Consider the following 69203-nt stretch of genomic DNA (forward strand, 5'->3'; position numbering starts at 1 on the left):
AGCGGCGTCGGCAGTGGCGGTGGCGAGGGCTCCAACGTCGGCGGTACCGGTGGCGCGAACCGGGGCAAGCTCTATACCAATCAGGAGAGCATTGCCGTGGTTAGGGCGTGGGATGCCATCACATCGGACCCCGTGGTGGGCACCGATCAGCCCGAGTGGAGCTTTTGGAGGCGCGTCATGATGGCGTACGAAGAGTTCAAACCCGACGGCGCCGATAAGCGCGACCCAGAACAGCTCCGAAAAAAGTGGAGCAGGATTCTGCGGGCTACCAAGCGGTTCGCGTCCATTTACCAGAACAACCTTCTACACGCTGAGAGTGGCCGCAGCGAAACAGACGTGAAAGCCCTGTCGATGGGTCAATACAACACGGAGGGCTGGCCGAAGTTCACCCTGTGGGAGGAGTATCTGGTCCTCGCGGATTGTCCAAAATTCAAGTCCATCGTGGCGCGAGAGGTCAACACAACTCCTGGGCCGAAGCGTACAAAGCACAACCTTGTCGGGGACTACAGCAGCGGAAGCGGCTCGCACTCGTTCGATCAGCCCGACGAGCAAGTCGAAGAGCCAGCCGCTACACACACTAGGCGAGGACGGCCCCCGGGACAACAGGCCTCTATCCGCAGCGCCAGAGGGGCTAGAAGTGCCTCCCGCTAAACGTCGGCCTCGTCTGGATCTCGCATGAGGTCTTGAGAGATAACATAGATGTGCAGTTGATGCAAGAACTGCAAGACGTATGCAGCAAATACGCAGCGGAATCCGACCCGTACGTCAGGAACGTCTACTAGAGGCTCATCACTCGGATTGAGAGTCGGCTGAGGTTGGTTGAAGATGCTCCTGGGGAAACCGCAGCCGGCAGCAGCGAGGGAGGAGGAGGAGGAGAAGAAGAAGAAGACGAGGAAGCCGACTCCGACACCGAGTAGAAAAGTGGCAGAGTTTTTAGTTGTATTTATTTTAAATATTCGTTGTATAATTTTACCCTTTTGCAATACAACGAATATTCAGGTCCAATTACCTCGTTTTCTAATTATTTACATTGCGATGATTTTAATTATACTTGATTGAAATAAAAAACATTTTAAAATGAAAATTGATTATAAAATTTGGGAGCTATTGGAAGTGTCCACAATAGTGGCGGAAACAAAATTTTGGGGCTATGGACAAAAACTGGGGCGGGGCTATTGGGGTGTCCGCCTTATAGTGGACACCCTAAGGTATACAAGCAGCCTGAATAGGAGTAGGCCTTACATAACCCAATTCTTTACACGCCAATAGCAATGGCCTCAAGAGTAAAAAATCCAGAAACGAGTTAGCTTCGAAGGTTACACCATCCTCGGATGAATAGAATGCTTTTTCAGCATATCCACTAGTCGTCGGGGCGTCATCGCCCTCTTCCTCTTCAGACCTATAACCGTCCTGGATCTCGATTTCGGAATCCGACCAATCCTCAGAATTAGCTTCTTCTGCGGAGGCGATGGGGTGCCGCTCGAGAGCTTTACTAATTTTGTAGTCTATCGAAGTTGTGCTCCGTCGCGCGTGCTCATCGGCGATCAATTCGGTGTAGGAGGAGAAATCCCAGGGAGACCGAGTTTTCTTGTCTTTCCGTACTACTTCTTCGTCGTCGGAAACTTCAACTTCTTCTTCGGAGTCGCCGTCGGTGCAGTGGTCGATTTCCTCATCGCTGAGGGGATCGAACACGAATTTCTCCATTGGAGTTGAACCTGCAGCGCTGAAATTGGAAGAAGGATTTAGGAATTACGACTCCTTTTGGTTTCTGCTTGATCATTGCCTCGCCGCCGCTAGGGCTATTCGCCGGCGATTTGGAAAGGTTTAGGGATTTTTTTTGCTATAGAGGCAGCGATCGATCCTAGTGATCGAATCTTCTCTGATACCATGTTAGAAAATATAATGATTTTCATTGTAAAAATAGTAGAAAGTATTCTACTTTGGCTTATAACTCACATATAGAGAGGCTTCACGGATGATTTTAAAATTGGGCATTTCCATCATACTTGCGTCGTTCAAACTGATCAAGTTTTAGCAATCAAGTTTCTTCATGTAAGCATACTGAGTCCTTTTTCTAGCTCTTCCCAAAGCAATCAAGTCTTTCGCTTATCCAATTTCATGCATACTGCCCTAATTATTACTAACTGATATTTGTATTTTTTCAAACAACTTGACATGTATGATTTTATTGGAACTAACCCTCCCCCCTCCCACTGCATATGAACTAACCTTCTTTGTGCTCAAAAGCTTCCCTAGGACCAGTTGTGTGAAGCTTCCTCCTGACGACGAGTTTGCCAAGTCTTTTGTTGCCTTGTTCATCCCCTCATAAAAGGTATGATGTATCTCTATATCGGCCATACGATGGTTCAGACATGCATCCAAAAGACTCATACTTCACCCAATAATCACTCAAGGGTTCATCGTAACCTTGCTTCACACTGGTTATCTCTCTCTTCAGCGCACTCGTCTTAGATGACGGAAAAAACTCGCCTAAGAAGGCTGACTTGAAATCGGCCCAACTCTCAATGGAGTCGGGTGGCAGGCACATGAACCATGTGTTGGCCTGTCCTTTTAGGACGAACGGCAAAGCTTTCAATCTGTAGTCATCCTCGGTTGCCCCCGCTGGCCTTCTCTGTGCCCTACAAATTTTACAGAACTCATGAAGGAATTCGTAAGGGCCTTCACAGCTCTTCCCACAGTACGTGGGCAGGATTGCAATAACATGGGGCTTCACATCACAAGCCGTCTGTCCTGGGGTGACAACTATACCTTGCGGCGGTTCTCCTTCGGTATGCGCGTTCAACGTCCCTATCTCCGGGTCTTCATCTATATGGGCAGCCATTATCCTTGGGTTACCCTCCAACTGTAGCACATGTTCTGGTATTCCTCCTTCTATGGTGTCTTGCTCTTCGTCACTACTCGTGCCTAGGTCAGACAGGGCTGTCGACAGGCCAGAACGAGTGGTCACGAGTATAGTCCCTCGTTGAAGTATCTTCGGTCACCAATGGTCAGGAGCCGAACTGCTTCTCATAAACTGAAAGAAAAAGAAAAGAGAAAAGTTATACACAATACGTACGCCAAAGTATCACATACAAGAACAGTAAATAACGCCATTCATCCCCGGCAACGGCGCCATTTGATAAGTGCCAGGTTGAGCAGGTGTCGCGTCAAGCAAAGGATGTGTCGTACTGATCAGGATGGAAGTCTCAGCTAAGCCTGAACCTGGTATCAATAATTCCTCAACCCACTTCTACTGACTAGTATAGTGGATGTAAGGGTCGAATCCCACAGAGATGAATGCGCTTTGGTAATTGTGGTGATATTCTTGAATTGTTGGTTAGCTACCACACTTTGGGTTGAGATTCTATCTAGACTGGAAATTAAGGTGGTACACTACTGACTAGGAGGTGTGAAAAATGATTAACAAGCAGATGTGTACGTGAGATTGAGGGAACATTATGTTTCAAAAAATATCTGGAAGGTACGGGTTACTATAAAAGGCTAAACAGAATATTAGTGAATAAGTGGTAGTTAGGTGACTAGGCTGACAGGTTGGGTTGTCACTTAAGTTTCTCTATCTAAAACGCTTGCTTCAAACGGTTATTGGCGGTCTTCCCCGTCGGGTGAGACAACCGGAACCCCCGGCCACACTTGGGGAGCCGGACGACAACCATGGACGATTCGGCTCATGAGAAGGATGATACACCGGTGACCTTGTTTCAGTCCGCTGGCGACGCCATCACAAGTGCGTTGATGTGTAAAAAGGAAGCTCGTAGAAGCATGAGAGACCGGCTGAAAATGGGAAGTCCATCCCGCGGCCGACAACGAAAGGAAAGGGGAAGAAAAGATTTAACGCTTCGCCCTCCCCTTCAACAAAACCGGAATTCAAGAGAGCTTTTGCCGATGATGGAGACGGTGAGGAGGTCCGAAAGAGTGGCTACAAGAAAAACCTCATAGAGGAGCTCAACATGGCAGCGGTAAGAGAGGAAAGCAAGAGGTCCGAAGAAAGTAGTGACCGGTCGAAGGAGGACTCGCCAGAAGAGGCTTACCCTATTTGCAAAGATATAGTCCTATACTCCGGTCAGCCATGGGATGGAAAAGGCGGTGAGAAAGCTCCAAACGACGGAAGAGAACTGGCCCCCTCAACGTTGGAGCACCCCAAGTGGCCGGAGACCTTGAATTCCAAAATTGCGATGATTCCGTTAGTCGCGCAACTTCCGACCGGCGTAGATATGACCGTTGCTCCGGTGCCCGACAAGACGGTACATCCTAGGGGGCAGCTATCGCGGCTGGAGTGGAGACAAAGCAAACAAAAGGTGATGTGGTCAACTTTCCGGATATGGCAATAGAGACAAGATTCCTTGACGAAAGGCAATTGGCTTCATTCCCTAGCCATGGATCACGTGATTGCTGCATGGGTGAGTCATTTGAGTAGCCAAAACTATCCCTGTTGTACCTGGCACACCTCGATTCTGCCGAAACCTTGGACCGAATCTCCTCCCAACCACTCATCCAAGTTGATGCAAAGAAATTGCATGGCTCAAGCTTAACTCAAGTGACGATAGGAGCCGGGTCTTGCATCGACGAACCACTCGTGGAGGGAGGAAGGAGTCCTGCCCCGAACCAGCAGTATCTTGACCATTTCCCACCACTCGAAAAGGGCCGAACCAAAAGACTTTGTAATTCTTTTGAAATAGGGGAGGCGTCGGCATGGAAGGGAAGGTCGAGACACGAACAGAGCTTGCATGGAACAAATCACCAAGGGGACCCGAAGGCTTTGGAGAATGTGGCTCGGGAGGAGGAGCAACCGGCCGAAAGACACAACCAATTTACTCCGAACAAGGGACGGGAACCGCACAAGCAGCCTTCGATGGCGGATATCCTTCGCACCCAGCCGGACCCGAAAGGCCCACATATTTTCAAGCCGGATAAAATCAAGAACATGGGGTTTGCTTCCTCAAGCAATGGCGTCCCGTCGATCTACTTCTTCGGGAGCGAGACACAATAATTGGCCGACACTTTGGGATTTGCTATTGTAGGTAAGTTCCCGCATTCTATCCCGGCTTCAAATCAAATACAAAAGGCCTTAGATAATATGAAGTTCATTAGAGGCTTCTCTTGGAAATACATTAACGCAAAACATGTTGTTATCCAACTAGAGGATCTTAGTGACTATTCCCGACTTCTCAATGGCCCGAAGGATACCTCGGTGTGGTATGTGGATAGGCACCCGATGCGAGTCTTCAAGTGGACACCGGATTTCGGTGTATATTTTGAATCGCCGATTACAGCCATATGGTGTAATTTAATCGGACTTCCTATTCATCTCTTTGATGATTCAATATTGTTTGCTATTGGAAAGCTCCTAGGGAACCCGATTCAGATTGATCGCGCCACGACTAACAAATCGAGGTTGTCTTTTGCGAGAATCTGCGTGGAGATAGACATCACCAAACCTGTGGCGGAGGAAATAATTTTGGATATGTGTGGTAGGGTGTCCATCCAAAACATCAAATGGGACAAGATTCTGGCGTTTTGTTCGGAATGCAGGCACGTGGGTCACTCGGCCTCCACATGCTATGCGTCGGGGAAGAGGGAAAGGCCGACGAAGAGGAACTACGACGTCCCCTTGGCAAGGAGGAAATCAGATAGTGATTACAATACGACTGAAAAACCGTCTCATCATAGTGGAAATAAGGTTGTTTCCGAATGGCACCGACGGGATAAGGAGGAAGCTCGGCCACAACATATAACCCCGGTCATGGTTCCCGAAGACCAAGATGGCTTTCGCCACACGGCCACACGCATACCGGATGTTATTGAACCAGAGCGATGGGGAGAAAGACACAGACACGATAAGCCAAACCCCACAACATATGGGCATGGAAAAGGAGCTCAAAAGGAGGCCAGAGGGCCGAACGATTTGGGGGACGGGAGGTGGCAACCTCGGGGACGACCGGGACGCAAGACCTCAAGCGGGCCGTCCACCCCAACTAGACGTGGCTCTCAACTGGGAGGCCGCGAGACGGAAGGGTTGGTGGCACCCGGAGACGACCTTGAAAATTTCATGAGCATTAATAAATATCATACCCTCATGGAGCGGGAAGCTTTTGAAACGGAGCAACCCGAGGAGGAGGAGGTGGTTGGAATGGAGATTGTGGCACATCTTAGTTTGAACATGGTGGAGGACGAACCCCCTTCCCTCGGTGAACGAGTCAGAGGTGACAAGAACTGGAAGATGGATTCAACGGGGCGGCCTTCAACCCGCTCGGGTAAGTCCTCATCCAATTAATTATGTCAAGTAATCTTTTGTTTTGGAACGTGCGGGGAATTGTGAAAACCTCTTCCCGCAATGTTATCAAACGACTAATTGCTCTTTATAATATTTCTTTCATGGCAATAATGGAACCTTTCACCGCCCCAAACCCGGAGTTTTATTCGAAGCTCTTCGGCCTTAACTACAAAGGCATGAACACCGCGGGGAAAATTTGGATCTTCATAAGAGAAGGAATAAATTTCGAAATCATTGATGACTCCGAGCAAGCTCTCCACGGTATATTCAGTTCGGATTCAATTTCCCATCCTGTGGCAGTCACGACAATCTATGCTAAATGCGCTCGTGCGGATAGATACCCTCTTTGGGATAAGTTGCGGGATCTCACGGACAACTTGGAGAGCCTGCCGTGGATTATTGGAGGGGATTTCAACACCATTCTCAATCCACGGGGAAAGGTCCGGGAGTGAGTTTAATAGACGAGCGGAGATGTTAGATTTTGCGGAGGCAATCGAGGATTGCAGATTGGTGGATGTGGGTTTCGATGGTGCGTCTTTCACTTGGGCTAGGAACAACCTATTGGAAAGGCTCGATAGAGTCTTCATAAACGAACATTGGACCAGCGTGCTTGAAGTGACAAGGATTACGATCCTGCCCCGGGTCGCTTCAGACCACGACCCTGTCCTCGTGCGGTGCAAAACAGAGGGCCCACGGACGCAAGGTAGAAACTTCCGGTTCCAGAACATGTGGCTGAGACACGAGGGGTTTAGAGACATTGTGGAGTCGTGTTGGAACCAACCCACTGAGGCTGGAGGAATCCTCAACTTGCAAACCAAGCTGTCAAGGCTTAAAAAGGTTCTCAAAGAATGGAATAGAGTGGTCTTCGGAAACCTCCACGCTAACATTAAAGAGGCCGAATCGAGCATTGCCATGGCCCAGGAGGCGTTTGAAGCTGATCCATCTCCAACCAACAGGTGCCGAGTTAATAAAGTTATTGCAGATTACATCCTCCTACTGAAAATGGAGGAGGACCTTTGGAGACAGAGGGCAGCGGTCCGGTGGATTAAGGAGGGGGACAGAAATACGAAGTTCTATCAAAGTTGGGTTAAACAAAAGCGATCTCGACTCCAAATCCACGGAATCCACTCGGAAAACCGAACCATCACAGAGGAGAGAGAGATTAAAGACTCAGCGGAAAATTTCTTCCAGGAGTTACTCGCTCCACCGACCTCTCCCCTGGCCGAACCGGACCTTAACCTGATTCAACAACATCCACACATCCCGGACTTGGAGAGCCTTGCTATACTGCCCAGCGAGGAGGAGGTTAAGCGTGCAGTTTGGAGTATCTCAGCAGATAGCACACCGGGTCCCGATGGGTATACAACATCTTTCTACCATAGTTGTCGGAACATTATTGGCTGGGATGTAGTGGAGGTGGTAGCACAGTTCTTCAACGGGCTTTCCTCCCACGAAGTATTACCACGACGATGATTGTACTCTTACCGAAAAAGGATAATCCGGCGTCATGGTCAGATTACCGTCCAATAAGCCTTTGCAACGTTTCAAACAAGATTATTACGAAAATCCTTGCTTCAAGGCTGGCCCCCATCCTCCCCAAGGTGATCTCTCCGAACCAAAGTGGTTTCGTTAAGGGAAGGCTTCTAAATGACAACGTCCTCCTTGCGCAAGAATTGTTCCACGAGTTATACCAAAGGAGGCCAGCACCAAACGTTTAAGATAGATATGGCAAAGGCTTACGACCTGGTTCAATGGACATTCTTGATCAAAGTCATGCGCCACATGGGCTTCCCGGAAGCGTGGCTGAGCCTCATCGAAAGATGCATTGGGTATTGTTGGTTCTCGGTGTTGGTCAATGGAGCCCCAACTGGTATTTTCAAGTCCACACGTGGCCTGCGCCAAGGGGACCCCATCTCACCATCACTTTTCATCATCGCAGCGGAGTATCTCTCACGAGCTTTGAACGAATTGATCTTGGGGAAGAAATAGATGACCTTCAAGTCCACACGCGCGTGTCCTGAGGTTAGTCACTTGGCTTATGCTGATGATATCGTTATCTTTACGCAAGCGGCGATCGAACCCATCCGACGGGTAAGATCTTGCCTGAACGAGTACACGGCGGTCTCGGGGCAGAAGGTTAATCTCTCGAAGAGTAATTTTTACATTACGGGGAACAATGGTGATTGGGCTGGCACGGTTGAAACGGATGGAGGTTTTACAAGAGGAACATTCCTCTTCCTTTACCTCGGAGTCCCTATCTACAAGGGTCACAAACGGACCGATATGTTCCTCTTCCTCCGAGAGAAAATTTCAAGAAGAACCTCAGGGTGGGCACATAGGCATTTATCCTTAGGAGGCAGGTTGACGTTGATCAAAAGCACCATTGAGGCCATACCGATTCATGTGTTCCAAGCGATCGAACCGACAAAAGGGGCCCTTCAGCTCCTGGAACAACAAATTGCAAGATTCTTCTGGGGCTCCGCGGAGGGTAAAAGAAGAACCCACTGGATCGCATGGGACCAGGTTTGTCTACCCACTATGGAAGGAGGCCTCGGACTAAGAAGATTTGAGGATGTGTTGAAAGCCTTCAATGTCAAATTATGGTGGCGGTTCAGAGAGCAAACCTCCCTATGGGCCTCACACATGTACATCAAATATTGCACTTCGAAATCACCTTTGGCCCGGTTGCCATCGGGCAGGAGCAGCCCGACTTGGCGAAGGCTCGCAGCTGCTTGGCCTCTCGCCCAGCCTAACATCCGTTGGATCATTGGTGAATGAAGGGTCTTGGTTTGGGACGACATTTGGCTCGGGGATAAACCAATTAGAGACCTATGTATCGGTACAAGGGGTGACCCCAATGCAAGGGTCGAGGACTTCTGGAGGAACGGGCAATGGGATTGGGCTAAGGTTAGCACCACCCGCAATCAAACGGGCATGCCATCCTCTGTGGCCGAGGAAATCATGAACACCCCTATCCTTCCCGACAGCCTTGATGTACCGAGAAGGATCTTGTCACGATGCGGAAACTTCTCTCTCGCCTCGGCTTGGGACTCCAACCGGGCTCGACGTCCTTGCATCCCGGCTCTCGGCGATCTTTGGCATAGTGGCCTCTCAACAACAGTGTCGGTCTTCATGTGGAGGCTCGTTTCGAATAGAATTCCGGTTGATGCAAAGCTCCAATGGAGGAACATTTCTTTGGCCTCAAAATGCCAATGCTGCCCCGGGCACCCAGGAACCGAATCTCTGCAACACCTCTTCGTGAATGGGCAAGGGGCGGCCATGGTTTGGAGGCTCTTTGACGAATGGTTTGATGGCATGAGCCACCTCCTCCGGCCGGGTGACTCCATTCCAACCAGAATCGAAGTTTGGTCTAAAAGAATCAACCAGACTGCAAAGGATCATATGGCACGGACTCTCCCTTGCATCATACTTTGGTACCTTTGGGCAGAGAGGAATAATTGCCGACACAATGGGGTACGCTTCAGGTTCTATAACGTGGTATGGCAAGTCAGGTTACACTTCCAGAAGCTGGTGGAAAGTGGGCGGGCGCGAGCGAAGCATTTTAAGTTCATTCGTTACGAGGGTTTGACCCTTCCCCCACCACGAACGAACGCACCGGTGCGAAGGGCCATGGCAATCAAATGGCACCCTCCGGATGCTCCATGGGTCAAATTGAATACTATGGGCAGATATGACACGAGTACGGACCGAGCTGGCGGAGGAGGCATCATCCGAGATCATCTCAGCAATCTGGTCGTTGCGTTCTACACTCCTCTAGACGCACACACCGAGCTAGAGGCCGAGCTTGAAACCATACACCGAGGAATGCAACTAGCCAAGAGGAGAGGCTTATTGACATGGGTTGAAACAAGCTCATAGCAAGCAAAGGCAGTCATTGACTCAAGGGAATGGGGTCCGGCAGCTAGCCGATACACGATGGTCAAAATTTGAGGCCTTGTGAGGGAAGGCATGTTCAAATTCAGCTATGCTCACCGAGAAGGCAACAAGGCGGCTGGGCTTTTGGCACAGTTGGGAGGAGATACTTCTCAACCCCAAGAAATGGACACAGAATCAGCTTCTAGGCTCCTTAATGCAATGGTTCGGTTAGAACGAATGGGAGTGCCGAACATCCGTCTGGAGGATGGAGACACTGGGCCGGACGAGAATTAGACATCACAGTTGTTTGGTTTTGGATAGTAGCTAATTTTCTACACGGAATAGATTGGTGTCCGTCCCATTTGGGGATGAGACATTGTTCTACCCCTTAATTTCCCTCATGTCACTTTTGGACATGGCTTTGTAAAGTTTTGTTCAATGATATATAGGGATGAGGGACCCACGAACCCTCCACCGTGAAGGTGTTAAAAAATATAAAAAAAGGTGACTAAAAAGCAAAAGTGGTCTCAAACTTAGATGTGGATGTTATCTTCTTCCACATGAATACACTCAGATCAACAAACCCATAATTCATCAACGAGAGTTTCAGATTAACAATTCACGAAAACAAATCTAACAATTTAAACTCCAAATCAAAAGATTAAACTAGCGAAACTGAAATTACGCTAACTGGGTAGCATGCAAGGTGGCAGAAATCACATGAACTAAGCCTTCGCACTTAACACTTAAATCTAAATCTAACATCAAACTAAATTCACAAACTTAGAACGATCAACTTAGAAATGAAAATATGCATTCAACACTTGGAAATTACAGTACCAACTAGATCTACACTATCCAGGCAGAAAGAAACTGAATCAAACATAAACCGATGCACAAAAACAACTTATAGTAATAAAACGTCTGGATCTCAACCAAAGTACTTCAAAGTCAACAAGTATTGAAAATGCAACAGATCCAACGTAAGAAAAACAAGTAAGATTAACTACGAAAGCAATTAAAGATTGTTTTGCCACTCCGAGCGAAGAAATGACTATCACTACGCAACGAACTGGGTGGAACGAGATAATGTGGAACTCCGGCGAACTGGTGAACTTCAGGTGACCATGGCTGTGGCGAGGAACGAAAAGATGTAGGACAATGCCGAAAAGAATGATCTACCAAGACAAAATTCTAACTAAGTGTAGAGGTCCTAAAGTTGATGATCATCTTTTTTTTCTCTCCAAGTGGCTTCCTTTTATAGGGAGGCTTGCCCTTGATTTTTAGGGTAGACTCTTCTCGTGAAATGACTCTTTTGCCCTTATTTGCGCTTGATCTTTCCCAGCAATCCTTCTTCTCCATCTCGAGCCTTTTTTGGCATGCATCCTGGTCAGTATTGCACCCTTCTGGCGCTCTTTTCACCTGAGTTATCCGACTCTTTCCATACTGACTAGAACCCTTTCCCTGCACACTTTAGCAACTGTTTTGCAGATATAATCTAATTATGCACATTATACTGACCAGTAACCAAGGTATACGACTTATCAGTTAGGCACAGGCAACGACACAATAAACAAAACAAGGAAAACTTCTCACACTTAGACCAGACACTGGGCTAAGTAGGAGATAGTGGCAACAATCAAAACATGCCAATAAACACAGAAAAATATAACCAAAACACAAGGCAGATAGAAACCAATAACACATGCATAACCTTCTCACACTTAGATACAACAAAGGTCTAAGTGTAAGAGTGGAGCAGAATATCAGTTATACATGCCAAAATAAAAATGTAAATTGTTTTGAGGTAAAATTGAGCTGAGTTCAGGGGGGTTGTACTATTACTTCCTGGAGGGTTGACCAGGGGATGCTGAGGGTGGCCTGGAGGACGATGGGCGCCGAGTTGGAGGAGAGCTTGTAGAGGGAGGTGGTGGTTGCCTGGTAAGGGTCTGTTGGCGGATAGCCTCCTGAATCCTGGCCTGAGCGACCAGCTGGGCATGTGAGTTCTCCACCAGCTGTATTAGCATGTGTTCCATGCGGAGCTTCCACTCGCGGTCAGCGCGTGCAGCCTCCTCTGGCTCTGTCATCGTTATGGGCACCATCTCCAGCCTTCGCCTTTGTTGCCTCTCAGGGCTCGCCGGTCGATTGGCCGTCCTCCTCCTTTCCTCGCGCCTGGTCTCCTGCTGCTCCTTCTGCCTCTCCTGCCTAGCTTTCGTGTAGAAGCGAAGTTTCCCGCCGGGAAGCCGTTCAAGTACCTGTATTCTTACAAAGAAATCCAAGTCAAATAATTCGGGCTTGGCGGCTAGGATGCTCCACGTCCTCCTGGAACACCAGGGTCCAATTTCGCTTTACATAGGCTCCAAGAAGATGGCAGACGTTGAGGTGGCGAGTAGGGCGAGTGGCAATCTGATTTATCGTGTAAGCAAGCCAGTAGCCAAAGTGCACCTTCCTCTACTCCCTCATGCTCCACATAAAGTAGAGCTCGGCCAGAGTAATGATCGCCAGTGTATTGGCTTGGCCAAGGAGATTACAGGCTAGGTAGACCTGGGCAAGGCGGAGGGCCGGATCAGAAATATGGGTACCTCTGGACTCAGAGGCTTTAAAGCGGGGGCACAAGGCCTGCCAGACGTCCCGCTGATCAAACTCCGGCTTCCTCTGAGGAAGGCCAATGTCGCGGCCGAACCACTACCCACTGGCGACTTGTGCCTCTTATGGAGAACTCGTTCAGGCTCATCTTCTGGCCACGGCCGAACACCCTAAAGGAGAGGTTCCTGGCCTCCAAGTCCGTGCTCCCGGTGAACCGGAAGGACGTGAAAAATTCTTTGGCCAGGGCCTCCGGTACGAAGGTCTCCTCAATCTCCAGCAGCCAGTCAAAACCAATCCCAGTGATATACTGGGTAGATTTCTCCTCAACCCGGATAGTCTCTAGGGCTGGCTGGTGGAGTTTCTTGCCGGCCTTTAGCCGCTTCTGGGGTGTCACCCTTTGGTGGACCTCCTCATTCCACTTGGGGTCATCGAATTCCAGCATATGCTGGAGGAGGTCCGTGGTCAGCACCATAGTTTGTTTGGAATAGTTGGCGGCGGGGGGTGTTGCAGGCCTTCCTTGTTGTCTGTGGGATGTTCGGGCCCATCGAAGCTCTCCAGCCTCAGATTTGCTGCCCTCATCTCCTTCTTGTGGAGGGTCAGGTTGGTTTGCATCTGCTATAACAATGTCCCGGGTTGCAGGGCGCATCCTCTTCGGAGGAGGGAGAACACTCCTCCCTTTCCTCTTCCTCTCTCTCTCTGCCCTAACTTGGCTGTCCTCAACAGCCACTCCAGCCCTGTGGTTCCCTTGCTCTTCCTCGTCCACCAGCCTCCATTCTACGCGGGGCGTCTGCTCTGGCTCCGCCTCTCTCCTCATCAGATTGGCCCTCCTGGCCTCTATCTCCTCCATCATACTCTTTATGTTCATCCGGCGGGTTCGGTGGCGCAGTAGCTCCTCCACCCTCTCCGGCTCGTCCTCTACATTTGGAATAAAATTCCATTCTGCCTCCCGTTGTTGTAGTAGAATTTCACTAGGGGGAGGGATGAAGTCATCCGTAGAGTCGTCGTCGATGTTGACAACCTCTGTCGGTTGTGGGGGCCCTTGGAGAGGGGAGTTTGAACCCCCGCCACTTGGTGGTGACAGAGCATTCTGAGCAGACGTGCCCTCTGCATGTGGAGGCACGGATCCTGCTTCTTTGGCCTGGACGGCGGTGGCTGCGCCCCTCCCTCTTGTTCGTCAGAATCGTCCCCACTGTACTGTACCAGTGGGAATGCGGGTGTAGGTTGAGGGGTGTGGAAGGGGGCCTGTGATTGGGTAGTAGATGGAGGGTTTTGGGGTGCGGAGGTTGTGGCGGAGTCCCTCGACCGGAAAATTCTAAGTCGGGATTTTACGTTGGCGTAAACAGTCGCGGTATCCATCTCAGGGGGCATACTCCGGAGGATTCTGGTTAGGCGCCGAATGGCCTCTTCGTCCACCTCGGGAGGTGGAACGGCGACGCTGGTTTGTGGTGGATTGGGGGTGGTTGGTGTGGAAGGACTGGGGTTTCTATTTGGGGTTGGGAGGAAGTGCTCTGGTCACCACCGTCGGTGCTTGGCGAGGCTTAAAACGACAAGCGCGGATTCAGACCAAGTTAAATGGAAAGATAACTGAACCGGTTGGATCAGTTAGCAAATATCATTGACACTTGATCAAGTCGATCTCGCTTTCGCTCGTTTAACCACCAATGTAATTTGTAACTTCCAATTTTGCACTACTTTAACAGTAAAGCGGAAAGTTCGGGGTCGATCCCACAGAGAAGTTGGTGTATTAAGTGTGGGAATAGTGAACAGGGGGTTGGCTGCTGCCATGCTTTAACTTGGGAGTTTTTAACTACTGATTTTACTCTAGACAGAATTAAACTGGCTAACTTGAACAAGGTAAATTTAACTACTGGGTCAAGTGCATCATAACGAAACTGAAATTAAAGCAGTAAATGCGAGGATGAAAATGAAAACAACTTCGATTAAACTAGAACAGTACAGCGTGAATTTTAAACTAAGCTAAAACTCTAGAAACTACGAAAGCAAGTAAAACCGAGAAGAGCCTCGGCGGGAAACTTAAGACTACGCCGACAGATAACAAGTATTCTGCAGGGCTTCTTCAATCGCCCTTTCTAACTAAGCATTACTTTATCTAAGCTAAGCTAAGCTATTCTAGAGAACTGAACTAAACTAGAGAACTAAGCTAAACTAGACGGAAAGTAAAGGATCGGATCCCCTTTCATGTGATGGCACATCCTCTATTTATAGGTTCGGCACGACCTACAGCTAGATAACGATCTTGGCAGGGAATATTCGCTCATGCTGAGAGTGAGCGACTAATTGATTGCTACGTGCTTTCCTTCTAGAATGACGACGCTTTTCAGCAACAGATTCGTGACTCAGCTCCGTCCTTGCATCTCATATTCCAGCACGTGTCCCCCTTCTAGAACGTTGTCCTTGATAACAGAATGCTGCGCACCATCCAGCTCATAGCCTCGTGTGTCCTTCTTCTGACATCCAGTGGTCCCCTCCTTAACTGCTTTATTACTCCCCTTGATCAACTTCCCCCGAAATCAGGCCTTTTTCACCTATTGTACTGGCTTGATCAGTTTGACCTTGTTGCCTTGGTCAAGCGGCATTCCTGCGCATTTAACACTTGCTTTACGCGATAAACCGATCAAGTAAAGTACATTTTACACTTAAACCGATGCATGAAATGAGTCTTATCAAATTGCTCACACTTAAAACATACTTGCCCCAAGTATAAAGAAAAAGAAAAGAAAAGATAAGGTAAGTTTCAGGCATGGTTTACTCATTTCAAGAAAATAAAAGAAAAAGAAAACAAGACTCGAAACACATATTCACCTGTATACATTAGACCGAATAAAATTCCAACAATCATACCCGAGGTCGAGGTCAATCCATTCGCCAGCAGCTTATGTTTCTTCTCTTTTGCGTTTGCTTGATCAAGGTGTCAGTTTGTCAAGATTGCTCAATTTAAACCACTGTTGGATTCACTCAGTCACTCATTTCTCACCAGAGATGTTAGGACTGTTCACTCGGTATTGCCATAATTTTAACACCTCGAATCGGACTGCACAAGATAGTGTCTTAAGGTCTTTATTTCGGGTGTAATGGGGCTTAGGGGTAGTAGAGTGTTAGGGTAGGGTCCTAGGGGTTCAAGTTTAAAATATAAACTGAGAAAAGAAAAACACATGAGTCAAGAGACCAGAGATTTGAACTATTTATTTCGCTACTAGATATCTTACGTGGTCAAGTGACAACTTCTAGCCTTGAATTTTAGGCTTTATTTTCTAACTTCCGACTTGCTGGGTCAGGTTACAAATTTTTCCTGCCCTTTCTTTTTCTCAAACTTTTCTCAACATTTTTTTTTTGATGACTTGATCAACCCGATTGTCTAATTTGATTAACCCGGCTAACATTTATTTCGACTATTCTATTGCTATCCCCTTTTGTTCCTTTTGAAAAATTTCATCTCTTTGACCCCTTTTTCTCACGTGATATAAAATATAAAATTGGGTTTTATGATTTCAAAGAACGAGTAAGAGTTGTATTGGCTCAAAGTGGTTAACTAAGGCGTGCCTTGATTAACGAGGTGGGTTCGTGGAACGAAAGAAGAGAAACGGCTCAAATGGCTAAGTCCTAGTGCCTTTAGTCCTTACTACTTGTGCAATTTTCATTTCAATACTAAAAGTCAGCCTCTCGTAAAAAAATTTCTTGTAAATATAGTAGAAAGTGTTCTACTTTTGGCTTATAACTCACATATAGAGAGGCTTCACAGTTGGTTAAAAAATGAGCGTTTCCATCATACTTGCGTCGTTCAACTTGATCAAATTTTTATGCAATCAAGTTTTTACATGTAAGCATACTGAATCATTTTTCTTACTCTTCCAAAAAGCAATCAAGTCTTCCACTTATCCAATTTCATGCATATTGCCTATTTATAACTAACTGATATTTTGTATTTTTGAAATTTTTTTACATGTATGATTTTACTGTAACTAACCCACCCCCCTCCCACTGCATATGAACTCGTCCTCGAGGGACTGGATGCAGTGGAAAAAGGGTTAGGCACAGGCAGCGGCATAACAACAAACAAGAGAAACTTCTCACACTTAGACCGGACACTGGGCTAAGTGTGAGACAGTGCCAACAATCAATAACATGCCAGTAAACACAGGAAAACATCAAAACCCAAAACAAATAAAGACAGGCAGACAAAGCAGATAGCAAAAATAGGCATGCACACTTCTCACACTTAGACCCAACATAGGTCTAAGTGTGATGTGGAGCAGAATATCAGTTATACATACCAAAATGAATAAAAATAAAATTGTTTAAGGAACTTGAAACGGGTAGAGATCGGGGGGAGGGGTTGTACTCGATGTTTCTTGGGGGGTTGACTGGGAGATGATGAGGTTGGCCGGGAGGATGATGGGCGCCGAGTTGGAGAGGATGTAGAGGGAGGTGGTGGTTGGCTAGCAAGGGTCTGTTGGCGGATCGCCTGCAGAATCCTAGCTTGAGCAACTAGTTGGGCTTGTGAGTTCTCCACCAGCTGCGTAAGCATCTTCTCCATGCGGAGCTTCCATTCGCGGTCAGTGCGTGTAGCCTCCTCTGGTTCTGCCCCCGTAAGGGGCACCATCTCCTATCTCTGCCTCTGTTGCCTCGCTGAGCTTTCTGGACGTTCGGCCGATCTCCTCTTGTCCTCGCTCCTGGTCTCATGTTGCTCCATTTGCCTCTCCTGCCTAGCCTTTGGGTAGAAGCGAAGCTTCCCGCTGGGTAGCCGTTCAAGTACCTGTATTCTTACAAAGAAATCCAGGTTAAATACTTCGGGCATAGGGCAACGGCTAGGGCGCCCCACTTCCCTGTGGAGCACTGGGGTCCAATTCCTCCTTAAGTAGTAGGCTCCTAGCAGATGGCAGATGTTGAGGTGACGGGCAGGGCGAGTGGCAATCTGATTTATCAAATAAGCCAGCTAGTAGCCAAGATGCACGCTCCTCTGCTCCTTCATGCTCCACATAAAGTAGAGTTCGACCAGAGTAATGATCGCCAGAGTGTTGGCTTAGCCAAGGAGATTGCAGGCAAGGTAGACCTGGGTAAGGCGGAGGGCCGGATCAGCAATGTGGATTCCTCTAGACTCAGAGGCTTTAAAGTCGGGGGCACTTCCGTTGCACACGGCCTGCCAGACGGCCTGATGATCAAACTCCGGCTTCTTTTGGGGAAGGCCAATATCACGCCCGAACCATTCTCCACTAGTGATTTGGGCTTCTGTATAGGGTCCCATCATCGCAGAGAACTCGTTCAGGCTCATCGTCTGCTCACGCCCGAACACCCGAAAGGAGACGCTCCTTGCCTCCAAGTTTGTGCTTTCGGTAAACCGGAAGGACGTGAAAATTCCTTGGCCAGGTCCTCGGGCACGAAGGTATCCTCGATTTCCAACAGCCATTCAAAACCAATCCCAGTAATATACTGGGTAAATCTCTCCTCAACCCGGATAGTCTCCAGGGCTGGCTGATGGATTCTTTTGCCGGCTTTTAGGCGCTTCGTGGGCGTCACTCTCTGGTGGACCTCCTCAGCCAATTTGGGGTCTTCAAATTCCAGCATCCGCTTGAGGAGGTCCGTGGTCAACACCACAGTCTGTCTTGAATAGTCGATGGCGGGGGGTGTTGCAGGCCTTCCTTGCAGCCTGCGGGATGTTCGGGCCCATAGAAGCTCTCTCTCTCTCCCTGTTGTGGAGGGGCAGGTCGATTAGTATCAGAAATCACAATGCCCCGGGTTGAGGGGCGCATCCTCTTCGGAGGAGGATGGACACTCTCCTTTCCCTTCCTTTTCCTCACTCTCTCCAGGATGTTCTGTCCAATGCAACAGTTGGTGCCTCCTGACACCCTTTCAGTGGTTGCGCACGTCCTTTCATCACCTGCCCTAATCAACGAAAGTACTGTACAACCAATTAAATTCTAATTGTACTGATCAAGTGGACAATTAATTTCAGATGAAAACTCAAATAGTTCCACTTGATCAGCTTCCATCCTTACATCCGTCTTTTAATTTCTAAGAACTAACACACGAAAAATATTTACACTACACTACAGAGGATTTGACTGATTTCCCCTAGGATGTCACTTGATCAAATTAATAGATTAAGAAATAGTTGCTTGATCAAGCAGACTACCCACGAGTACCGGATCATTCCTTTTACCTGTTCACTAGACAGGATTAAGTAGGATCAGTGGAATTTCTTCCACTGTGCCCGCTTCGGTCTTGTCTCTGAAGGGCTCAACCCGATGACTCTTTACCATGAAGGAGAACGAATTGGGGGGTCCCCTTGGGGTATGTTTGCCTCTAGTGTGTGAATAGTGAACAGGGGGTTGGCGCTGCCGCCCTTTAACTTGGGAGTTTTTAACAACTGATTTTACTCTAGACAGAATTAAACTGGCTAACTTGAACAAGGTAAATGTAACTACTGGGTCAAGTGCATCATAACGAAACTGAAACTAAAGCAGTAAATGCGAAGATGAAAATGAAAACAACTTCGATTAAACTAGAACAGTACAACGTGAATTTTAAACTAAGCTAACACTCTGGAAACTACGAAAGCAAGTAAAACCGAGAAGAGCCTCGGCGGGAAACTTAAGACTACGCCGACAGATAATAAGTATTCTGCAGCGCTTCTTCAATCGCCCTTTCTAACTAAGCATTACTTTATCTAAGCTAAGCTAAGCTATTCTAGAGAACTGAACTAAACTAGAGAACTAAGCTAAACAAGACGAAAAGTAAAGGATCGGATCCTTTTTCATGTGGTGGCACATCCTCTATTTATAGGCTCGACACGACCTACAGCTGGATAACGATCTTGGCAGGGAATATTCACTCATGCTGAGAGTGAGCGACTCATTGATTGCTACGTGCTTTCCTTCTAGAATGACGACGCTTTTCAGCAACAGATTCATGACTCAGCTCTGTCCTTGCGTCTCATATTCCAGCACGTGTCCCCTTCTAGAACGTTGTCCTTGATAACAGAATGTTGCACACCATCCAGCTCATAGCCTCGCGTGTCCTTCTTCTGACATCCAGTGGTCCCCTCCTTAACTGCTTTATTACTCCCCTTGATCAACTTCCCCCGAAATCTGGCCTTTTTCGCCTATTGTACTTGCTTGATCAGTTTGGCCTTGTTGCCTTGGTCAAGCGGCATTCCTGCGCATTTAACACTTGCTTTGCGTGATAAACCGATCAAGTAGAGTACATTTTACACTTAAACCGATGCATGAAATAAGGCTTATGAGTGCCGGCACTGGAAGACGAGGATGAAGTTGGAAGTTGCTCAATCAACATTTTTACTGGTAATGGTGGTAGGTTTTGGTAGAGAAGATGATAACTTGGGCAAAGGTTTGAATCTTTGAGCGGTATGGGAGAGCAAAAGGAATGTATTGTAGGCGGTTTGGATATAAGTGGTATACGGATCTGAAGGCTGCCTTCTATACTGATATCTCGGCTGTTGAGATCCGTGCGACTCTTCACGTACAGGCGTGCCTTTTCAGAGTGCCAACTGGCTTAGCATCTCCGATACGCCTCTTCTCTCCAGTACTATCCTGTCCAATGCAGTAGTTGATGCTTCCTGACATCTTTACAATGACTGCGCACGTCCTATCATCACCTGCCCTGATCAATGCAAACACTGTACCACCAAATTAAATTCAAATTCGACTAATCAAGTGGTCAATGAATTCCAGATGCAGACTCAAATAGTTCCACTTGATCAGTTTCCTTCCACTTCCGACTCTTTAATTACCTAAGAAATAAAAACTTAAAAACCGAAAAATATTTATACTAATTACTAAGGACTTGACCAGGTTCCCCTAGGATGTCACTTGATCAGTTAAATAGATTAAGAAATTGTCGCTTGATCAAGCAGGCTACCCATGAGTACCCGATCACTCCCTTTACCTGCTCACTGGCGAGAGTTAGGCATGAGTAGTGGAATGTCGTCCACCACAAATGCCTCCATTCATTCTCTGTACGGCTTCACCCTGTGTCCATTCACCATGAAGGTAGGTGAGTCTGGATCGCTTCCCTGGAGTTCAACTGCTCCATTAGCTCTGATGGCGACAATGGCATAAGGGCTAATCAATCTTGATCGTAGCTTCCCGGGCATCAATTTGAATCTGGACTGGAAGAGAAGCACTGTTTGGCCCACCTTGAGTTCCTTCTTGCGAAGGTTCTTGTCATGCCACATCTTGGTTTTCTCCTTGTACCACACGGCCGAATCATATGCATCAAGGCGGAGCTCTTCAAGCTCCTGTAACTGCAGCTTCCTTTCCTCAGCGCCAGCTTTGGCATTCAAATTCATTTCTTTCACTGCCCAAAAAGCTTGGTGATCCACTCCCACCGGCAGATGGCACATTTTTTCAAATATCAGCCGGTATGGGGACATTCCGATAGGCATTTTAAAGGCGGTCCTGTAGGCCCAGAGCGCATCCTCCAGACGACGGCTCCAGTCTTTCCTCGTGGGATTGACCGTCTTCTCTAAAATTGCCTTGATTTCTCTGTTCGATACTTCGGTTTGGCCATTGGACTGCAGGTGGTAGGGTGTGGACAAGCGGTGGTGGACTTCATACTTTCGCATCAAGGCTTCGATGGTTCTATTGACGAAATGAGTTCCTTGGTCAGAGATTATGGCCCGTGGCACCCCATATTGGGTAAACATGTTTGACTTTAAGAATTTCGCCACTTCTCTGGACTCACACGTCCTCGTTGCCTTTGGCTTAATCCACTTGGACACATAGTCCACCGCCACTAGGATGTAGAGATTGTCCTCAGAAGATGGGAAGGGTCCCATGAAATCCATCCCCCATACATCAAATATTTCACAAACAATTATGGGGATCTGAGGCATCTCATCTCTTGTAGAAATCCCTCCCATAAGCTGGCATCGAGGGAACCTTTTGCAAAACTCGTAAGCGTCTCTGTGGATGGAAGGCAAGTAGAAGCTGCTGTCAAGTATTTTCCTTGCTGTTTTCTTTAGCCCGAAGTGACCGCCACAAGCTAGTGAGTGGCAGTGGACCAGTACGTCCTCTTGCTCTCATTCTGGTATACAACGTCGGATTACTTGATCTGCCCCCATCTTCCACAGATAAGGATCATCCCAATAGAAATATCGGGAATCGTTCTTGAGTTTCAGCCTCTGTGCTCTGGTAATTTCTTCACTTCCGGGCAACTCGCCTGTTACCAAATAATTACCCATGTCAGCAAACCATGGTTCTTTCTTCGTGTGTTGTCCCTTTCCTTGATTGGCTTGATCAACCCTCTCTGCCTGGTTGATCCAGTGAAGTTTAGAAACTGACTTGATCAGATAGAGATGCTCCTCAGGGAAAGCATCAGAGATGGCCTCTCCGTTGTCTTCTTGCAAAATTCTGCTCAAGTGATCCGCCACTCTATTCTCGCTCCCCTTTTTATCCACTGTCTCCCAGTTGAATTCTTGCAAGAGGAGGACCCATCTAATCAGTCACAGCTTCGATTCCTTCTTTGCCAGCAGGTATTTAATTGCTGCATGGTCAGTATACACTATCACTTTTGAGCCTAGCAGATAAGGCCTGAATTTTTCGAAGGCGTAGACCACCGATAGCATCTCATTCTCAGTTGTGTCGTAATTCTTCTGTGCTTGATTTAGAGTTTTGGAAGCATATAAGATTACGTAACTCTTTCCTTCGATTTTCTGACATAATACTGCCCCCACAGCATAGTCGCTAGCATCGCACATCACCTCAAAGGGGTGAGTCCAGTCGTGGGCACGTATAATTGGAGAGCTTATCAGCTTGTCCTTCAGCAGTTGGAACACGGTCTTGCAATCATCGGAGAATTCAAACTCCACCTCATTCTTGAGTAGCCTCGTCAGGGGTTGGGCTATCTTTGCGAAATCCTTGATAAATCTTCTATAAAACCCAGCGTGGCCTAAAAAGGCTTTGATCTCCTTCTGGTTGGAGGGATATGGGAGTTTTGCAATGACCGCTATCTTTGCTTGGTCGACCTTTATTCCCCCGCTTGACACTACATGGCCCAGGACAATTCCTCCAGTAACCATAAAATGACATTTTTCAAAGTTTAAGACCAAGTCCTTTTGGCGGCATCTTTCCAATACTCTGGTCAGGCTATGCAGCCCTTGATCGAATGTATCTCCATAGACAGTGAAGTCGTCCATGAAGATCTCAATACAGTCTTCCAATAGGTCAGAGAAGATGCTCATCATGCATCTTTGAAAAGTGCCTGGGGCATTATAGAGACCAAACGACATCCTCCTGTAAGCGTAAGTGCCAAAGGGACATGTGAACGTCGTCTTCTCTTGGTCTTCCGGAATAACCGCTATCTGGAAGTAACCACTATAACCATCCAGGAAGCTGAAGTACTGCTTTCCTGCTAACTTCTCCAACATCTGATCAATGAAGGGCAGCGGGAAATGATCTTTCTTCATAGCTGCGTTCAGCTTCCTGTATTCTATGTACATTCTCCACCCAGTGACTGGTCTCGTCGGAATCAATTCATTTTTCTCATTCTTCACTACTTGGATTCCCCCTTTCTTTGGCACCATGTGTACTGGGCTAACCCAATTACTGTCTGGAATGGAGTAGATAATTCGTATCGAGACCAACTTGAAAATTTCCTTAAGCACCTCTTCCATCATGTTGGGTTTGAGCTTTCGTTGTTGGTCGCGGTGTGGTTTGGCTCCTTCCTCCAATCGGATATGATGCATACACAAGTCTGGGTTGATGCTCACCAGGTCTGTCAGTTTCCAACCGATAGTCTTCTGATTTCTTCTCAACACTTCCAACAATCTTTCTTCCTGCCCCTGGGTCAACTGACAGTTGATGATGACAGGCTTTGTTTCTTCCTCCCCCAGGTAGGCATACTTTAGATGTGCGGGAAGTAGCTTCAATTCCTTTGCTGGCTTTTGCTCTTCAGTGGGCAGAGGGTCTTCTGCCGCTTTTCCTTTCATTGGCTTGCCTTGATCAAGCCGCCTCTCTAGGCTAGACACTTGAGCCTTCCCACTTGACCCAGCTGGTCGTGGGCGCTCACAAAAATCCATCATCGCCTTCGCGATGGCTTGGTCGTCCATTTCTCCGACATTCATGGTCTCATACCACTCTGCAACTTCTCTCTCGATTTCTTCATCAACAGCGGAATCAATAAACTGCCTTTTCAAGAACTCTTCCTCCAAGTACTCTTGTACTAAGGGCTCAATCGCATCTACTGAGTACACGTTTTCGCTGTCGGTCGGCCTCTTCTTGGCTTCATCGATATTGAACGTGAATTGCTCTCCATTGAAGTCCAAGCTTATCGTCCCATTACAGACGTCTATTATGGTCCTCGCCGTAGACAGGAACGACCTTGCCACTAAGACTCCACTCGATTCCCTTGCTGCTGGCTCCGTCATTTAAATTACGAAAAAATCAGCTGGGTACAGAAAGTTATTCACCTTCACAATCACGTCTTCCAGAATTCCTTCCGGGTGAATACATGATCTGTCGGCCAATTAGATCATGATGTCAGTGTCGGCGAGCTTGGCCGCTCCCAGCTTCCTATAGATGGAGTATGGTAGAACGTTGATAGACGCCCCCAGATCGCACATCGCGTGCTCCACTTGAATTTCCCCAATCAAAATTGGGAGTGTGAACATTCTCGGATCAGTCTTCTTGGAGGGGAGGTCGCTTCTCTGGATCACGGCAGAGACGTTCTCCTCTGTATTAAGTCTCCCTTCTTCGTTGATTTTTCTCCCCGGGTAGTCATTGTCGAATTTACTGTACGGAGGCATCTTTAAGGCCGTCAATAGAGGCACCTTCACTTCCACTTCCTTGATCATATTAGCCACGTCAATCGTGGCGTCTCTTTTCCTTGTCACCATTCCTCGGTACGGATATGGCTTTACTTTCTCTGCTTCTTCTCCCTGACTTCCTTCTGAGGATTCACCTCCCACTTTCGCTTTGCCTTTCTCACTCCCTTTTGCTTGATCCACCCCACTGGATTCTCCTTCCTCTTCACGGCTTGATTCAGACATTGATGCTGAAGACATCACAGGTGGGCTAGGGCTTTGGTAGACTTTCCCTGATCTTAGGGACACTTCGCTGATGTTTTCACGACCAGGTGGCTGCACAGTAGCAGGGATTTTCCCTCATTTCCCCTCAGCTCCCCCAGCGACATCGCAACTTGAGACAGTTGCTTCGTGAGCATATCCAACGCTGCCCTGTGCTCTTTCTGAGCCTCCTGAATTTCCCGCATCGCATCATGTGGCTGGTGCGGGACTATCATATCTCTTGGTCCTTCGTTGGGGTGCTAATTATATCGTTGATTCGGTAGCCCCCCAGCATGGTTGGGCTGTGAGTAGTCGGACTGTCCGTAGTGCTCTTGCTGGTATGGCGGCTGGGTGTGCTGTTGGTTGCCTCTCTGGTGTGGCGGGACATAACTGACCATCTGGTTGCCCGGTTGCCTACCCTGGTTGCTTGACTAGGGGCCTTGTTGTCTGTACCCCCAGTTTCCTTCATTCTGTCTGCTTGACCAGTTTGGCTGCCCTCCACTGGACCAATTCCCTTAAGGTCCACCTGACCAGTTCGTCTGGCCTTCCTGCGTTCTGTTCCCTTCATTGTTTGACCTTTCTTGGTTCCGAGCGGCCCAGTTGGGCTGCCCTTCAGAGGGTTGTATCTGCTGTGTCGATGGTTGAGGCGGATGGCTTTGATTCTGATCAGTCCACCTGAAATTAGGGTGGTCTCTCCATGGGGGGTCTCTTTGCTTTCCCTGGATCCAGTTACCATTCGCATTCCAGTGGCCGACGGCTTTCACTTGGGCTTGTGGCTCCGCCTCAGGGGGAAACTCGCAATAGTAATAGTGATGCTCTTCTGGCGGTGGTGGTGGCGGCACATACTGCTTTTCCGTCAGTGTAGGCGGCGGAGGTGCTCTGGATTTTTCTACTGCTTCCAGCAGCTTCTTCTACATTTGCTCGAAACGAGCCTCCAACTTTTCATCACTGCGCGCCTCTGCTGCGTGCACTGCACCTCTCCTGTACTGGCCACGGGACATCTCATACGACCGCTTGGCTTCGATCAACCTCTCTAAGATACTCTTTGTTTGGCTGAATGGGGTTTTTGAGAAATCCCCCTGAGCTGCTAGGTTAAGATCGTTCTTGCTGGCTATTGTGAGTCCGCCGTAGAAAATTGAGTAGATCTCCCGCTCTCCCAGCTTATGGTTGGGGCATGCTTGAAGCAGACCTTGGAATCTATCCCAATATTGACTGAGGGGCTCATCGTACTCTTGTTTGGCCTCGGTAATATCCCGCTTAAGGGCACTCGTCTTCGACGCTGGAAAGAAGCGATCTAAAAATATCATCCGGAACTCGGCCCAGGTTCTGATGGATACTTCTGGCAACCTCGAAAGCCAGACTCCCGCATCGTCCTTCAAGACGAAGGGAATAGCCTTCAGCCTATAATCTTTCGACGTTGATCCAGCCGGCACAGGTTGGATATCGCAGTATCTGCAGAATTCCTCCAGAAAGGCGTAAGGACGCTCCTTCGAGAGGCCATAGAAATGGGAAAAAACGGCCAGTACTCTTGATTTGATTGCGATGGTCCGCATCCCAGGAGTGATGGCGATGGCATGGGTGGGCTCCTTTTCGTCATGAGCATGCAGAGAGCCAATTCCTGAGTCGTTATCGACGAAGGCCATCTCTGCTTTTGCTTGTTCAAGTGGTGGTGGTTGGGGTGGAGCGTTCTGTTTCCCTTCTTCTTCGCTGGTCAGTTGTTCAGCGGCTGCTGCTGCTGCTAGTGTGGCTTGGTATCACGTGGTAACAACACCGGCTTCCTGGACTCTCCAATGAACGTTAGTGTCTCTGTATAAATGTGGATGATTCCACTGTCCACCGCGTTGGTACCTTCTCATGAACAGAAAGAAAAAACAAATGACAAAAATAAAACTATTTACACCTATGCACTACACACAAAAATAAAATAACACCATGTCTCCCCGGCAACGGCGCCATTTTGGTCGAACCCGAGCGGGGCGGATTCGGAGTGAGTGGATCAAGCTATATGGAAGATAACTGAACCGGATGGATCAGTTAGCAAATGTTGTTGCCACTCGATCAAGGCGATCTCGCTCTCGCTAGTCAACCAATGTAATTTATATAACTCTCAATTTTGCACTACTTTAACTGTAAAGCGGCATGTTTGGGGTCGATCCCACAGAGAAACCAGTGTATCAAGTGTGTGAGTAATGAACAGGGGTTTGGCTGCTGCCACGCTTTAATTTTGGGAGTTTTTAACTACTGATGTTACGCTAGGCAGAAAGTAAACTATCTACTGGATCAAGGCGCTGCTAACCACTGGATCAAGTGACATGCTGAAATAAAACTAACTACTTAGGCATGCTGCGAAAGCACAAACACTTTGTGTAACAATTCTCTAACTAAACAATTCTCTATCTAAACTATATCTGGAACTGAGCTAGACTAAATCTAAACTAAACTAAGAAGATAAAAGATGAAGACGGAAGAAGATGGTTCAAAGCTCTCCTCTAACTGTGGTGGCACATCCTCTATTTATAAGCATTTCAAGCAATTTCCAGCTGGATAACGATCTTGGCAGAGGATATTCGCTCACGCTGTGAGTGAGCGACTCATGGATTGCTACGTGCTTTCCTTCTAGACTGACGACGCTTTTCAATAACAGATTGATGACTCAGCTCCGTCCTTGCGTCTCATGTATCAACACGTGTCCCCTTCTAGAACTTCATCCTTGATAACAGAATGATGCGCACCATCCAGCTCATTAGCCCCACTTGTCCTTCTTCTAGAAGCCAGTGGTCCCCTCCTTAACTGCTTGATTACTCCCCTTGATCAACTCCCCCGATTTTTGGCCTTTTTCGCCTGTGCTTGATCAGTTTGGCCTTTTTGCCTTGGTCAAGCGGCATTCCTGCATAATTAACACTTGCTTTTGCGCGATAAACCGATCAAGTAGCGTACATTTTACCCCTAAACCGATGCATGAAATAGGTCTTATCAATAACTACACACATTGATATATTTTAATTTATTTATTCTGTATGTGTATTCTAAACACAATAATATTTACAATTAGAAAAATTATTAGGCTTAGTTACTGTATAATATGATGCAGATTATAATATAATATGTAATCATGGAAAATTATGCATGTTGCGGATCTGGAATGTCACAATTCTTCCCCCCTTTGAGAATTTTGTCTACAAAATTCCTTTCTTTAAAATTTGACATGCTCAAAAAAATTTCTAACCCGTAAACAGATGTGGATAGTTCTTTCTCATTATTTCCCCTGTTTCCCAAGTCGCTTCTTGGACTCCGTGATTTTGCCAAATAACTTTTACCATTGGAATATGTTTTCTTCGCAATTGCTTTATCTGGCGGTCCACTATATTAACTGGTTCCTCTATGTAACTCAAATTCTCAGAAATCTGTATATTAGGATCTCTCACAACATGTGACGGATCAGACCGATAATGTCGAAGCATGCTGACGTGAAAAACATTTTGAATCTGCTCTAACTCTGGAGGTAATGCTACCATGAACGCTAACGATCCAACTCTTTCGACAATATCATATGGCCCAATATAATGAGTACTCAGCTTACCTTTATGTCCAAATTGCATTACTCCTTCCCATGGTGAGACTCGTAAGAAAACTTTATCTCCAACCTCATATTCCATCTCTTTTCGATGTTGATCATAATAACTCTTCTGTCTGTCTTGTGTCGCTTTCAATCTGCTTTTAATGATATCAATCTTAGAAACAGTTTCCTGGATAATTTCTAGTCCTTCTAGAATCTCCAAGCCTTCTTTGTCCCAATATACCGGACTTCTGCATTTTATGCCATACAATGCTTCATACGGTGCCATTCCAATACTGCTGTGATATTGGTTGTTGTAAGCAAACTCCATCAGCGGAATATACTTATCCCATGAACCCTGAAAATCAATAACACAAGCACGAAGCATTTCTTCTAACGTCTGAATAGTTCTTTCTGACTGACCATATGTCTGGGGATGAAAAGCGGTACTAAAATGTAGTCGGGTTCCCATGGCTGTCTGAAAACTTTCCCAAAATCGGGATGTGAATCGCGGATCTCTGTCTGATACAATGGATATCGGAATACCATGCAAGCGTACTACTTCCCTCACGTACATTTCAGCCAATTGGTCTAATGAACAACCCCATTGTATAGGCAAAAAATGTGCTGATTTAGTTAATTTGTCTACAATAATCCAACTAGCATCATTCCCATTATGTGTCCTCGGTAAACCTGTTACAAAATCCATCATGATACGCTCTCATTTCCAAACTGGAATAGATAAAGGTTTCAATAAACCGGCAGGTGCTTGATGTTCTGCTTTTACCTGTTGACACGTCAAACACTTTGAAACAAATTCTGCCACTTCTTTCTTCATCTTTGGCCACCAATAATGTTGCCTCATAGTATGATACATCTTTGTTGTTCCTGGGTGCATTGCATAAGGAGCATTATGTGTCTCATCTAGAATCTCTCTCCGAAGATTATCAACATCTAGTACACACAATCTAGTGCCAAACATCAATGTATCATCTTGTAGAATGAACGGTGTGTCTTTACCTTTTCGTACCTCATTAATAAACTCTACAAACTTTTCATCTTTCATTTGAGCATCTTGAATTCGTTGTCTCAACACTGGTCGAATTTCAAGAGTCGCTATTAACCCTTCACTCGTATCTAGCTGTAATCTTACATTCAAACTTCGAAGAGCAATCAACTCTGATAATGGGATCATCTGCATGTGTGCTACCATACTGCTTGACTTCTGACTTAACGCGTCTGCAACAACGTTTGCCTTCCCCGGATGGTATTCAATGGCACAATCATAATCTTTAAGCAACTCCATCCACCGTCTTTGTCTCATATTCAACTCCTTCAGACTCATTAAATATTTTAACCTCTTGTGATCTGTCAAGATTCGAAAAGTTTCTCCATATAAATGATGACGCCAAATCTTCAAAGCAAAAACAACAGCTGCCAATTCCAGATCATGAACAGGATATGAAACTTCATGTACTCTTAGCTGTCGTGACGCATAAGCAACAACCATACCATTTTGCCTCAAAACACAACCAAGTCCCTGCCGAGAAGCATCACTGTACACAACGAATCCTCCTATACCTGTCGGAATAGTCAATATGGGTGCTTTAGTCAATCGATGCTTCAACTCATCAAAACTCTTCAGACATTCTTCACTCCATATAAAAGGGGCATTCTTCCGTGACAATTTTGTCATTGATCACACAATAATCGAAAATCCTTCCACAAAACGTCTATAATATCCAGCCATACCCAGGAAGCTTCGAACCTCTGTGACTATAGTTGGAACTTTCCAGTTTCAATTTTCTGTGGATCCACTTCTATTCCTCAACCTGACACCACGTGTCCCAAAAATACCACATGATCTAACCAAAACTCATATTTACTCAACTTTGTATAAAGCTGTTTATCTCGTAGAACTTGTAATACTGACTGCAATTGATTAACATGATTCTCTGTGCTTCGTGAGTAGACCAATATGTCGTCGATAAAAACAATCACAAACTGATCCAGAAATGGTTGAAATAATTTATTCATCAGTGCCATAAAAGCTGCAAGTGCATTCGTCAGTCCGAAAGGCATAACCAAAAACTCATAATGGTCGTATCGAGTTCAAAAGGCTGTTTTCGGAATATCATCTTTAGCAATCTTCAACTGATGGTACCCTGATCGGAGATCTATTTTTGAAAACACTTGTGCACCCTGGAGTTGATCAAACAAATCTTCTATTCTCGGCAATGGATATTTATTCTTCACCATGACTTGATTCAGTTTCCGATAGTCTATACAAAGTCGGAATATACCGTCTTTCTTTTTTACAAACAACATTGGCGCTCCCCAAGGGGAAACACGATGCCGTATAAATCCCTTATCTAACAACTCTTGTAACTGTTTCTTCAACTCCTATAACTCCAATGGCGATATTCGATGAGGAGGAATTAAAATAGGTGCAGTACCTGGTAGCAACTCAATAGTAAACTCTGTTTCTCGATCAGGTGGTAATCATGGTAAATCTTCAGGAAAAACGTCAGGAAATTCTTTAACAACAGAAATGTCTTTAACTTGATCATTAATCGTAGCACAATCTACAACATGGGAAAGATATGCTTCACATCCACTTTGAATCAGTTGAAAAGTCGTTGTAGCAAATATAAGACATGAGGGAACAATATGTCGACTGCCGTAAAATATCACTCGATCTTGTCCTGGTGACTCTATTACCACTTCTTTAGCATAACAATCGACTTTAGCCCGATGACGTGACAACCAATCCTTACCCAAGATAATATCAAACTCATGTATGAACAAGGGAATCAAATCTGCAAATAGTTCTACTAAATTGATTCTCACCGCACAATCTCGATATACTGTATATACTAAAATAACTTCACCCAAGGGTGTGTGCACACCTAGTCTGTGATCTAGAGGTTCAGGTTCTTTATGCATATGTGATGTGATGACAGGTGATATAAATGAATGAGTAGATCCTGGATCTATCAAGGTATATATCATAGCATCAACTAAATAAAGTGTACCAGTAATGACCTCTGGTGCTCTAGATGTCTCTTCCTGTGTCATAGCAAACACACGAGCATGTCCCCGGGGTGTAGATCCATGTGCCTCTGACTGTCCTCGCTCTCGACCCATAGGTGCACTCATAACTTGTTGAAGCGCGCGGTTTTTGTGTCGTTCTAGATGATGTGTGTTAATTCATGTGTCCAGAGGATTCGCTAGAGCACAGGGTCTAGGAGATCGTGAACTTTCAGTATGTAGTCGTTGTCACAACAACCTCGCCTCAAAACCTCAACACTATACACTATTGGCTAGTATAGGGAAGTCGAGATCGAATCCACGAGGATGGAAGGGTCAGAATGCATCGAGAGAACTTTTGGAGGGTTTGGCTGCTGCCACGCAACATGAGGGTCGAGTTTTTAACTACTAGGCCTGAGAAACGAAATCTAGTTTATTCTAACTACTAGATCTGGAGAATTGAAAGTACGTAAAACATAAATGCATGCATAATTCGAGTCCAAAAGCAACTTGAGAGTTTTCACCAAATTCCTGGGTCAAGTAAACAAAGTTTCCTAAAACAACTAAACAAAAGGCAATACGAAAATGAACGACAAAACATATTACCTTAACTAGCTACTGACAAAAGATGCAACTAACAAACTAATGCAATGCGACTACAACTATCGATCCAATTCATCTTCTCCAACAAGCGAGCATGAAATGAGCAGAACAGAACATGAAAACAGAGCATAATCTAGATCGAACGATAAACACTTCACTTAAACTAAAAACTATCAGATTTAATCTACTAGACTAAGTAAATAAGCGGTAACAGGGTTTTCCATGCAGATCTAAACACACGTACTCCAGATTCAAACGATTAACAGAATTCTAAACTAGATCTACCAAAATCAACACCAAACAAACTAGATCCACAAATTTCAACATCATTCCAACTCCGATTCAACCTCAATTCAGTAAATCAACACCGATCAATACCGATCTCAACTCCAATCAACAAAACAATTGCGAAAAGCATCCAACACAGCAAACAAAGTGGTGATCAACATAATCAACGAAAACGGAAATCGAAACTAGATTGAGCATAAACTTCAGACGAGTCACCAACAATCGCCGAATTTTCGGCAAGGAAATCGGCGAGATAAAAGTACGTGCAGAAAAGTAAAATTGTTTCTTCACTCCTCCTCGGAGTGGTGTTACACTTCCAAATAAACAAAAACACACCACACTAATTACCCCAGATCTCTCATTGTGCCACGTGCGTGAGCTAAATGAGTGAAGAGTGAGCCGAAAATACCAAGGAAATTCTCTAACTAAGTGTCCTCATCTTTTCGTAAGCTTCCTGGTATTTATAGGCGTGGCTCGAATCCCTAGGGAAATGGTCTTCTTGATTTGACGATTGTTCCCTTTGCGGATTACGCCTTTTTTCTTCACTTTTCCCTTCTATTCCCTCTGCCATGGTAATTGCTCTTCGTTCTTGGACCTGACAGACTTTTCAGGCACCTGGACTTTTAAAAGCATGTTAGCACCGTATAAAACACATAATTTATATATAAAATACATGCATGAAACGAGCCTTATCACTTGTCTTCTTCCATGACCTCAATTAATGCTTGCACTCGATGCTGTGGGTCGAACATTCTGTACTATTGGTTTCGTCATTGCTCTTCCACTTGATATCAAGTTAGACTTAAGTGGGCATTCCCTATAATAGTGTCATTGCTGTCCGCAGTGAAAACAACCTCCTGTAATTGTTCGACATTCCTCTGTATGTGGTCGTCCACAGTGCACACATAAAGGTCGTGCACGTGCTGTCATACCAAATCCTCGTCCCCACTCATAACTGAAAGGTGGTGCACGTCCGCCTCTTTGACCCAATGGACCTCCTCTACTGAAACTCGATGCCGAAGAAAAAGAACTAGGCCTTTTTGAAATGCTCGAGCTTGATTCACCCTTATACTCTGGTGGTCCCCTCTTTTGTCTTTGAATATACATATGTCTTTCTTTCACTAGTCTCTCTGCTCTTATAGCCGCTGCACGTAGATCATTATAAGTATGAAAGTCTGAAGGTGTGATTTTGCTTCTTATCTCATATATCAATCCTTCTTCAAAACGTCTGCACTTATCTTGTTCTGTAGGTAGCAATGCCGATGCATAACGAGAAAGCTGAGTAAACTTCACTTCATAATCTGCAACTGACATAGATCATTGTTTAAGGGACAAAAACTCTCTTTGCTTCTCATCACGGTACACTGGTGGCATACACTTATCACTGAACTCTCTGAAGAAGTCATCCCAACTGAGTACTGGAGGATGTATCATAGCTCGTGGGACAGTCTCCCACCAATAGTAAGCATCGCCCTGAAGAAGAGACACTGCGTAATCAAAACGTTCTTCTGCAATACATCCCATCTGATTAAACACACGCTCTGTCCTCTTCAACCATATCTCAGCCTTAGCAGGATCAGTAGTCCCAACAAAGTCAATGGCTCCCATCTTTCGTAGTTCTTTAAAATTTCTACCATTTGGTCTCATTTCTAGCCCCTGTACTTCTAGTTCAACCCGCCTATGTATTGGCTGGCTACCCCCAGATGATTCAACAGGTGTATGAGATACTTCTGCAGTTAATGAATTTTGCGGGGCAGCTGACCCTTCTCTCCTCGACGACATATGTTCAGGAATATCCATGTTCCTTATAATTCAAATGCAAATGCAACTTATAACCAATACGTATCATATGCAATACATGGATGCAATGTCCCAGCAGGATCCTTATCCCTGCTCTGATACCACCTAAACTGTCACACCTCAGCCCCTCTGACGTATACTCTTTTAATAAATAAATCTCTTATCATAAAAGCAATCAATACACGTGTCTAATTCATAGAACACACATATTATATAATTTTAAAATTCAACATATAACAAGTACATGTTTCAAAACATTCTACACAGTAGTGGAACCCTCTCACTACTCTATATATACTATACATTTATCTACATGCAAAATGATGAGGAGGAGAAGGTTGCCAATATGCGTCAGCCGCCGAACCTGATAATACGTGGAGTTCCTATGACCCACGTCAGACAAAACTTTACTGCTATCTTATTCCTGAAAAATTTAGTGGTTTATATGAGCCACAACTTAATATATATAAATGTCCACCTTTAATCTCACATGATACAAACATCAAGCATATTCTTTTATCAATACATATAATCAGAAACAATATATAACATAATTTAAAAACAAACCATTTCATATTCATATGCATATGCCACTCTATTCAGTTTATCAATGTGGTGGCACATCTTCTATTTATAGGCTCGGCACAACCTCTAGCTGGACAACGATCTTGGCAGGGAATATTCGCTCATGCTGAGAGTGAGTGACTCATTGATTGCTACGTGCTCTTCTTCTAGAATGACGACGCTTTTCAGTAACAAATTCATGACTCAACTCCGTCCTTGCGTCTCATATATCAGCACGTGTCCTCTTCTAGAACGTTGTCCTTGAAAACAGAATGCTGCGCACCATCCAGCTCATAGCTTCGTGTGTCCTTCTTTTGAAACCCAGTGGTCCCCTCCTTCACTGCTTGATTACTCCCCTTGATCAACTTTCCCCGATATCTGGCCTTTTTCACCTATTGTACTTGCTTGATCAGTCTGGCCCTGTTGCCTTGGTCAAGCGGCATTTCTGCACATTTTACACTTGTTTTGCGCGATAAAACCGATCAAGTAGCGAACATTTTACCCGTGAACCGATGCATGAAATGAGCCTTATCAAACTGCTCACACTTAAAACATACTTGTCCCCAAGTATAATAAAAAAGAAAAGAAAAAGATAAGATAAATTTCAGGCATGGTTTACTCATTTCAAGAAAGAAAACGAAAAAGAAAACAAGACTCAAAACACAAATTCACATAGATGCAATAGATCGAATAAATTTCCAACAATCATACCCGAGGTCGAGGTCAATCCATTTGCCAGCAGCTTATATTTCTTCCTTTTCGCTTTTACTTGATCAAGGTGTCAGTTCGTCAAGATTGCTCAATTTAAAAACCACTGTTGGATTCACTCAATCACTCATTTCTCACTAGAGATGTTAGGACTGTTCACTCGGTATTGCCACAAATTTAATACCTTGAATCGGACTGCACAAGATAGTTCCTTAAGGTCTTTGTTTCGGGTGTAATGGGGCTTACGGGTAGTGGTGTATCAAGGTAGGGTCCTAGGGGTTCTAAGTTTAAAAATATAAACTGTAAAAAGAAAAAACACATGATTCAAGAGACCAAAGATTTGAACTATTTATTTCGCCACTAGATATCTTACGTGGTCAAGTGGCGACTTCTAGCCTTGAATTTTAGGCTTTATTTTCTAACTTCCTACTTGCTGGGTCAGGTTACAAATTTTTCCTGCCCTTCTTTTCTCAAACCTTTCTTGATAACAACATGTTTTTTTACTTGATTTGTTACTTGATTAACCTGATTGACTAACTTACTCAACCCTTACCCTGTTATTTTGACTTCTATCGATATCCCCCTTTTTCTTTGAAATTGACTCATCTCTCTGGCCCCTTTTCCTCACGTGTTTATAAAAGTATATGGATGTGGGTCTTGGTTTTCAAAGAAAGGGTAAAAGTGTATGGGCTCAACTTGGCTAACTAGGGGGTGCCTTTCTTGACGAGGCGGGTTCGTGGAGCGAAAGAAGAAAAGGCTCAAATTGGTTAAGTCCTAATGCCTTTAGTCCTTACTACTTGTGCAATTTTCATCTAAATATTAAAATCCAGCCTCTCGTAAAAAAAATTTCTTTGTGAAAATAGTAGAAAGTATTCTACTTTGGCTTATAACTCACATATAGAGAGGCTTCACAGTTAGTTTAAAAATTGAGCATTTCCATCATACTTGCGTCGTTCAAACTGATCAAGTTTTAGCAATCAAGTTTCTACATGTAAACATACTGATTCCTTTTTCTAACTCTTCCCAAAGTAATCAAGTCTTCCACTTATCCGATTTCATGCATATTGCCTATTTATTACTAACTGGTATTTTGTATTTTCAAAAACTTTTGACATATATGATATTTATTTTCTGGAACTAACCCTCCCCCCTCCCACTGCATATGAACTCGTCCTCGAGGGACTGGATGCAGTGGAAAAGGGGTTAGGTACAAGCAACGGCATAACAGAAACTAAGGAAAACTTCTCACACTTAGACCAGATACTGGGCTAAGTGTGAGGCAGTGCCAACAATCAAACATGCCGACAATCCAGCTCATAGCCTCGTGTGTCCTCCTTCACTGCTTGATTACTCCCCTTGATCAACATCCCCCGATATCTGGACTTTTTCGGCTATTGTACTTGCTTGATCAGTCTAGCCTTGTTGCCTTGGTCAAGCGGCATTTCTGCACATTTAACACTTGTTTTGCGCGATAAAACCGATCAAGTAGCGTACATTTTACCCCAAAACCGATGCATGAAATGAGCCTAATCACTGACCAGTAACCAAGGACTAAAACGAGACTTATCAAACTGCTCGCACTTAACACATACTTGTCCTCAAGATGAAGAAACAAGTCAATAAAAAACAGATAAGTCGAGTTTGAAAGCCTGGTTAGCCCTCCCGACCGACCTAAGACTCTATGACTAAAAAGACTCTAAAAACACAAAACTGACTCACAGAAATACAAAACAGTAAAACGGTCAAAAGAAAAACACATAAACACATTACACAGGCTATATTTTCAATCAATCCTCCCCCTTTGGTTGAATCAATCCGGCTGTAAACAACTTCGAATTTCTGCCACCCTCCCCTTCACTGGCTAGCCTATCTGCTTGTCAAGATCGCCACTCTTATTAGCCAAAAGCGAGGTTCGTGCAGTCACTCATTCCTCCCCATAAATGTTAGGACTATTCTCTCATTATTGGTAAACCACATATGCTTTGAACTTAGATCTTACAAGTAGCTCATAAGGGTCTTACAAGGGTTGTAATGGGGTTAGGGGGTTATGATGTATGGGATAGATCCTAGGGGCTGTAAGTTCAAAATTATTTTTATTATGAGAAACGGACGAGGCATGAATGATCAGGACCATTGGCAGGGCAACTTCTCATTCAGATTTAAAGTCTTCTATTCTTCGCACCAGCTGGTTAATAGGATCACTGGACATTTTGTCCTTATTTGCACTCTTTTTCATTCTCTTTTTTGGGACCAGCTGTAGACTCCTGGTCAGTTTCCTTCTTTTCTTCTTTCTTTTTTAGGACCAGATGTAGACTCCTGGTCAGTTTTCTACTTCCTTTATTTCATGACTTTGTTTTCTTCTTTTTCTTTTCTCTCACTTTGTTTCCTTCTCCAATTTTTCTCTTTTTCTTCTAACTGGTTTCTGTGCCTCCTCTCTTGGTCAGTTGCCCATGCCTCGTGCCCTTTCACATTCATGCTCCATTCAAGGCTAACAATGGTTGCTAAGGGTAGGACTTTTTTTTCTTTTTTTAATATTTTATATAATTTTTTATGAGGGGGTTTCCTACTGCACTTAAGATCACTGTTCGCAGTCACTTCACCCTTAGAATCATGTGGTAGTCTGATAAGGCTCGTTTCATGCATTGGTTTTTAGTTAAATTCTGTGTTTTTGGAACACTAATGAATATTTCTAAGTTTAGGTGCGTAATAAATCTACCGGACCTAGGAGTTTGTGTTAATTGACCTTGCAGATGCAAAAGAGATGAATTTTGAAGTAAAACATCAGAAGTCGTCGCTCGAACCTAGGATAATCAAGAAGTTGGCGACAAGAGTGTTGGGGTTTGAAGCCCTTGCACAACGGAAGACTTGTACAAAACAAATAAATCAGACGTGAGATCTATTTGACCGATTACGGGATTAATCTATTCACATGTTAACACAAAATTGCATGCTAGAACGCAAATAATTCATGCTCATAGAATATAAATCCTAAACATGAATTCTACGGTTTAGAGTTACCGATTTGATTCTCCAAAGAATCGTCGATTGCTCGCACCTTCTCCACGATGATCTTCAATACTAGACCACGGATCTTCTGGCTGGTGTCCCGAACTGTATCTCAACATCAGGGTGGGCTGATCTTATCGAAACACTAGGACTCGAATAAAGAAGACAGCACTTTCACACGGAGGAGAGCTGAAAATTTCGATCTCCTCTTCTAATTAGAGTGGGACGAAAATTTCATTATGAAATCAATCAATTTTCTGTCTCCTTTATTCTTCTATTTATGATAGTTCATATTGGGCCCAGTCAGGGATCTATGGAAGGTTTTGGATATGGGCTCCCCCAATTAGCTTTTTACTAATTAAATTGAACCCACAATTTAATACTCCATTCGTCTCGCGTTACTTGAACGTTTCCTTTTCAGCACGGAGATTAAGGAATGAGTGATAGATAAAGTCAAATATTACGGCTGTAGGTGATAATTTTTACTAAAAATGGAAAGAGTACAAATAACTTGGGACGCCCAGAAAGGAAATACGTGCAAGTAACACGGGACGGAGGGAGTACAAGCTTATATTGGAATATTACTAGCAGCCACTACAGACGTAATATTGATCTCCACAAGATATAAATGTCCATTAATTAATTAAAGTCTGCTATGGACTTAATTAATTAACATCTTATTAATTCAAAGAGTGGGCTTAGTAAGAAACACTTATTTATTATTCATGGAATAATTAAATTCCAACTGGCCAGTTTCCGAATAATAAAACCTTGTTCAAGCTCCTCTTGAAGACATTATCAAACGAGACTCACCTCATGCACGATTCAACAAAATAGCAATCCTAGCACCGTTAGATAATGATCACCACTACCCAATATACCTGGATCGTTGGGTGACGAAAAACCCGCACCTTTGGTAAGTCAAAGTAGTAGATACTCAATGTCGTATGCTCAATGCTAACGTATGTAGATTAAGAAATTAATTATCAAGACCTCGTCTTTCAGTAGATAGCATAAAGACCCGTCTTGCTGTTAGATCCATTTAGTGCTATACCACACCAACGTCATCTTATTTCAATAAGGCTTAGAAATAATCGGACTGACATTGCAACCTTTCACGATAGGTAGCCAAAGCCTATCTAGGTTGTGAAATTCTTCTTTTCTTTTACAAAGCATTGCATAGAACCGACTGTAGTACCTTAAAGTGAGCGCATCCCACGACCAGTCTACTAAGCAAACGACTTAGGCTTTGTTTACTTCTTATGCATTTAAATGTTTATAAAACATCGTATAAACGCACAAGCAAACACAATGTAATAATATATTGATTCTATTCGTGCAAACTGCTCGAATGATACTGAATCGGGTCAAAAGTGGATTGTAGAGTTTTTTCGTACACAAGCAAGATTCTATTCGTGCGAACTCGATTCTATTCGTGCGAACTCGCTCGAAACATGCTTTTCAGTATACTAAACCTAACAATCTCCCACTTATACTCAAAACATGCTTTCGAGTATACCCATTGCTAAAACCTCTCCCACTTATACACAAAGCAAGTCTTGGAGCTTGATATATCGAACTACCATTCATTTCACATCATGTTTGAAACATGTTGCCACAAAGGCATTTTCTGTGAAAAATCTGCTTGGTTGTTCTCTGATAATATCTTTTCCACTACTATGTCTTTGCTGTGTACTAGATCTTTAATTAATTTCATCTCTCTATGTGAATTCTTAGCTTATGATCTTGTTTGTCCCTTGAGTTAGCCTTTGCTAGAGTAAAATTACTCATAGGCATACTCAAACTTACGATCAAAGCTACTAGGAGTATACTCCTAATGTAAACACATATAATGAGGATGACTTACTCGATCACTGATTAGTCATGAGACTTAGTCCGTGTAACCCCAAGGACATTACATGAATGACTGGTAAACTAGAATATAGCGATTAGTCTTTCTCAAGTACTATGGTATATCCATTACCTCAATCAAAGTCCTTTGCCATGGTTAAAATGATATATATTTGCTATGCAAAAGCACAACTAATATCAAACTTAGTACACATCATAGCATACATGAGACATCTATCTGCAGAACTAGTCTCATAATTCTTGTTCTCACTAAGTGTCAAACGACACTTGACTAGAGACAAGACAATTCCATCTTGAATGGTAAAAACCTTTTCATGGAATCTCCAATGCTAAAATGTTCCAAGCAATGTATGGATATAGGATTCCTAAGAGAATCTCAACATTCTTTCTAGCAATCTTGAAACACTTAGATGCTCAGAATGTAATTAGTTTCTCTTTAATCCTTTATCGTAAACTGGGTAGACAACCAGTTTCCTACGCCAGATGTCAATCTTAGTTGTTTGCAACTTTTGTAGATTTCATCATCGTAGAGTACCAATAATACCATATTTAATGCACTTTCAACTTCTTTGTGCTTACAAACACACTTAAAGGGCACATGTCAAATTCGAAACATTTGACAATCTCAGCATAACACTTATCTCTGATTTCTATGCTTGCCTAAGACCACAAAGGTCTTCATAAGCTTCCAATCATGTGTTTCTTGCCCTTTATTACATACCCATTAGGATGTCTCATGTAGATGATTTCCTCAAGACTTCTATTAATAGAAAGTTGTCTTGACAATCATCATACATACATTCTAAATTATGTAAGTTCCGATAGACAGTAGGATCGAGCAAATCTTGGCACAAAAACAACGAGAAGAATGTTCTCGTTGGGTAGAACCCATTGTCATTGTCTAGCCATTTGAGATCCATATTTACACTTGCAAATATAATAGCTCCCATTGACTGACACAGCCTGTAGGTAGTATTGCAAGTCTTGTAAAACATGTTGTCTATCTTAGAATGTAGTTTGGAATCTATCACCTTTCCAATGATGAATATCCAAATGAACCAATTCTACATTGTAGTTAAAGGGATTATGTTCAAGTTAATCTAAGACTGCGTCTTACAACACTCTCAGACCCATGAACTTGTTATGTTCCTTAGGAACGCTCCCACTACGACATGGTTCTTACAATCTTAGGTTCTGAAGTTGATATTATTAGTGCAAAATTTATAATGGTATGAGTCCTTGGTAATGTGGAAAATTCGATATCTCTCTTTATCTTGAGAGTTATCACATTGTTAGGCTTATAGTTCATCTCCTGGTCTTCATACAAGAATTCTATCTTTGAAGATTACAGAACTAATAATCTTACATCATTTGGGACAACCTTAAAACATACCTCAGTACTCAACTCCAATTACTTGGATACCTTTCCAACATGTGTTGGAACAACATTACACCTTGAGATGTGCCAGACTAAAGTCGCTCTAGTCCACAACTCGTGTTTTGTAGAAGGTACTGATTTTGGTAATTTCTTTAAGGTGTATTTCGTTGTATCTAACGTTTATCCCATCAATGATAAGATTTTCATCACTTAATCAAACTTGTCTTAGAAAGACTTCGATTCCTTCTTACGTGACTATCTCATTCTTTAAAAGAATGCTTGGATTCGTCAATGGAGATTAGACTCCCACTACTGATCATAACCCATTGCTCGTCTGCTTATGGTGTAAACCATTAAGACTTGCTAGTCTTTCTATGTCGCACTTGTATAATAAAAAATATTCAAATTTATACAATATTTTTAACCTATAATAAAAATAAATTTGAATTAAAATTTTATAAAATATTTTTTACCTATAATAAAAATTAAATTAAAATTTATAAAATATTAAAATTTTAATAATATTAAAATTTATAAAATATTTTTTACCTATATTATAAATGAAATTATTTTAAAATTTATAAAATATTCACAAATTTAATTTTGTTATAGGTAAAAAATTAGGTAAAATATTTTATAAATTTTAATTTAATTTAATTTTATAAATATTTTATAAATTATAAGTTAATTTCTATTGTCGGTATAAAATTTACCGTACCCAAAAAGTATGAACTATTTCCTTTTTCGTCAGTCCCTAAAGAGTATAAACTTTATAATTTTAAAAAATTCAAACAACATACTAATCCAACACATAATTTTTTTTTACAACTTATACCATTACCATTAACATTTATATCATTATAATAATGTGAACCCTGCTATCCACTAACATTATTACCACTACCATTTCCCCCTCTCTTACTTTTATCCTTATTTATTAAAACTCGTGACGAATCAAAAGTTCATACTCTTTGAGGACGGAGAGAGTAATAAATTAATTAGATTGATATGATTAATCAGATTCTTAATTGTTACTAACCTAGTCAAATAGCGTATGACCGTTAAATTTAGCAGAAAAAGTAACAAACTCAATGTAAATGACCAAAAAGTTTTTTAGAACAAATGTAAAAGTGAATTTAGTCTAAATAGAACGAAAACACAAAATTTCCTAGCATGCCAGAACCTGAGCTCATTTTACCAAATGAAAGCAATGCTTTGATACTTACATAGATTAAAATGAATTAATATGCTCAAGATCTCCATACACTTATAATTAAAGGGTATGACCGATGATATATTTCATTCTTCGAACAATTTTCGAAGTGTTAATTAAATATATAGTAATGCACAAAATTAATTAGTGGAATAATGTAAACAGTAATTCCAAGAAATAATTCAACGCTAATTAGCGACTAACTTCAGTATTATAAAACTAAACGCCCTCTAATTTACAAGTTACATATAGTGATAAAAAAACTGCTGAATCTCATAAATTTGACACACAAAACTGAAGCAATAATACGAAGGAAGTATACCAGTAGCTACGTGAAGTCAAATATGTTTACTTGGTCTTCCAAATTATAAATCACTGCAAAAAAAATGCAGAAAAGAGGGGGTGAGGAAAGCGCAACCTCTAGGCGATGTAGCAAAACGACGACGTATTTCAGTGACCAACCTGATTCGTAGGTGGAGTTGGTTGTGTAACCAAAAAATACTCTAAATTAGCTACTTCTCTAAGTCGTTGAATCACAAACTTTTATCTTTAAGTTGTTGAATCAATGAATCCCTCTTCGTCTTCTCATTCATTACTCAAAAAATTGCGGTATCAGCAAATTTGTTCTCCCTATGCAAATTATAAAAGTAATGCTCACAAACAGTCCTTTTATAAAAGTATGTAATTTGTTGTGCTAGCTTGTTGATTATAATTGAGTTGTCATATGCTTTCCACCGGTGACTAGTCACTTCAACTTTCTCTCCTTTTGTCGTAACGCATGAGTTGCCCATGCCATATAAGACTATCTCCATCCATGACACTCATCCAACCCATCCTCAATCAACTTTTTAATAAAATATTCATTTCTCTATCCTCCACATACACAACTCTCCCACAATTCAACCCCCATCAACTTTTTTACTTCCATCAGTGACCCCAACTCAATCCAATTAAATATTTTCTTTTTCATATATTTTATATTAATATTTTAATTTACAGTTAATTTAGATATATTAAATAATGTCTAAAACTATAATAAAAAAATATATGATTCAAATTTAAAACAGAAAATATTAGATATTCAAATAATTAAAGCACAATATAATAATAAATTACACACATTAAAAAATACAAGGCGATAATAGACCCAAGAAGACATAAGTGCTATATCTTCTTTCACACCCCAACTCACATTTTTTTGAGCTCCTCTGATTTTTGTTCGCTTGTTGGACATCTCCGAACAAATTGCGGGTGATATTTCCAGACGTGGGAATTTCAGTAGATGTAGGAATTTGGCTTAGATTTGGAGAAAATTCAAGGTTTTGTGAATACTCCGGATTTGAAAAAAATTGGGAGTTTGGTAAAAAAGGACGATAGTCTGGATAATTTGGATCCATGAAAACAAATTTATCAAAACAAGAATGAAAAGAAAGTTAGTTTGTTTGTGAAGAGTTTTGCAATGCTTAGTGGGATATATAGAAAAAATGAAGCACAATAAAAAAGTAGCAAATAATAAAGAAATAATAAAAATTAATAATTAATCATGATAAAATGAACTAGTTCACGTGAATTTTTCAGAAGAGGAGCTCACATGAATGTTTGGAAGAATAATTCACATGAGTTTTGAAATGATATATAAAGACAAAATAATAATAATTAAATAAATTAAATTAATAACTAAAATAAATTAATTCAAATGGCTTTTTTGGAAGAACGTTTCACAATGAGTATTGGAAGGATATACGGATAAATATAATAATAATTGAATAAAACAAATTCATAACTAAAAGTAATAAAAAAATCAAAAATTAATTTAGTGTAAAATGTTCAAGATTAAAAATGTAAATCTATATATGGATAAACATATTTCTTATTGCAATAAAAATATAAGGACAAATTTATACAATAACCAAATTTGTACAACTAGTAATAAAATAAATCAATAAATAAAAGTAAAAGTATTTCAATATTAACCAATAGGATTGTGCCATGTGTACATGACATCCACTTTTTGGAAGGGCCGGTAGGTTGACAATGGAAGGGGAGGTTGGGTTGAAAAGATGGGATTCTCACCAGCTTGGGTGGGAATGATCAGTAGATGTATCTCGTCTTGTTGGTTCTCTGTCTTGGTGAACGGTGGTCCGACGGGTTTCTTTCAGTCCTCTAGGGAGCTGAGACAAGGGGACCCTTTATCGCCTTCCCTCTTTGTGTTGGCGGCAGACTACCTCTCGACATGTCTCGACAGACTGATCAAGGGGGATAAAGAGATGGTCTACAGATGCCGGAAAAAGGCCCCCATTATCACGCATCTCTCCTACGCGGATGACATCATTATCTTCTTGAGGGCTCACAGAGAGGCGGTGGAGAAGTTGGTTAGATGCCTAGACCACTACATTGTCGTTTCTGGTCAGATGGTGAACAATGGGAAGACGCAGTTCTATTTGGTGGATGAGCACGAGGAGTTCGCTGGCATTGTGGAGGAAGTTGGAGGATTTCAGAGAGGGGTGATGCCTTCCACGTACTTAGGGGTTCTGATATTTCGAGGAGCGAGGAGGGCAGATCATCTTCTGCCCCTTAGGCAGAAGTTCATGGACAGGATCCACAGTTGGTCCCACCGTCATCTTGCCTTTGGGGGTCGCCTAGCCTTGATTAAGAGCACCCTTGCCATCATCCCGTTACATAGCTTACAGGTCATGAGCCCTCTGCTTGGCTTTCTGGACGAGTTGGAGCAAATATTGGCGAGATATTTTTGGGGTACAGTTGGAGAGAAGCGGAAGCTGCACTGGATTTCCTGGAGACAGATTTGTTTGCCTTTGGACGAGGGTGGTTTGGGTATTCGCCGCTTCAGGGAAGTGGCAGTGGCTTTTGGGTTCAAGCTGTGGTGGAGACTTCTAGCTCAGGACTCTATCTGGGCCCAGTTCATGACCCGGAAGTACAGTATCCTTCCTTGTCACTTGCATACATCCCCTTGTTGGTCGCATGATAGTCCTACTTGGCGTTGTTTGCGTCGTATTTGCTCATACATGCATGAGTATATTCGTTGGTCCTTGGGTGAGGGGAAGATCAGCTTTTGGGATGATGTCTGGCTTGGGGCTAGCCCCATCCGGAATCTGTGCGTCCCGGGAAATGATCCTCCTCAATCTCAGGCCGTTGCATCATATTGGCATGAGCATGCATGGGATGAGGATATGCTGCATAGTTTATCTTTCAGGTTTGACGTACCTCCAGATGTGATCGAGTTGGGGGCGAAGGATGTGAGGTGGTGGAGTCTGACTAGCCATGGCGAATTCTCTGTGACCTCAGCCTGGGAGAGCATCTGGACTAGAATGCCGAAGAGGGAGATTTTTGGCCTTATCTGGAATCAAGGGTTGACCCCTACCATCTCGGTGTTCATTTGGAGGTTATTGTTTGGTAGATTGCCAGTGGATGAGAAGTTGCAAAGGAGGGGGATTGAGTTAGCGTCTAGGTGTCAGTGTTGTCGGTCTCCTTCTGTCGAGTCTCTCAGTCAGTCGGCGATTTCTGCATTGGAGTATTTCGATTCCTGGTTTCCTTCCTCGCACACACCCATTCACACGAGCACTGATATTGCACTTAGACTAGGTCACTGGCGGAGGTCCTCTTTCCAGAGGGCACCCGCCTTGCATATTAGTTTTCTTGTTCCCTGTTTGATTGCTTGGTTTCTTTGGACGGAAAGGAACAGCTGCAAGCATGGCGGTCGCCCTTTCCATCACCCACATGTTATTTGGCAGGTCACTCATCACCTGCACGTGCTTGTTCTGGCCGGCAGGATCACCCCGACAAACTGGAGGGGATGTTCGCCGTCGGTTGATTTCATGTCTGCTTCCCCCAGACAACGTGTTCTGCGGTCGCTCATGGTCCTATGGCATCCTCCTGATGCCCCGTGGGTGAAGCTGAACACTGATGGTGCCTTCTCTACATCCACACTAGAGACGGGGGAGGGAGGATTTATTCGAGGCCCTGACGGAGGCCTACTGCGGGCCTTCTGTTCTCCGATTGCTGCATCATCGAGCTTTGAGGCGGAGCTGTTGGCTCTAATCCGGGGTTTGGAGATGGCGATGGAGCTTTCGACTCACATTTGGATAGAGCTTGACTCAGCGGCTCTGGTTACCTTGTTGTCATTTGGACGACTTGGCTCTGCGGATCTTAGACACCACATGGCTTTGATCCGGAGTATGACTTCTCAACGACATGTTCGGTTCTCACATATCTACAGAGAAGGGAACCGGGCAGCCAACTTTCTGGCAGGTAGGGGGGCTCAGACCCCTGCCCTTATTTATTATGATCCAATCTCTGCGCCTCGGTATCTGAAGGCGCTAGTTAGGATGGAGCAGTTGGGATATCCTAACTTCCGTTTCCGACGTAGAGATGTGGGTTAATCTTGTTCTCATGATAGTTAGTATTATCGTATTCATATTTCTTCCTTTTGTTTATTTAGTCCTGTTTTTTCCCATGATAGCATGGAGGATCCCGCCTTGTGGGACCTTTGGTTTGCGTTTCCATGTTCTAGTTTTGGATCTTAGTCACTTTTGGGCTAATGATCATGTTTTGGAACATTATATTTTGATCTTATTTACGGGTTGGGGGTCTGCCTAAACCCCCCGCCCACAAGGGCATCTTTGATTAAAAAAAACTACTTCCATTTGCTTGTCAATTTGAATTTCAAGGAATCTCGCTCTCAGAGCATCCACAATGGCAATAGGCCAACCATAGCCACAAACTCCTCCTGCCACATCATCAGCACTAAAAACTCCTCCTGCCACATCACCAGGACAAACAACTGGACAAGCAATGGCTAGCCACAATAAACAAAATTATAAAAAACAAATAATTAACAATCACACAAAATACGGAATTCAACTTACGACACATATACGGGAAAATGCAATAATTTTATTTAAATTAAAATAAAGGTACATTAAAAAAATTACATAATTAAAAATAAAACTAACGCCATGCAGTCCTCCGCGCCCACAACTCTTCAATTAAATCCTTTTGGAGTCGAATATGAGCTTCCACTTGGCGCATGTCGGCATGTGCTTGGAGGCGGCCGACTTCATCGTGAGGTACCCCACTTCGTACGTTGGGGGCGGCCACGTCGTTGGCCCAACTAGCCAGTTGTACACCTTCATCTTCGACAATCATATTGTGCATGATAATACAGGCTTACATAATATCAGTCAGCAATGCAGTCGACATGCCACAAACGCGTTGGACCCCTAATTGCCGCCCATCGAGACTGGAGCACACCAAATGCGCGCTCCACGTCCTTGCGCGCCGACTCCTGCCGTTCCGCAAAGTAGGCCTTCCTCTCATCTGATGCGCATCTGATCGTCTTCACAAAGAGGGGCCACCTAAGGTATATCTCATCCGCCAAGTAGTAGCCCATATCATGCCGGTTGCCGTTGGCGACAAAACTGATGGCCGGACCGACGCCCTGGCACTGCTCGTTGAAAAGGGGCGACGAGTTGAGGACGTTGAGGTCGCTGTTCAACCCGGCTACCCCAAAATACGCATGCCAAATCCACAGCCAGTAATCAGCTACGGCCTTGAGGATCATCGTGGGATTCTTTCCCTTGTAGCCGGTCGTGTAGAACCCTTCCAGACAGCGGGATAGTTCTTCCACTCCCAATGCATACAATCTATGATGCCTAACATACCCGGGAACCCATGCTTCTCCCCGTGCATCTGCATCAGCTCCTGGCAGTCTTCGGGGGTAGGGCTTCGAAGGTATTGATCACGGAATATTTCAACCACGCCCTGACATAAATACTTCCTACATTGAAGGTCAGTCGTCTCACCGATGTGAAGGTACTCGTCCCACATGTCTGCCGCGCCTCCGTAGGCCAACTGCTTGATTGCCGCAGTGCACTTTTGAATAGGTGTGTGGCCGGGTCTGCCAGCCGCATCGTGCCTGAAGCGGAAACACATATATCGACGCTCCAAAGCGTCAACAATACGTATAAACAAGGCCTTGCTCATCCTAAAACGCCGCCTGAAATGGTTGGCGTTAAACTGCGGCTCCTGTGCGAAGTAGTCTTCATATAGCCGCTGATGTGCAGCTACGTGATCCCGCTCTATCACTGCTCGGTGGTGGACAACGGGTCGAGGTCGAGGTACCGCCGGCTGCAAGGCCCTTTGTATCAGCCGGTTTATCTCATGGGACGTATAGGCCTCCAACTCTTCGTTCATTTGCCGTTCGTACTCCTCAGCATCCCCACCACTACTACCACCCGCGCTACTCATTTTGCGTTGTTGATCTTGTACAAAAATTAAGATAGAGAGAAAACTCGTTAAAACAAGTGGTGCGAATGAAAATGACGTGCAAATCGCGTATATATAGTGTTTCGAAAATAAAATAAAAAAAATAATCGGTTGGCCGATCGCTCGCCGATCGGGAGCCTGCAATGGCGGCCAAGCGATCGGGAGCCTGCAATGGCGGCCAGCCGATCGGTGAGCGCATCGGCCAGCACCCAGGAATCGGCGTGCCCTCGCCGTTTTTTTTAGCCGTTTTGGGACTGGCCTGCTGCAATAGTTCGGCGAGCAGACCGGCCAGCGCCGATCGGCGCTAGCCGGTCCGCCCGCCGCCATTGTGGATGCTCTCAGCGCAAAGAGATGAATTGAGAGAGTGAGTGAGGGGAAAAGCACAGAGAGAGAAAGAGGTGACAGTGAGAAAGGTCGAGGGATGAAAGACGAAGCCGTCAGCTCCTCGCGCGACCCGTTATTGGCCCCCCGATCTTCGTCTCCTCCTCCGAGCCTCACTCCCGCTGCCAGGTGAATTTACCTTTTCGACCTCGTGAAACCCTCTTATCCCAATTGCAATTGCTATGCTTTACCAATGTGATCTGAGCACTGTTTATTTGTGTCTCTATTGGTTCATTCTATGCTCGAATAGTTTGATTTTATTCAATTCATTGTTTCCACAACTTGCGAATTAGTGTTGTGCTGAGAAATTAGGGCATGTGATGCCTCTTGATTTTCTGCAGTCTTCATTGAATAATTTACTCTGTAATGGCGCAGCTAAAGTTTCATTGTTCTGCTGAGTTTCATTAATTTCTATGAATTAAATAGCCTCGGCAGGCCATGAAATGATCTGTATTAGCCTTGGAAAATGCGTAATGATATCTCTGTCCATGCAATTTTTAAATTATGTAGTGGAAATTATGTCTCTCTAAGGAATGGATTCTCATTTTTGTTAAGAGCCTTTAACATTGATGGTTTTACCCATATACAAGAAATTGCGATTAGTGAATGATTGATGATGGTAAACGTATGAAACAGTTTTTGTGCAAATTTTATGATGAGTCTTAATTAGATTAATTGACAAAAAGTTAATGATGTTGGATTTCTCATAATGATTGTTGTAAAATCTTATATTTTTGCAAATCTGCAATCAATGCTCTTCTATCTAGTTCTGTTGGGGCATCATCTCCTGCTGTTCCCACAAATGCTGGAAGCTCAGATGGTCTTGGTCAAGTGCAGAATTCGAGAGGAGGGTCTCTTTCTCGGATTCGTTCCCAGCCCATGCACGCATCATTGAGCACCAGTGCTGGTGGTTCAGCACTGGGAACATCACAGCCTTCTTGCAGGCCCTGGGAAAGGGGTGACTTGCTGAGGCGTCTCTCAACATTCAAACCAGAAAATTGGTTTGGAAAGCCCAAGGTTTTTGAACTTGCTCTCCCTTCTGTATTTGCTTTTAGAAATTTCTACTCTATTGATGTTATATTCAATTAGACATAGTTGAGCGATGAGTGTCAGCTTCATGTCAATCAATCAAGATTCTCGTCATCTCCTGCATATTGGTTGATTAAACCTTGACATTACAATTAATTATGTTCAATTTAAAAGTTTGATATATTGGAAGACAACCAAAATAAAATAATGTTTCACTTCAGTAATTTCTCGTTCCATATTATGTTTGGTGTTTTGATGGGTTAAACCCTGATTTATGGCAAAGCATTAGCTGTCTTCTTTACTTTTTTTCCCTAGATAGTGTTGAACTGGTAACCGGCCTTTTGTAAACTTGATTCATCAGTATGGCTGCTAGTACTGGAAAAGGTAGATAGAAGTACAAGACAGATAGTTTACTTATCAATTTGAAAACCTTTGGATGTAATGGCTTGGGTGTGACTTGAAAGTGAAACTACTCTTGTACTTTGCAAAAAGGTTCAGATTTAAGTTTGGTCTGAGATTAGTAGTGTTGCAAAAAATTAAAGTGAGTGGACAGACAAAAACGGTGAGAATACAATCAGAATGATTTAGTAAGATATAGATGTGTAATGAACAGAATATCTGCTGGATTGTTAGTTATGCTTTTGAGAAGACCCATTCAAATTTTATTTCACTCGTGTTTATTCTCCCTGTATAGCTTTCTGTTGTGTCAGGATTGGTCATGGACTAGGTGTTGTTTATATACTTATATCTGTGTTTGGGTGCATTCCTGATTCAGGCTGCAAGTTCCCATGCTTGTGCCAGAAAAGGCTGGGTGAATGTGGATGTTGATAAAGTTGAATGTGAATCCTGTGGTGCAATTCTGAAGTTTGTTTCATCAGCTACCTGGACTCCTTCTGAAGGTGAATTGAGATGGTAGTTGGTTATTAGGTTAAGTAAAGACTTCTTCCATGCTATCATCAGTTTGTTTATATTGGATGTTCATGTTCTATAAATTCACAGTTGAGATCAAGGTCAGGTTTGAATACTAGTTGATTATGAGATTAAAATTGTCTATTAGTATTTTACGAAGATAAACAACCAAAATATGTGTTTGTGAACATTATTATATTCAAATTATTTGTCGGCTGTCATCTGTACATGAATCCAGAAACATTTCAATAAAAACACATAGATGCCTAATAATTGTTGTACTTCAAATCTTTGACGTGCAAATATCTACTTATTGCAAGACGCATTACGTAGTTTTTTCCAAGATATTGGCTGTGTATGAAGTTTTCGAATTGTCATCTTATTTGGGTTGATTATATTATGTTTTTAATGTATGCATTTTTTTGAAAAACAGTCTTATATGTTGCCAGAGAGTTGATCAGTTATGGAATAATGGGTCCGAATCCCACATTCCCACTAAATGCATGAAGGATGGCTAACAAGAATGATATATCATTTTTTTGGGGTGTGACTTACCCGGGGTTCTCCTGGGATGGGAGTACTTGTGATTTGTGAATCACCTTGAATATGAAATGAATATCGTAGTGTAATAGGGTTCAGGCTTCTGTAATAGGCGGCTAAATAGGTTTTTATATTCTCATATAAATTTGCATCTTTGGTGGTTCTGTGAGTTTTACTCAAAGTCAAACAAACTCAAATGTAGCGTTAACCTGTGTTTTATTAGCTGAAGAGAGCTTCCGTAGAACTTGCAGTTCTATTAGCTAGAAACCTCTTGATTCCTGTTTCTGTTGTAAACTAAGGTGGCTACTCTTAATTTCTGCTCTACCTCTGTTTCTCTCCATTGTACTCTATGACTCTTCCTCCGACTCTCTCACACTTATAAGAAATAACTTGCTGATGCATGTGTCATTTTAAAAATAATAAAGATCATTGAACTACCTATGAGCTTAAATGTGCATATGTTCTGGTTGGGGAGCTTAGTATTTTTTGTATGTAACTAAGGTTGCTGATTTGGAGAATTTACCAAATGAATGCGGCGATTTAGGTCTGGTTAGAATCATTTCTTTTGGCGAAAAGGACAGTAATACAAAATTTTGGTTCTCCAGTTTTAAGCTTCTTTGAATGATCTCAAATGGAATATTGGCAATATGAAGCCTTTTCTATTTGTACCACTGTTGGCTTGTCATATCTCTTGTTTGACTAATTTTCTGTTGTAGCTGATGGTGCTGGAGAAGAATTTTCCAAGAAACTTGATGAAGAGCATAAGGTTATCTGCCCATGGACAGGAAACTGCTGTGCAGAAAGTCTGGTGCAGTTCCCGCCGACTCCCCCATCAGCACTTATTGGTGGTTACAAGGATAGGTGTGATGGACTACTCCAGTTTCCCTCCCTTCCTGCCGTGGCTGCATCTGCAATTGAGCAAATGCGGATTTCTCGAGGCTCAGAAATTGATCGTTTGCTGGCCCAGTCTCAGCTTGCACGCAATGAATCTGGCATCAAGCTAGAAATTTTTTTAGGAACTGAGTGCTCCAGAGATGATGTCTTCTTCATATACTCCCGTGTAATACATATGTAGCCTCTACTTCCTTTATTTAACTAGTAGGTTTTTTTGGGCCTCTTAGTGAAATTTCTGTCAAATTGCAGTCTCAGAAGCTCATAAGCCTTTGTGGATGGGAACCTAGGTGGCTCCCAAATATTCAGGACTGTGAAGAGCATTCTGCACAATCAGCTAGAAACGGCTGCTCAATTGGTCCTTCAAAATATCGTGCTCCTCCCCGAGATCCTAGCCGAGGAAAGAAAGCCTTGTCCTCTTCAGCAAAAAGGGATTATGGTGGATATGAAGTTACTGGAAATAACTCAAAAGGTGTATCCAGGTCACCGTTGCTAGACTGCAGCTTATGTGGTGCGACAGTGAGACTGTGGGACTTTTTAACTGTACAGCGTCCCTCTAGTTTTGTTCCAAGTAGCACTGAAGGTCCTGAAACTAGCAAGAAGATGTTGACACGTGGAATAAGTGCAGCAAGTGGCATCAATGAGTGGGTTGCTGCATATGGTGTGGAGAAGGAGCAGGCAGAGGACCTTGATGAAGCTGGAACTGGAGAAGGAAGGTCACTTTCAAATGTTGGGGTGGAGTTGAATCTTACAATGTCTGCTGGATTGTCGTCATCGCGGTTGAACATGAATGCTGCATCTGAACAGTATCAATATGGGCTTAGAGGTAGAGATTTATTGGTTGGGCAGCCTTCCAGCAGTGAGGTTGGTGATCGTGCAGCTTCATTTGAATCACGCGGCCCTAGTTCACATAAGAGGAACTTAGATGAAGGTGGAAGTACAGGTGACAGGCCACACTTTCTGCTCCAACAAGCAGACAGTGGAGAGGGTACTGTCATTGATCGCGATGGTGATGAAGTTGACGATGGTGGACAGTACTCTGCTGGTCCTTCAAAGCGTGCCCGTGAGTCTTGGGTTGTAGAACCCCGTCGGTCACCATATAGAAAAGATTCTTCTGGTGCTGGTCCCAGCCTGTCATTTGGGTTCGACATAGGAATCGATGCTTATAAAGGGGAATTTGACCAGGGTACTGAACAATTCATAGGTAATCCATCAACTATAGATTCAACGCGGGCATCCTCTGTCATTGCAATGGACACTATGTGCCACACTGCAGATAATGATTCAATGGAAAGCGTTGAGAACTATCCTGGCGATTTTGATGACATACATTTGCCGTCTACATCAGGAATAAAAAACAATGATCATGCTGAGACATCAGAGTTGAATTACAGCAATCAAGCACGGCAGAGTACTTGTCCTGCTGCTGTGAGAAGTACTGGTGAAATTGGAGTCAGTAGTGCAAATGAAGAAGAAGTTGTAAACACAGATACTGCAACTGCACATGGGAGGGATGGTCCCAGCATGGGGATCAGTGGAGGAAGTGTTGGCATGGGTGCTAGCCATGAAGCTGAAATTCATGGGATTGATACTTCTATCTACCGAACTGAGAGTGTTGTTGGTGATGTAGAGCCTATTACTGAAGTAACTGATAACCAAGGCCAAACAGGCGAATTTGCACCAGATCCAGTGTTGATGGGCGATTTTGTCCCTGAAGAAGTGGATAGAGAGGATCCTCACGGTGATAGTCAAGATCTTATGTCTCGGTCTGTAGTTAGGGCAGATAGTGGTTCAAAAGTTATGGGTTCAACTAAGGCAGAATCTGTTGAAAGTGGAGAAAAGACAAGTAATATGCGAGCCACCTCTTGCGAGAACAGTCCCCATCCTTCACTTTCTTGCAATGCCATTTTATATTCTGGCGTGGAGCTATCTAAGGAAGAAGTCACACAAGCCACCAAGGATCCAACAACCGATGACTGTGGTTGTGTGGAATCAGGCTATCAAGTTGCAAATGGATCAGGTAAAGAGTTGCACTTTGGTAAATGAAAATTGGTGTTCATTCTGCACATTAGATCCACCAAATAATTTATCTGTGAATCTACTTTAAAGTGGTCGGTTAACTTTTTGTGTATCAGAGGCTCAGCGCATAGATCTTTAAGCACTTCTGATAATTAATTCCAATCGATGAGTCTACTTTATAAATTTTGTTGTAGAGTGATCACAGCTTGGATTTTTATACACTTCCAATAATCAATTCCAATCATTGTTTGAGTTTGTGTGCGACGGTGTATGCTAACCAGGTCGTTGGTTTGCATATGGAACTCTGTTAGGGCCTCCCAATGGTGGAAGCAACTATGATGAAGCTGTGGAATTTGATCCAATAAAGTATCACAATTACTACTGTCCTTGGGTGAATGGAAATGTTGCTGCAGCTGGCTCTAGTAGCAGCGGTGGCTCTGGCTCCAGTCACGGTGCTCTGGCGCTTTGTGGTTGGCAGCTGACGTTAGATGCTTTGGATGTTTTCCAATTGCAAGGCCAGGTTCCACCAGTGCAACCAGTTGAATCTGAATCTGCTGCTTCGATGTATAAGGTTAACATAGATAGTCAGGTTCCAAATGCTTTACACTGAATCTTGATTTTGTTTAAATTTCCTTACTTTTGTTTTTCTCCTAATAATACAACCTATGTGAAATTTGGTAAATATAACACAATTATTTTTTCTTTATAAGATCTAATTATTTTGTCATCCTTTATGTTCATAACTTTTTTCTTGACAATTTTTTTGATACTCGATCTGATGCAATTTTGGTGTTTTTCCTTTTACCATCTAGAGGAAGTGGAATTTCGAAATATTTTATCATCCAACTTCTCTATTTGTTCAAATTCGTTACTATTTCGAAATGAGGGTATCCTTTTTGTTCTGTAAGAAATGGAATCTATTAGAACAATGAGCTGGTATTCCAATGGGATGAGAAATCTCCAATCTCTAGCAGCATCTAACATAAGAAAGGCCTAAATACCTGGTTTGAGGCGTCACCAAGCAACTCCAAATTCGGGCAAAATGGTGTATCTTACACTTTTCTACTATAAATACCTTTACAACTTTACACTACCAAAAATGACTCTAGACAACTTTTGCAGGATGATCATCACACACCTGGTCAGAAGCTCTTGGCAAAACACTCTTTCAGTAAGAGCAGTGGGAGGAACTAAATCGGCTATTCTTGAAGATATGGCGTCTGGTAATTTTCTACTACGATAGGGTGACACATCACAGTTGAATTATTCATCTATTCATGCCCCCACGCTCCTATATCTCATGTTGGCTTTTCTAGGAATGATATGCTCATACTTCTCGTATTACCTTGCAGTTTTTCTATGTAACACGGAAACTGCAACATGTGATTAATAGACATTTGAAGCTATGTTCTCTATTTAAAACCAAATCTTATCTGTCTTGACTTTTCCAGCTTGCAGTTATTATTGCCTCATGTTACTCTGATTGAACCGAGAGCCTAACATCGCCTATTCAAACACAAGGTGTTGATGTTATTTGTCGCTTTTCACCTCAAATGGAGTAAAGTAATGGAAAACTTAAGTTCCATTACCTGTGTTTATTCAAGAGGCAAGAGAACCCACATTCTTGAGTGTCTTCTCCCTTTTATTTTTGGAACGCCTCGTGTCATCGGGCTTTGTTTAGTCAATAATAGTTGTGTGGGATTATTGTATTCTACTGTTTCAGAATGTTGCTGCTGCTGTTCTGGATGGAGATCGCTTTTCATAGCGTTCTATTTATATTCGAACACTCTGTATACGTATACTTTACCTAAGTCGAGACCTCCAAGTTCAAATTCATAAGCTTGGGTATGTGTTTAAATTTGTTGTCCATTTAGGATTTTAGGTGCAGGAGAATTGGTCTTGTTTACTTCTTGCTTTTGTAGATCTGGGACGTATATTTGCTTCTTTGAGTCACTATTTCTATTCGTTGTGGGCTATACATTGTTTGAGAAAAATGGGACTACACCAATACACTTAGTTTTCGCTTCCATTATATAACTAGCAGCAAGTGTAAATTTCATTGGTTTCTTTGGTTGCTGTAGTCAAATACTCCCTTCCATAATAGTGAAAGCATTTTTTTTGGGCACGGAGATTAAGAAAAATGTGTGAAATGTATTAAATAAAAAGATAACAAAGTAGGAAAGAGGAAAAAGTAGAGAGAAAAGAAGGAAAGTATGGGAGAGGAAATATGTTGACTTTGGCTAAAAAAGGAAATCACTACACTATTATGTAACGTATTAAAATGATAAAATGACTTCACTCCTATGAAACGGATCCTATGAAACGATCGAGTATGTATCTATGCAAGATACATGATGTTATGTTATATGAGAAAAAAAGTCGGAATGTTTTATTGAGTGAAAAAATTATTACTCCGTCCATAAAATAGAAATATTTGAAACGACACGTGTTTTAATTCACAATTTGGTAGAGAGAGAGTGAGAGAGAGAGAGAGAGAGAAATTGGTAAGAGAGAGAGAGGGAGAGAAAAAAGTGATAAAGCAAGAGAGAGAAAAAAATTAATGTTAGTGGATTATGGGTAGGGCTGGGAAAAAATACCGAAATGCCGAAATACTGACCTTATCGTACCGAAAAAATACCGTAAATACCGAATTTTTGGTATACCGTGATTTTCGGTACGGTATGATACCTTACTGAAATATTTCGGTAAGGTAAAGGTATGAATTTTTATATACCGCGGTATATCGAGGCATACCAAAATTCGGTATATACCGAATATGAATATAATAATATATAAAGTATTTTATATATTTTAAAATTATAAAATTTATTGTGAAATATAATATAATATGAATAAAATATACTAGTATTTAATACCCCGTATATTATTTAAATTACTATAAAATATAAATAGTATTCTAAAAACTCAAATATTCAATTTCATTGATATTGAAAGTAAGGTATACCGCAAAAGTATGGTATACCGAACTTTGGTACGGCATACAAAAAATGAGGTACGATATCGGTATGAAAATTCTCCATACCGAAAATAAGGTATACCGAAGTTCGGTATACCGAAAATTTTGGTAAGATAAAGGTATGATTTTTTCGCATATCGAATTTACGGTAAGGTATACGGTATGGTGGTTTCGGTAAGGTATACCGTACTTACCCACCCCTAATTATGGGGTCCACTTTATTAGTGGTATAAGTGGTAAATAAATTGATGTATAGGGGTGTAAAGATTTTCTAAAATAGAAAGTTTGAAAGTTGCTATTTTTAATAAACGAACTAAAATAAAAAAGGTTGTTATTTTTAAAATACGGAGTATTAAAAAGTAATCTCAACTAATTCATTGGCCACTTCGGTTGAGTGTTTAATTTTGAGCTTGTTCAATATCCCATCCTTCTCAAAATAAAGATTCTCGTTCTCGCATTGTGTCATATCCGGTCATTTTTATAAATTTTGGTCGTATTTTTGTATTTTCTATGAATTTTAAAATTGATTTCAATTATTATAAACTTTAAACTTAGTTTATTATTATCTCCGTTCCACATTAAGTGTTACATTTTGCCATTTCGTCCGTCCCACAATAAGAGTTACATTTCACTTTTATCATAAATGGTAAGTAAACCTCACATTCCACCAACCAATTCTACTCACATTTTATTATAAAACTAATATATATAAGTAAGACTCATAATCTACTAAATTATTTAATCCATTTTCCTTTACATTTCTTATAACCCGCACCACACTAAATGTGACACTTAATGTGAGACGGATATAGTATTTCTCAAAAGGATCTAAATAAAATTTTTCGGGAAAAACTTATTCTGCGTGATATTCATATTTTAAAGTAGTAATAGATAATTGCAATTCCAAATAATTACTTCCTCTTTCCCCTAATAAAAAAATTATTTCTTCTTTACTTTGTCTCCTAAAAATAGAGACTTTCCTCTGTAATGAGGTGAGATTCATTTTCCACTAATACACTTTTCTTTCTATCTATCTCTTATTTTACCAATTTTACATTAAACTTCGTGTCATTTTCAAAGTTTCTATTTTTAGGGGGAGGATGGAGTATAAGTTAAATACATTCACTGCATATATCCATAACACACTTAAGGGAAGCGAGAGGTTTCCCTCAACCTAATGACTCTAGTTCACACAACAGATTTTTAGTATGTCGATACTGCTCAACTGATCAAGTCAATGATGAAGAGATCAAGTATGCAACTATCCAGTAGTTGGCCATGCAAACGGAGAGGCTTAGGGTCTTCAATACCTTAACCCACAATACTATAAATTAGTAAAGGGAAGTAAGAGTCGAATCCCACAGGGACAGAGGCATGTCGAGTTGTGTATGAGACATGTTGGGGGGTTGGCTGCAGCCACGCTTCACTACTCTGGGTTAACTAAAATCACTCAAGCAATAGACTAACTTGATCAACTAAACAATCAACATGAAACATCATAACTTGAACTGATCAACTCAGATATAAACCACGCGTCATCATAACAGCGGGGACCACTGAAAGAAAAGAGCACTAAAAAAAAGCTGCAAACAACGAAAAGGCGACGGGGACTGCGATCCTAACGAACTATGACCTTCTTCTTCACTAAGCATCTAAAAACAAACATCACAGCAGAGGAAAGCAGAGCATATGACATTAAAGCGAGAAACAAACAAATCAAAACACGGATCCATGCGATTCAACCTAAGAGAAAACAAATCTAAGGTATCTATCCTAAACTCATGCAAGTTAACGAAGTGAAACTTAGATCTAACTACGAAAAATCGGAAGACAAAGCAACAGAGGTAATCTAAACAAGATCCAACTCCGAAATCACCGAATCTACCCCAACATGCATCACATACTTTTTCCTAACTTCAGATCTAAACATAAATCACTGAGTTGCGCAGAGCTAACTTCCAAATTAGAACAGAACTAAGCTAAACAAAGGAAACACGACAGAGAACATCAGATCCAAACAGCTTGCATTGAAAAATCCATTTCATAAACGATCTTCAACAAACAAAACAGAATTCCAAAGCTCAAATTCAGAAGATCGATCAGCAATAAGGAACAAAGTAGAGACTAAACAAAATAACAACTAAAATTCGGAAGAAAACATGAATGAAAACTAAGCAACAATTGTTTCGACCCCTCGGGGTTTTAAAGAAAAACAAACTATGAAGGCTTCTTACGCGGATCTGCGTCTCTTCTGTTAGGGTTTGTATACTAGAAATCACCTTTTCGAGTGATTGAATAATGTAAAACTCTAATTATTATTTTCCAATGAATGCAACAGATTATTTTTATCATGATGTTGTTATGATTTACATTTAATGGATGTTTATTGCATATTTAAATGTATAAGCGAACATAACAAAGTCTAAGTCTTTGTTTAGTAGACCGGTTGTGGGCTGCGCTCAATTTAAGGTACGCGGTCAGTCCTGAACAAAGAAAATTAATAATTTCACAACCTAGATAGGCCTAGACTATCTATCGTGAAATGTTGCAATGTCAGTCCGATTATTTCTAAACCTTATTGAAATAAGATGGCGTTGGTGTGGTATAGCACTGAATGAATCTAACAGCAAGACGAGTCTTTATGCTATCTACTGAAAGACGAGTCTTGATAATTAATTTCTTAATCAATGTACGTTAGCATTGAGCATACGATATTGAGTATCTACTACTTTGACTTACCAAAGGTGCGGGTTTTTCGTCACCCAACGATCCAGGTATATTGGGTAGTGGTGATCATTATCTGGCGGTGCTAGGATTGCTATTATGTTGAATCGTACGCGAGGAGAGTCTCGTTTGATAACATCCACAAGAGGAGCTCGAAACAAGGTTTTATTATTAGGAACCTAGCTAGTTGGAGTTTGATTACTCTATGAATAATAAATAAGATTTTCTTGCTAAATACATTCTTGGAGATTAAAATATGTTAATTAATTAAGTCCATAGCAGACATTGATTAATTAATGGATGTTTCTATCTTAAGCACGGGAAATGAACTACACACACAAAAGGAAACCCGAAATACTTGTAATTTCGGATTTGGAAAGGCAGTGCAATATTACTTCTGTAGTGGCTGCTTGTAATATTTCAATATAAGCTTGTATTAAATTGTGGGTTCAATTTAATTAGTAAAAAACTAATTGGGTGAGGCCATGTCCAAATTCTTTCTTAGATCCCTGACTGGGCCCAATATGTGACTTAATATAAATAGGAGAATAAAGGAGACAGAAAATACACTTTTCATAATATAATTTTTGTCCCTCTCCATCTAGAGAGAGAATCGAAAATTGATCTCCTTCCGTGAGCAGGTTTCTGTCTTCGTTATTTAAGTCCTTGTACAATGGTAAGATTTGCCCACACAAATATCAGTCTACAGTCCGGGACACCAGTCAGAAGATCCGAGGTCGAGTTCTCAAGATCTTCACGTGGAGAAGACGCAAGCCATCTTCGATTCTTAAGTGAATCAACAAAGGTAAATTGGCTAACTCCGTAGTAAGCATGTTTTAGAATTACGCGAATAGAATTTATTTGTGCTAAAGCATGTTTAAAATTCAAGTTATGAGCATGATACATGTGATAATTACGCGAATAGAATTTATTTAAATAATCTGCTAAATAGATCAGTATTATATGATCCGTTAGAATCGCACGCTTTCGCTGCCAACCCCTTCATGTTCTTCCCCGACGAGGAAGAAATGAGGAAGGTTGAAGTAGAACCGCGACTCCGATGACTCCTAGCTCCCGTGCTCCATGCTTGCAAATGTAAAAGAGGACTGTGTAGTGACTGAGGTGATACTGGACCCGAAAAGCACCCTTTGCATGCATTCTCCTTGCTATTTATAGGATGATGTTGGGCCCAAATTCCTAGGTTAAGCCCATCCTATCTTGACATTTATGCCCTTGAGATGACATCTTTTCTTCTCTCTCCTGTGACTGATGACTCCATGTGGTGAACTCCACTTGATCAACTTATCCGCTGGGCCAATTTCGCTGCTTGTACACAACTGATCAACTTAGCTCCATTTCTGGCCATTTTTCACTCATTTATCGAGTTGATCAAGTCGATCTTCCATTTGCCGCTTTTACACTTTATAGCCCCTGCACACTCAAATTCACCATTCTTTGCGCAATTTATCAGTCATGTTAGTGCAATAACCCTACAAAGCCATGCTTGTAACAAGCCCTATCAAACTGCTCACAGTTAAACCATGCTTGTCCTCAAGTATGAAAGAACAACAAGAAAAAGAGCAAGTTACATGCATGGGTCCCTGACCGACTCTTAAAACAAACAGACTTACAAATATAATGCTGACTAAAAACAACACTTAAACAAACAGTTAAATCTCCATGTTTGAAATTGGCTCAATTTCTAGCAATATTCCCCACAAGCTTAAGGTCATTCAAAATATTCTGCAGTCTCAAATTCCTCCCTCCCCTGTTTCTTAGTCTGATCAGCCTATCCGTTCGTCAAGATAGCCTCTACTCTAGCCAACTGTTGGATTCACTCGGCACTCATTCCTCACCAGAGATGTTAGGATCATTCACTCATTCATTTTGCCACACCACTGATGCTTGAGTTCCATAGGAAAAGACTAGTTCCTTAAGGTCTTTCTTAGAGTTATAACGGGGCTAGGGGTCATGGTGTAAATAGGTAAGGATCCTAGGGGTTCTAAGTTCATAAAATTCTTCACAGCAATGAAGGACATGTGAACTTGGGAACAAAACTGGAGCAGACTCCCTATTACATCTTCAATCTTTCCCACATAAACACTATCCTTTGGCCATTGTGGCCTTATTCATCTAACCTTTTCACAGGGTCAGGTTACATTCTTTTCCTGCCCTACCTATCAACGACGCATTTTTTTGGGCCAGGTTACACTTTCTCCTGCCCTTTATTTTCTATATTTTTTTCTCTTTTTTTTTCTTTTATGTGTGGGTCAGATTAAACATACTCCCTGCCCATTATCTAATTTTCTTTCTTTTTCTATCTTTTTGTTCTACCCGCTTAGCTGTAACTCTCCCTTTTCATCCCCAGCTGGTTAACTGCTCCGTTCTATCTCCTAACTCACATGACATGCAGGCTCATTGATACGAACGGGAGGTCCAAGGCCAAGACGGACGCGACCACGACTCCCCTTAGGCTGCCCGGAAGGCCCGTCACGAGATCCATGAGACAAAAGCTTCCGGAGGGCAATGGAGGAAGGAGACGGAACGCCCAGTCGGGCGAATCCACCCCTCCAAAACGCCCGATCGGGCGTTTGCTAAAGCAGCGGCGGAGTCCAGAGAGTTCGCCCGGCCGGGCGATTTCACATGTCCACAACGCCCGACCGGGCGTTTTAACTATTTTAGCCAAATTTCTTATTTTTGAACCCTTTTCTTGGGGTTCCAACCCTAGCTATAAATACTATTTTGTAAGACTTTTGTTGGCAGACTTTGATGAAGGATATTTTGAAGACTCCTTTGAGAGCATCTTCCTTGTGAGATATTTATCCAAATTCCTACATGTAGGTTGCTTGGTTTATGTTCATTAGACTAGATCAAGTATAGGTATGCATTTATGGTGGTGTAGTCATGAATGTGGAGCCAATGGAGTGTTTGCTTTGGGTAAAAGTAGCCTAGGGTTGCCCACATCTTCTTGTGGGAGGTCATAGGTCCCCAAAGAGGATTCCTCCCTCTTTACACCCTTCTTCTATTTCTAACCTCTCCACCAAACTCCTTTTTGAGCCTAGTTTTTGTGGCTAGCTCAACCTATCATTTTTATCTTAACTACAAAAATTGGAGTCAAACACTATTTTGGGTATTTCTTGGGCACATGGAAGGATTCCCTCACAAGAATCCTTATCACTCATGGTTTCAAAGGAGGATGCGTTCGAAATGTAGGCTCGAAATGGGGTAACTAAGGGGTGCCCTTACGATGAGGCGGGTTCTTCTGGTTCGAAAAGGAAAAGGCCCAACTGGTAATTTCCTATTGACTTTAGTCCTTACTAGCCTATGTCATTTCCCTCTTAGCATCAAGTGGCAGCCACTCTATTTTTTCAATTCAGTAGAAAGTGTTCTACTCTGGCTTATAACTCACTTTTAGAGGGCTTCACAATTGGCTAAAATCTGGGCTCTTCCATCGTGCTCACTTCATCTAGACTAACTTCGACTTATTTTAAGAAGGAGGGGTCTCACAGATCAACATGCATTTTCTCCTTCATTCATTCTCACTACGGGTTTTATGCATTCTATTATCGCGTGCTCATTCATGTTTTCTTAACAAATTTTGGACAAACACATAGACAGATTTGACATGCTTAGCTCAAATAACTCATTCTCCTACCAACTAACCCATCAACTGATCAAGTTATGATTCGACATGCTTCGTTTAATTGACTCAGATAATTTAAACATGTAGGAAAGGTAACATGGATAAGTCAAGTCATGTATATGTCCAAATACTCCACACTACTTCCCCCCCCTACTCTATCTTAGGTTGCCCTCAAGCTAACCAGATAAAGTGGAACAGAGTAGTAGTGTTGGAACCAAAAACACTCTAAACACATAAAAATCCTAATGACAGAGAAAAAACTTCTCACACTTAGACCGAGCATGGGGCTAAGTGGGAGAAGGTAACACATCAATCCTAGAAAACATATAAACAGGAAACAAACTTCCCACACTTAGACTGGGCACCAGGCTAAGTGTGAAGAAGACAAACAGAGACACACATATGTACAGAAACTAAAACACGTAAATTACTTGGTCATCGGGGGCGGGTTCATCTCCTTGGCTGATCTTGTCTGGAGTCAGCTGTTCTGGGTGGGAATCAATTCTTCCAGTCGGTCTCCTGCTGCTTGCACCTTGGGTAGGATGTTGGGGAGCTCTCTGCCTCGGTGGGATTACTTCTCTGGCCGTCAGAGAAATCATATCCCGCACTGCGAAGACCGACGTTCTAACATCCTCATTATGTTTCATTCGTATTTCCGTCTGAGATGTTAGCAGCAGCGTCTGAGCCTCGGTACTCAGGGCTATTCTTTCAGTATTTAGGGCTATCCTCTCAACCAGCCCCTCCATACTGGCTCTCCACTCACCCAGTTGTCCTACGAGATCCTCAAGACCGGTATGTCCACGGGACACCTCAGGTGCAGCGGATTTAGAAGGCACATCAGCTTCATCTTGTGGTTGCGGGTGTATGTGGCTATCTCAGTTGGTGCTCTAGTCTCTTTCTCCTTCTCAGCCACAACTACCTCTACTTGCTTCTTCGTATTTTTCTTCTTCACCGATTCCACCGGCTGTGAACCTGGCTTAGTCATTTCATAGAAGTTAAGAACACCACCATTTTTAACCAGGATGCCGACAGTCAAGAGGAATTGTTCGCCAAATAACTCGGGTTGAGGGCAATAGGACAGCCTAGGTATCCTTTCTACAATGGTCATCTCTACACAATTCTTGAAGATGGCTCCGAGAATATGACATCCATTCAGATTTCGGGCAGCCCGGCTAGAGATCGACTGGCAGGTGCGAGCAAGCCAATAGCCTAAGTGAACCTTCCTTTTCTTCATCATACACCACATAAAGTACAGTTCGACTTCTATGACGGAGGCGGCAGTGTTGGCTTGTCATAGCAGATTGGCGCCCACAAAGACTTGAGCTAGGCAGAGGATGGGGTTCCTGAAGCAATCAGTTGTGGATACTATTGGTTGTTAAGCCTTAGTGCCCCTCAGAACCATTTCTACCCAAGCAGCTTGCGCACTGAATTCTGGGATTTCCCTTGGAGGACCAATGTCTCTCTCAAACCATTCAATCTCTTGGTCCGCAGTGTACAGGCCAAGCCTTACCGACTACTCCCTGAAGCTCATTCTCATTTCCCTTGTAAAGAGCCTGAAGCTGATAGACTCGGCTCCTACATCAGTCGAGTATGTGAAATGAAATGAAGTGAAGAACTCCTGGGCTAACTCTATCGGCATCTTTGGTGAGCTCGGAACCAAAAGCCAATCAAAACCAATCCCTGTGATAAACTCCATGAATTCCTCTACTGCTTCTAGCCCCTCCAAAGCCTCTTGGTTCAGTCGTCTCCCGGACCTTGGTTTCTTAGCTCGCCCGATCCTGGCACCACATTCCTTCATTAACTGGGGGTCGTCGAATATAATCATCCGTCCGAGCATATCATTGCCCAGACGGACCTGCATCTTCTTGAATTGTATTCTAGCCATTTCTGGCCTCTGCTCGGACGTACTCCTCGCCCCATCATTCCTTCGCTTGGTGCGACGCTCCATCCTCTGCGCCTCATCCTCGTCCTCATCTTGTTCCTCAGATCTCTGCGTTCCTTCTTGGATTACCAAGGTCGTTGAAGCCTGTCTTGGCTTCTTCTTTAATGGGGTAGCCATGACTTTTCCCTTCCTTTTTCTTTCCTTCCTTTCCCTTTCAATGTCATCCTCTGGAGCAGGTGGATTGACTTTCCAAGAGCTAGGCAACGCTTCTATCAGTGTGAAGATGACATCGTCGTCTTCATCAGGCTCTTCATCAATCAGGACCCTCATCCTGCGACATGGGGGTACTACGGCGCAGTGAACATCTTCCGCTGCTCATTCTCCAGATGATCTCCTTGGTTGCCCTTCTGCAGACTTCCTCCCCGAAGACTCTTCTCTTGCCAGCCTTCGCTGGTATGTCCAGACGGTAGCAGCTTCCACTCTCGTAACCTCAACTCCAGGAGTTGCTCACTTAGTCATCTCCTTCTCGTCAACCCTCTCAGTAGGGATCAATCCAGCAGTACTATCTCCATCTATTCCCCTATCCATTTCAGTCGTCTCCAATTCCCTTGCCGCCAAGTGTGCTGCGACCTCCTCTGGAGTGAGTAGCGGTTGCTTGGCTGCATTTGCTTTTTCAACCTCCGTGGAAATTGACTCCACCTGAACCTCCTTCGGTACTTCAGTTGTCGAGTTTGGCTCTACCTCTGTATTTATCTGCCTGACAATCTTCAGAACTTCATCTTGCTGGACGGTGGGCTCCTCTATATGTTTCTCTGTACCGAGTAGCTGGTGCTCTACCCCTTCTCTTTGTTCCACTGCTGCACCCGTTCTCTTCCTCTACGCTTTTTCGGAATCATCGGCAATATTAGTTCCCTCATTGCAAATTACTGAAGATTGGACATCGTCGGTAGGTGGTGGGGTAGGTATTATCCCAACCTGAGTTAGCAACTGAGTAGCATTGACTTCGGGTTTCAGCGACTGGATCAACATCGTTCATGTCTCTAGAGAGAGTGTGACGGTGGCTGGCTGATTGCTTCCAGTGGCTTGCTGAACGGGTTTTGAACTTCTGGTGGATATGGGTGCGGGGGTGCTTCATGAGGCGTTCTGTGACTGTCCTTCCATTTTCTTTGGCGGATTGTGATGGATTGCGGAACTAGGGTTTGCTTTTACCGGTACCTGCAGAGAAAATCGTGGTGAGAAATTAGGGGAGTAGTTGGGGGAGTGGAGTACGGGAGGTTCAAATTATACTATTCTATTAGAGAACCTTCAGTTTCCTCCCAAAATTTCCACATTTTCCCCTTTTTCTCACACGTGCCGGTCACATTTCATCCCCACACTTATGACACTTTCAACAAACAAATTACCTAGGAAAGGTGGGAGTTTCGACTTAGCTGGATCAAGGGAGTTCCGTGGAATGGTCTCCTTTAAAGTTAAATGTTTAAGCGACTTGATCCAGCCAGGTTTAGACTCCCGAAAATATTTTTTGAGATTTTAACTTTTTTTCAACTTGTTTGGATTTTCATTTTAAAAACTGAAAAGACACTCTTCACAACTATGTACAAGCCTTGTCAATGCTCTGGGAATTCACTTGATCTATTCATGATTCGACATGCTTCGTTCAACTGATCAAGTGGATCACCTAGAACATTTACAAGTTAATCAACTTAGGCGAGAACATCAGTTGTGTGCAGTGGAATTTCTTCCACTATGCACACCTCTGAGTTGTCCCTAAATGGCTTCACCCTATGACCATTAACCATTAAAGGGGTAGAGTTAGGATCACTCTCTTAAAGTTCCACTGCTCCGTTTGCTCGAAGAGCAGTGATGGTATATGGTCCCGTCCATTTTGATTTCAGCTTCTCAGGCATTAGTTTAAGTCTTGACTGGACAACAGGACTTTTTGCCCCACGCGCAGCTCTTTCGTCCTCAGGTTCTTGTCATGCCACAGCTTGGTTTTCTCTTTGTACCACATGGTCGCATCATATGATTCAAGCATGAGTTCTTCCAACTGTTGCAGTTGGAGTTTCCTTTCTTCAGCACACACCTTGGGCTGCATATTCACTTCCTTGACTGCCTAGTAAGCTTTATGTTCAATGCCTACATGGAGGTGGCACATTTTCCCAAATACCAATCTGTAGGGTGACATGCCGATTGGATTTTTGTATGCAGTGCGATAAGCCCACAGGGCATCGTCCAACCTCTTGCTCCAGTCCTTCCTTGAAGGACTCATTGTTTTTTCGAGGATGCTTTTAATTTCCCTGTTTGAAATTTCAACCTGACCATTGCTTTGTGGATGATAAGGAGTGGACAGACGGTGGTTCACCCCATACTTCTTCATTAGAGCCTCGATTGTGTGATTGCAAAAATGAGTGCCTTGGTCCGAGATAATAGCCCTACGGATCCCATACCTACTGAATATGTTGGACTTCAGAAACTCTGAGACCTCCTGATCCTCACAGGTCACTGTTGCCTTGGCTTCCACCCACTTAGACACATAGTCGACTGGGACTAGAATGTATGAGTTCCCATGGGATGAAGGAAAAGGTCCCATAAAATCCATTCTCCATACATCAAATATTTCACATACCACGATGGGTACTTGTGGCATCTCATCTTTGGCAGAAATCCCACCAGTTAACTGACACCGGCTACACCTTCTGCAGAATTCGTAGGCGTCCTTATGAAGATCTGGCCAATAGAATACACCGTCTAGAACCTTCCTCGATGTCTTCTTAGGACCGAAATGACCACCACAGGCAAGAGAGTGACAATGAACCAATATGTCTTCCTGATCCCACTCTGGAATGCACCTCCTGATGACCTGATCAATTTCCATTTTCTACAAATACGGGTCATCCCAAAAGTAGTACTTGGCTTCACTCTTAATCTTTAACTTCTTGGCTCTTGTCACCTCTGGTGTAGAAGGTAGTTCTCCAGTTACTAAATAGTTTGCTATATCAGTGAACTAGGGTTCAGCTTGCCTTCTGCTTACTCCATTTAAAAAGGCTACTGGATCAGCTGCGTCGAGCGCATCCTTCCAGCTGATCAGGATATTCGATCCTTGGGCGCAATATA

The 69203-nt window shown here is 43.1% G+C and overlaps 3 protein-coding genes and 1 long non-coding RNA gene across 8 annotated transcripts in view; 2 read left to right on the forward strand and 2 right to left on the reverse strand.

The window, feature by feature from the left end:
* LOC121786677 (keratin-3, type I cytoskeletal 51 kDa-like) overlaps positions 1 to 802 on the forward strand; it is a 946-nt gene extending 144 nt beyond the window's left edge. The window contains exons 1-2 of the mRNA XM_042185310.1: positions 1 to 355; positions 708 to 802. The exon at positions 1 to 355 is cut by the window's left edge and continues 144 nt beyond it. Of these exons, the coding sequence (XP_042041244.1) occupies positions 1 to 355; positions 708 to 802 (450 nt within the window). The remainder of the gene's footprint in view (positions 356 to 707) is intronic.
* Positions 803 to 24257: 23455 nt separating this feature from the next.
* Positions 24258 to 24794, reverse strand: LOC121786678. The gene has a single exon (XM_042185311.1). It carries the CDS (start codon positions 24792 to 24794, stop codon positions 24258 to 24260), a length of 537 nt encoding a protein of 178 aa, XP_042041245.1.
* Positions 24795 to 42980: 18186 nt separating this feature from the next.
* LOC121787027 lies at positions 42981 to 43464 on the reverse strand. The gene is made up of 2 exons (XR_006047246.1): positions 43275 to 43464; positions 42981 to 43187 (listed from the first exon to the last, which is right to left on the reverse strand). It is a non-coding gene; the product is annotated as an uncharacterized LOC121787027 (long non-coding RNA).
* A 5920-nt stretch (positions 43465 to 49384) lies between these two features.
* LOC121787107 lies at positions 49385 to 56721 on the forward strand. 5 transcript variants are annotated; one of them, XM_042185725.1, is made up of 8 exons: positions 49385 to 49604; positions 50243 to 50492; positions 51280 to 51403; positions 52670 to 53013; positions 53097 to 54882; positions 55175 to 55452; positions 55986 to 56086; positions 56315 to 56721. In XM_042185725.1, exons 1-7 carry the CDS (start codon positions 49516 to 49518, stop codon positions 56055 to 56057), a joined length of 2943 nt encoding a protein of 980 aa, XP_042041659.1. In that variant the 5' UTR covers positions 49385 to 49515; the 3' UTR covers positions 56058 to 56086; positions 56315 to 56721. The 5 variants fall into 5 exon arrangements, with proteins under 5 accessions (XP_042041659.1, XP_042041658.1, XP_042041660.1 ...); XM_042185724.1 differs by having other exon boundaries at positions 53097 to 54864; positions 55145 to 55452; XM_042185726.1 differs by having other exon boundaries at positions 53097 to 54864; positions 55145 to 55434.
* The last annotated feature ends 12482 nt before the right edge of the window (positions 56722 to 69203 follow it).

This window comes from Salvia splendens, chromosome 22 (assembly GCF_004379255.2).
Source record: "Salvia splendens isolate huo1 chromosome 22, SspV2, whole genome shotgun sequence".
Classification (NCBI taxonomy): Eukaryota; Viridiplantae; Streptophyta; class Magnoliopsida; order Lamiales; family Lamiaceae; genus Salvia; species Salvia splendens.

Excerpts from the sequence above, each read along its gene's own strand:
- LOC121787107 (XM_042185724.1), top strand. The coding sequence starts at position 49,516 with ATGAAAGACGAAGCCGTCAGCTCCTCGCGCGACCCGTTATTGGCCCCC. Across the intron at positions 50,493-51,279 it reads ATTGGTTTGGAAAGCCCAAG|GCTGCAAGTTCCCATGCTTG; the intron begins GTTTTTGAACTT and ends TTCCTGATTCAG. Across the intron at positions 51,404-52,669 it reads TACCTGGACTCCTTCTGAAG|CTGATGGTGCTGGAGAAGAA; the intron begins GTGAATTGAGAT and ends TTTCTGTTGTAG.
- LOC121786678 (XM_042185311.1), bottom strand. The coding sequence starts at position 24,794 with ATGTCTTCAGCATCAATGTCTGAATCAAGCCGTGAAGAGGAAGGAGAA.